A 60948-nucleotide genomic window follows, 5' to 3' on the forward strand; every position below is an offset into this window, starting at 1 on the left:
ACAGGTTCTTTGAACCTTGTGAGGGAGGTTATGCTCCCTAGACTATTGATTGTAAATGCTAATTCTTATGAAATACCAGAATTCTTTCATTCATCTTTGCATCTTGGTGTGTGTGAGAGTGTTTTGGCTAGGTTTCCCATTTAGAAACCTAACATTTGGTCCGACTTGTCGGATCTAAGGAGGGGTGCGTGGGAATTCGATGGAGGGAAGTGTGGACGGAAGGTTCAATGTGATGGAAGGCCGGTTAGAGACGGTAGAAATTGCGGTTGACGAGATTAAGGCGGAAACAAGAGCGTTGTGCCAAGATACTATCGCAATACGTCAAGAATTGAAGGAAATTGCGAGGATGTTGGGGGGAAGAGGTCGAAATCAAGATGACCATCAATCAGAGGATAGTCAGGCGTCGGTTAATGAGAACGAAAGGAGACAAGGGGAGGACAAAAACGGAAGATGAAGTAGTCGTCCCGAGAGCACGCTCAATTGGAGGAAGAGAGTAGAACTACCCATCTTTGAAGGATCGAATCCACTCAACTGGATCAATAGAGCAGACCGATTTTTTGACTTGCAAGGGGTAAAGGAGGATGAGGAGAAGGTGAGGTTGGCGTATATCAGTATGGAGGGCAGTGCTGGATATTGGTTCCAGTTTTGGAAAGAGAAAGCCAGAGACCAATCTTGGGCGAGGTTGAAGGAAGCGATGGTAGCACGGTTTTGAGGAAGAAGCAGGGGAACCGTATTTGAAAGGTTGGACACCATCAAGCAGACCGATTCGGTGGATAAGTTCATCAAAGAATTTGAAATCTTGGTAGGCCAAGTGTCGAAGCTACTAGAGGAAATTTTGTTGGGATATTTCATGGTTGGGTTGCAAGAAACGATACGTAACCAGCTGCGATTACTCAATCCTTAAGAACTAATGGTCACCATGTGCATCCCGTGAGACGGAGAAGAACTGCATGGAGGTGCGAAGGCGGGGAGAATAGGAAGAAATATATCGAACTGGAATAAACCGATTGATACGGTGTCGTGGGTAGAAACTGTGTAGCAAAACCAAAACCAAACGGGGCCAGCGGGGAGTAGTGGGTCACTGCGTAGAGAAACGACATAGGCGAGTGGGGTGACATCATCCAGTGTCGATAACCGAGGGCGAAATTTCAGAAACTTGCCTTATGCCGAATTTGTGAAGTGTAGGGAAGAAGACAAATGTTTCAGATGTGGAGGGGCCTTCGGGCCTGGGCATCGATGCCTAGAAAGGGGTTTGAGGATGTTGATTTTGGCAGAGGACGAAGAGGGAGAGGAGACCGAAATAGAGTCGGAGTTAGCCCAGGTGCAAATGGAACTGTTGGCGTGCTCTGCAGGGGGACTGACGCAGGCTAAGACGATGAAGTTACAAGGAGAAATTGGGGAAAGAAGGGTGTTAGTTCTGATTGACAGTGGCGCGAGCCACAATTTCATTAGCAATGAACTTGTGGAAGAAGTGAGATTAAACACGACAGAGACGGGGCGTTACCTGGTTAGTCTGGGCGATGGTTAGAAAAAGGAAACCACGGGTGTTGCTAGGGTGTGCAAATTCGTTTAGGGGAAGTGGAGGTGATAACTAGATTCCACCTGTTTAAATTAGGAGGAGTTGATGTGATTATGGGGGTGAAATGGTTGACTACTTTAGGGGAGGTAACTTTGGACTGGAGCAAGCTGACCATGACTTTCAGCAAGGAGGGTAGGAGAGTAACTATAAGAGGGGATCCCATGCTAACCCAAAGCTTGGTAGCCCCAGAAGCATTGTTGAAAATAAAGGAGGTGGAGGCTTGGATGCTAGACCAGTATGCCAGAGTGTTCCAGGAACCCAGCGAGTTGCCCCAGAAAGACTGATGGTGCATCAAATACCCCTGAAGGAGGGAGTTGACCCAACAAATGTGAGGCCCTATAGGTACCCACATATGCTGAAGAATGAAATAGAGAAGCAAGTGGCAGGGATGCTGCAAACAGGGGTGATACGACCAAGCAATAACCCTTATTCCAACCTGGTTATATTGGTGAAGAAGAAGGATGGGTCGTGGCGATTCTGCGTGGACTACAGGGCCCTAAACCGTGCCACAATTTCGAACAAATTCCTGATTCTAGTGATCGAGGAGCTACTGGATGAGTTGAGAGGAGCAAAATATTTTTCCAAAGTTGATCTTAAGGCTGGTTATCATCAGATATGAATGGGAGAGCAGGACATTCAGAAGACAGTGTTTCGCACTCATTTGGGGCATTATGAATTCTTGGTAATGTCATTTGGCTTAACCAATGCCCTAGCAACCTTTCAAAGCGCAATGAACGACTTATTGCAGCCTTACCTAAGAAAATTCGTGCTAATTTTCTTCGACGACATACTGATTTACAGCCAGTCGTGGGCAGAACATCTGGGGCATATGGGGGTGGTGTTGAAGAAGCTGGAGGAAAATCACTGGGTGGCTAATAGGAAGAAGTGCGAATTTGGACGGGTTCAGATAGGGTATCTCGGCTATTTGATTTCTGAAAAGGGGGTAGAGATGGATCCGGGGAAAGTAAACGTTGTGCTGAACTGGGAGATAGTGTAAAAGCTTTGAGGGGATTCCTTGGGTTGACTGGATATTACTGGCGCTTTGTCAACGACTATGGAAAAATTGCTAAGTCCTTGACCGATTTATTAAAGAAGGGAGAATATGGTTAGACAGAACGGGCTAAAGAAGTTATGTCCAGATTGAAGAAAGCAGTTACTTCAGCCCCTGTGTTAGTGTTACCAGATTTTGATCAGCCTTTCCACATAGAATGTGATGCCTCGGGAGGGGGAGTCGGAGTAGTGTTGACCCAAGGCCGGAGACCCATAGCCTATTTCAGCAAAGCCTTATCAAAGGGGTCATTGACCAAGTCAATCTATGAAAAAGAACTCATGGCCCTGGTGATGGCCATACAACATTAGTGACCATACTTGCTGGGCCAATGGTTTGTAGTGAACACAGACCAGAAAAGCTTGCAATACTTGCTGGAGTAGCGAATTACAACCCAAAATCAGCAAAATTGGCTCACCAAACTACTTGGGTATGACTTTGAAATAGTCTACAAGGCAGGGAACACAAACAGGGCAGCAGATGCACTGTCCAGAAGAATAGAGGATCAAGGGGAAGGGGAGAGGAATTGATGGTTGTGGCTCGACTGTATTGACAGGATTTTGGAGATATTCTAAAAGAGGTGAAGGAGGACGAACACTTAAGGAAGGTGAAGGAGGATATTAAGAAGAACCCAGACTCTCACCCACCTTTCACTATAGAAAGTGACAGACTGCATTACAAGGGTAGGTTGGTGATATCGGCTCGCTCATCATGGATTCCGAAATTGCTGGCCGAATTCCATCTAGCCCAATCTCTTTATTAGGTGGGCATGAAGAAAGTTGTTATAGACTATGTGGCAGGTTGTTTGGTATGTCAACAACACAAGTACCTTGCATCATCTCCTCAAGGACTGCTACAACCACTATCTATTCCTAATGTTGTGTGGGAGGAAGTCAGCATAGATTTTATAGTCAAGCTGCCAAGGTCGAATGGATTTGACACAGTGATAGTGGTGGTGGATCGCCTTAGCAAGTACGACCATTTTGTGCCTCTGAAGCATCCTTATTCAGCCTGCACGATAGCTGAAGTTTCCATAAAGAAGTGGTAAGGTTGCATGGTATACCAGCTTCTATTGTAAGTGACAGGGATCTCCTATTTTTGAGTACTTTTTGGAAAGAATTTTTTAAGAGGCAAGGGACTCAGCTGCAGATGAACACTGCTTACCACCCCGAGTCTGATGGTCAAACGGAGGTGCTGAATCGGGTATTGAAGGGGTATTTACGATGTTTTTGTTCGGAGCAACCTAAAGGATGGAGTGTCATTTTACCTTGGGCGGAATACTGGTACAATACTAGTTTTCAGGGAGTCGCGAAGTGTACCCCTTTCGAGGTAGTCTATTGGAGATCACCTCCATCTTTGCATAAGTTTATTCCTGGTGAAACAACAGTGGAGGCAGTGGCGCAAGAGCTACAGACTCACGATGAAGTAATTGAAGTTTCACTTAATGCGAGCCCAAGAGTTTATGGTTAAGCAAGCTAATAAAAAGCGGAGGGTAGCAGATGTTGAAGTGGGAGACTGGGTGTATCTCAAAATTAGGCCACATAGGCAGACATCCATGCCATCGAGGATGCATCCGAAATTGGCAACAAGATACTATGAGCCTTTTCGAGTTGAGCAGAAGGTGGGACAAGTGGCTTACAGGCTTCAGCTACCCGACATAACTCACATACATCCTGTGTTTCATGCATCACAGCTGAAGAAAGCAGTGGGAGATAGAAGCGTGGAGAAAGATTTGCCTATGAATTTATAGGGGGAAGGGTCGTTCTATTGGCCTACTAAAGTCTTGGATAGGAGGAAAATAAGGAGGGGAGATGAGGAAGTGCCACAAGTGTTGATTGAGTGGCAAGAAGGGGGCCATGATGGAGCAACTTGGGAAGATTCCATTACCATACGTGATCAATACCCAAAATTCAACCTTGAGGACTGAGACTGCTTCTTCTGTTCCCTTCAACTAGAGTTGAGACCAGATTTTTCCAAGAAAGGTGCTTGTATTTTTGATGCCAAGTCTTGCACCCTTGGATTACATATTCTTTGTTGTTTGGGTGTGCTTTTGTTTATCTCTTGGTGTTTTGAACTTTAGAAGCATTTGTTGCCCCTGTTGTTTGATCTTGGGTGTCAATCCCTTCATAAGTGGTCAACTCTTCTCTTTTCACCCACGAAAAAACTGGTGTCTCCTCACCCTTCCTTTTTGCTCCCAATGGCTTGAATTTTCTCCTTCGCTTGAGTGTTTCTTTCACTTGATAATTAAACTGTAAAATAATTCTAGAGAGTTTTATTGATCCCTCTCATAATCTTCTATTTATAAGAAAAAATTGATACAAAAGTACATGATAAATAGGGTAACCCTAGACACAATATAATCATGATAAATAGGGTAACCTTTGAGAAAATATAATCATGATAAATAGGGTAACCCTTGACACAATATAATCATGATAAATAGGGTAACTCTTGACACAATATAATGATGATAAAATAGGATAAATATCCTAACACTCCCCCTCAAGCTGAGCATACAAATTGTATGTACCAAGCTTGGAACAAATAAACTCAATCTGAGGACCCCTTAATGATTTGGTTAATACATCTGCGAGTTGATCGTTTGACCCAATAAACTCAGTACAGATTTCGTTAGTCAACAACTTTTCACAAACAAAATGATAATCAATTTCTATATGTTTAGTCCTCTCGTGAAACACTAGATTTAATGCAATGTAGAGAGCAGCTTGATTGTCGCAATACATTTTCATAGTATTTTCCTTTCTTGATATCTTGCAGCATGTCCTCTCTTGCCTTGTAAACAGACTCCACTCAGTTGCTCTTTGACACCACTGTTTTAACCCCAAGCCTCAACAATTCTTCCCCTTTCTTTATTGTTTTGACATTCCCACCACAACCTACCACTCCATCTCCACTACAAACAACAACTTTTGCAACTTTACTTGGAGAAACAAGAGTCACAACCTTCCCATCATGATCTTCACTTGATGTATTTTCCCTACCAACCTTTGTCACGTTATCCACCCTTGCAGCAAAAACTTTTGCAACTTTCTCAGCAGTAGCGTCTGTAACTCCTGCAGTTTGGGCTATCTTCTAAAAAACAGAGTCTCTATCTCTTTCTCTGAACCCCCTTATCAATGCCTCTTTTAGCCCTTTCCAAGAAAGGTTCTTGGTTTTGTTTTTCCGGGCCTTGAACCAATAAATTGTGCCTCCCTTCATGCAGCTGTAAGCCAACTCGAGCCTCTCCTTCTCTATGACATTTTGGGTGCCAAAAAACTTCTCAATCTAAGAGATCCATTCCAACGGGTCCAACCCCTCAAACTTGGGCAATTCTACCCGCTGCCTCCAATTCTGTTCACCCCTGTCTTCCTCCAACTCTTCTTCTGAACCCTTTTTCTATCATTTCGTGACAGATTTGTCACTTCTTTCTAAGCCTTTTATGTGAATCTTGATTTCTTACATCATCTCTCTCGTTTCTTGCATATTTCTTCTCCATTCTTCCATATTGCTTCTCCATTCTGCCATGCTAATTTTTAGTTTGCTGGTCCTCCTCTCTAAGGTATTGTCTCTTCCTTCCATCACCCTTCTCTCCCAAAGATCCAACACTCCTTTCCTAAGGATATCCGGCAGTTCTCCTTTTTATAAGACAATGCTCTGGATGATTCGATCACTTCTCGAAACGGCAGGTCGGACCAATTTGTTAGGTTCCTGGGTTTGAAACCTAACTAAGAACACTAACAGTAGGTAAAAACAATAATAAAGAATGTGTTTTTCTATTATTCACAGTAAAAAAACTATCTTTACAAAGAATGATTGGGAGCATAACCTCCCTGGTTAGGAACATAACCTCCCTCTACAGGCTAAAATCTTGTCTTTACAACAAGTTCACTCCATAATTCCCCTGTACATAACCCACTCCCTATTTATAAAGTTTCTCTTCCCCTTCCCACTAACTAACTAATTGTCAAATAACTCTTATCTCCTTATAATTGCCCTCTCATTTTCTCTTCCTTCTATCCTAAACCCATTATCACTTATCATCCTATATCCTATCAAATTGCATGCCTACTTCATCGCTTGATATTGTCACTCCTTGAAAAATTGAATGGAAAGCTATATGACATATATGTTCTGAGTGTTTTTTGGTTGTCTATGTTACGTTAATACCCTTGTTGCACACAAAAAGAAGCTTGATGCTAGAGTTATTCCTGATATTTTTTTCTGGACCCTGAATCTTTAAAATCATAAGATTGATATCTCTCGTAATGTGTTGTTTTATGAGTTCATGATTCTAACTTTCTTTCTCTACCTATTCTCACAATTGTAGTCATGATTATGATTATATCAATTTTTCTAGCAATCATGTTTCTATTCCTACTACTCTTGATACTAATATTGTCATTCAAAATATTATTCTGCACTTATGATTTGTGCTTGGTCCATCTCCTTCGAACTCTTTTTGTCTTCATTGACATGACTTCTACTACTAATTTAGTAAATACTCTCAGATATTGTGAATTATACACCTATAATCGTATTACTTGTTTTACTTCCCTTATATGTCTGTTCTTGTAAGTTAAGAACAACCTTTTTAGGGACGTGATTCTTAATTAATCCACGATTAGAGAATCATTAATTATTTTTGAGATGAAAACATCATCAACATCTCTTAACAAACTTTTTATTATATGCATATCAGTATGCTTAAAAGACTGAATGATCTATCAATCGTGTCTGACACATGTATTTTGCACATATCATTTCAAGGTTGGATCTAGAAATTCAATGAATTTTGTACATGTGATTCCATGAAGAACTAAACCAAATTGAAAAACTTAAAGCATTGCAAATCAACCAGAACAAATATAAGAAGATGGTAATATGAATGAAATGAAAGAGAGAGAGAGAGAGAGAGAGAGAGAGAGAGAGAGAGAGAAAGTGGGAAAATGAATACCAGAAGAGGAACTTATACAAAGCTTGGAGCTTCCCCTGCGACCGCGAGACCGATCGAGGGTCACCGGGAAGCAACAGCCTGTCATGTTGGGTTTTGTGGATACCCTTTGGAAAGTTATGACGAATTCACCATTGACATGATCGAGGATGTTTCATAGTTACACATCATAGCAGTTCATCATTTCAAACATTATTCAAATTAACAGAGTCAAGGGGAAAGGGCATGCATGCATGCTTGCCAGTCATTGTTTCTATATGTCACCTTAATTTCATCCGGTTTTCATGGAAATCTCAAAATCTTTGTCTCAAAATTTGAATGGTTGAATTTCATTTGCTCCTGTCGCTGTGTTCCTAATCTAATAATCAAAGGAATATTGTTCAAAAATTCCGTGAGTTACGGATGTGGGGGCAATGCCATGCAGTCTTGACAAGTCTGCAAATATATTCTTCTATTGTTGGATTTTCTTCTTCAATTTTTTTTTTACATATTGGCTTCATTCTATTTTTATCCCGTAATTTAAAATAATCGTGATTTTATTTCTTTTTAACTAATTAAGTTATACAAAATTTGAAATCAAGTCGTTTGTCAGTACTTTTTTTAATTTATCAAATTACAAATTTTAACATTCAGATATTTGAGAGCTTCGCTTCGAATTTGAATTTACATATATAATATAATTTCGAAAGTTAAAATAATATGTATAAATTTGTGAGTAGTCTACCCACAAACAATTTTAAAAAAAAGTCAAATAAGAATACTTAAAAATAATTTTTTAAAACATAAACTTAAATTAAATAAAAATTCAACCTTAAGGTATATATAGTTCACATAAAATTATAAAACAAAACTATATTACAAAATTGCATAATAAAATAAATAAATTTAATTTTTAAAAAAGTAAATTAAAATAAGTTATATTATAAAATTTATGTTTTAAAAAATTAAGCTCATTATTTTAATTTCATAAAACTAAATAAAAAATATAAATCTATAAAATCAAATTTTAAACGGTTAATTTTTCGTTTAATAATAACTTTTATTTTTATTGTGAGACCTTAAAAACAGAACCCCTTCCTACCCTCACCCTTTTTTCCCTTCTTCTTGGTCAGAAGCTACCATGAGATAATTGTGAAAACCCAACCACCAATTGAAATCGTGAATAGGAAAAGTTTCCATTCTACCTCTTCTTTTAGAGTTAAGTTATATCAAATAGAGTGTATATTAAAGCTGGGTACAAGATAGGAAGAAATAATGATCTGTGTAATGTTTAGTTGACTATGTGGGTTAAGAGTTAGTGGTCCTTGTATTTATGAGAAGAATATGTAAACTTAGGCAAGTGATTACTATAGTGAAAAAATAACACACGTTCTATGGCATGATCAGGTTAGTAATGCAAATAATTTGGTGTTATACGTATATGTTATAAGTAGACAAGTATGATAGTAATAAGCATCGTTGAAGCATTAGGCACTTGTATCAGGTTGTCTGGCATTAGAACAAAGTGGGTGTAGGTTGATAAATGCAAATTGTATAAACTTGGTTAGTGTCTATTATTTGGCTGTTTGAGATTTACAATTGGATGGTTGAATTGTTTCAGTATGAGCATGGAGTATTTTGTGGTTCTGTTGTTTTCAAGCATGTTTTCTTGTTATGAATCCACGTTTTCTACACTGGAAATGTTGCTTTTGGACCTTGGTTATAAGTTGTTTGAATGCTTGAGACGCTAAACTAATTATAGTTTCTCTCAAATATTCTTGTATGTTGTTGTTTGGATATTGCTGACTCTGATTGTTGCTACCTGATTTGTTATCATGACAAGTACCTTAATTATTCTTGTTTGTGTTTTTGGTTTGGTGGGCAGTGGAGCAATTATGTTTGGAATGCCTGATAATTTAGTGTGAAACATAGTGATTGGTTTCTGACATAAAATTAAAGTTTTATTTGTCCACTACTTGAAATGAAAAACTTGTAGCTTGGTGGTAGAGTAAGAGCTTGTAGGAAAATGAGGTTTTTGGATACACTATATGAATTGAGGGTATGAAATTCATTGTTTGGAACGTTGAATCATCTATTTACTCTAGGGGCTATTGTTTCCTGTTGGGTGATTGTTATTAGTAAGATTTTTAAATGGTTAAGATATCACTGCGGAGGTATGATATGTGATTTCTGGGATTGAATTTCTAGAGGAATTAGATGTTGGTGAAATGGATTTTCATGACAATTATCTAGTATTAGTGTGAATCTGATAACGTTGTCGTTGATGCGATCAAATTAATACTATTAAATTATAACAACTTTAGTATTGCTAAGATAATAGCCAACAAAATAGAAAGGGTAAATTCAACCCTAAGTCGTCTCCCAACGAGCACGGAATTGATTCTTAACAAATTAGTTCTTATAAAAGCTATGCAAAAGGGGTTAATAAAATAATAAAGAAGATAAAGATAAAGAAAAGATTAAAGAACAAAGTAAACAAAAGATAAAAAGAACGAAATTTATAAAGAGATTTAAAAAAAATTAAAACAAATATAAAGAAAATAGGTTGATTTAACTGCTTTTCCATAATAGGATTCATGGTTATCTAAAGATTATTGTAAATTCTCAATTAATTTGTTGGCGTTCTCATTTTTAACTAAAGTACATTCTCAATTAAAAACAAGAACTTTGTAGATTGGTCATAGTAAATTTAAGCAAAGTACATTCTCAATTAAATATTATTATTGCCTAATCATGTATACTCTTTTACCTCTTATATCAAGTAAAAAGCTAATTAACCAAAGTACAATCTTGATTAATTCTTGTTAAAGTTTTTACCACTAATCAAAGTACACTCTCAATTATTGGCAAAAATTCATTCAATCATCAATTAAAATTAAAAACTCTTGGACTCATATGATTGATATGTTATGTAGATTTGACACCATGCTAAATTGCTATAATGTAAAAATCATTACTTTTACTTGATTAAGAGGAAAAAGACATAGATAAAAATAAATCACAACAAAAATCAAAAGAACAAATAAATTTATTCATCTAACCTTAAAATCTAGTTAAGAAATTACAGCACAATCAACCCAGTGGCTTAACACTCCATGGAATGCTCAAATAACATGAAAATATAAGAAGGAAGGGTGGACAGCATGAGAGAAGAGAGGGTGGACGGAATTTGAACCCTCTGAAGGGTTCTTAAGCTCCTCCAAAGTGTTTCCCAAGGTCTCTTTATACAGAAATTGACTTGGGTTTTGTTTCAAGTTTTTCTATTGTTGTAATCTTCTTTATGATAATATAATCTCCTCCAATTATCTTCTAAATAATCCAATATCTTCAAAATACTATTTGATTGTTGTGGAGTTCTAAAAATATTTGAGAAGATATTTGCTACACTAAAAAATATTTGGAAAATATTATCTTTTGATATTTATTGATATAGTTAAATAAGGTAATTATTTAACAATATAAAAAAAATCTTAAGATATGTTTTCCCCAAGTTATCTTTAATCATAAACATTTATCAATTATCAAAGCCCTTTTGGTAGAAAAAATAGAGAAAACCGCAAGATCCAATTTTTATTGCATGTTCCCTCCTTTTAGCTTAGCCAAATTTCTTCACTTTTTCATGTTATGCTTGGATTGACTTCATGTGGTCTTGATTATTTTCTATTCTTGAATTTATCTTTAAGGTCTCATGAAACTTTAACCAATTTATTTCCACACATCAATAAGCTCAACTTAGCTGCAGTTGCACTGACACACGTCAAAATATCCAAAAAAACATTTATGCAACTGAAAAGTTGTTTTTAACACAATTTTGTATCTCATGCTAAATAAACCCAATTATAACAAATCCTAATTAAAACATTCTATTAAAGTACAAAAACCAATTAAGAATTGTTTAACCCTCGACAAGTGTAACCGAATCGTATCAAGTAATAAAAAATGGTAAGACCGAGTATCGTTTCCCAAGAGACTCACGACACTAAACAGTTATGTGATTACTCAACTAATTAAGACTCTAAAGAAATATTTTGGGGTTTTTGAATGCAAATGCAATAAAATAAATATGAATGCAATTTGATCAATTGAGGCTAAACACAAGAATGAATGAATGAAGTTGATGATATTGTTGTTGGGGTTTAGATTTCACCTAATTTACTCTCATGTATTTATGAATTCGTCTTTCTTCATTAATGTTAATGTCACTTTCTAAATTACCTTAAACCCGATGTCTCGACAAAGAAAGCCTAATCATAATCACTAGTTTACAATGTCTTGTCTCCCTAGCAATTACTCATGCATTATAAAGCACAGAAGCTTAAAGACAACCAACCATCATACTCCTATGTCTAGGTTTATACTACTATTGGGAGAGATTCCCCAGATCTAGATTTTCCTGTATGTGTCCATATCGACAAAATCAATAATCGTGACATCGAATGAGTTAAACAATGCATGCTTAGAGCAAAGAGGAAAAACCCTAACAATTAATGAAAGAAAACATGTATCTTTAAAAGATCTTGAAGAACAAATTCAATACATGAGAGTTTCAAAGGATTACATTGATTCCCCAACAACAATAAAGGTTTAGTTCTCCATCGTCATGGAAAAACTAGATGAACAATGGAATGAAATAATGAAAGAGATAGAAAAATCCGAGAAAGAGAAGAGGAGAGTTGTCATCATCCCAAATCTACCCCCAAGGGGTGAAAAATGTGTTTTTGTGCTTAAGCCATCAAAAGATACAAACCCTAAGACATCTGTGTCTTTAAATAGGACATAAAAATAACAGAAAACTGATCCAGGCCCAAAACAGATCATAAAATAGCAGAAAACTAGCCCAAAACTCGCTCTGGTTGACTTTTTCAGCATTCTGGTTGACTAGTTGACTTTTCTGCATTTTGGTTGACTTTGTTGCACTGCAACTCCTTGATACTTCAACCCTTCTTTCAAATCAATCCAAAAACCTACAAAATCAAGAGAATTTAGTTATAAAATCATAAAGCATATCCTCAAGTCTCTTATTTACAAAACTAAAGCAAAATCATGAGTGCAAGCAAGCTTCTAAGTCAAAAAGGGTGCATTAAGTATCAAAATTAATTATAAAAATAACGATTTTTGAACCGTTATCAAGAATCCAATATTAAAGGCTAAATAAGGGAATAAATATGCACTTATCAGAATGTCATGTGGTAGTGGTTATGTTGTTAGTTATGTCTTTTTGTCATACTTTGTAAATTTGGGGTTGTACCTTTTCTCTTTCGAGGGAATAGAAATGTAGTCACATTTCCTCTTGTGATAAGGTAGAAAGGTGAATCTCTTCATCTTTAAGAGGCAGTGGAAGATAAAAGGGACTAAGAATTTGAGGGTTGCCCCTTTCCTCTTTCGAGGGATAGAAAATGATGAATGTCTTGCCCGTAGGATTCTAGCTCATGTTGAGTTTAGTGCTGAAGTTAGCAGCTTGGAGTTTTTACTCATAAGCCTTGAGGAGCGGGAGAGATACGTCTAAAGTTGTGGTAGAGGACCACTCAAATCGTTCTATTTTGGTAACCCTATGACAACTTTTATTTTATTAATGACATATTGAGATGTTTTGGTTCTTTTCATGTTCTTGATAACTAATGGTGTGTTTAGATTTGAAGAAGTGAATTTGAGATTATGAGAGGAAAAGTATATAAAAGTGAAATTGTTTAGATTAAGAGAAAGATTGAGTGATCTGTGTAGATTTGGAATGAAAGTTTCTGCATGATGTGATAGTTATGATAGATTAAAAATGTTTTAATAAATAAAATTATATGATTACCATTTTACCCTTAAGAATAAATGTAATATAAATTTAAATGAAAATAGTTAAAATTATGTTAAAATTAAATTAAAATTATTTTTAGAATTACAAAAATATAATTTTATTATTATTATTATTTTGTTATTATATTATTATCTCATGTCCTGATATTATAATACATCCTATTGCTGCTATTAAAACCCATCTTCATTGGTCTCTATGACAACCATGGGCAGCACCAACAAGGCACCATCACACAACACCTTCAGGCTAAACTAGTAAGGATACTATCAAGCCACACTACCAAGGACTGCGCCATGAGCATGAGACAAAGAACACTACCAAGTCACTAGCTCCAGAAGCGGAAGATCCTGAAAGCATGTGAAAAAAATGGGGAGAATCAATTCTCCACTTATTGTCGAATCAATTATGTGATTTTAAGAATAATGCAAAATCGATTCTTTAGTTTTCAAGTGAGAGGAAAATCGATTTGTCTTAGTCATTATGCATCTTTTTCAACTCCCATAATTGATTATTTTCTTGGATAATTGATTCCTCAACTTCATCTTTATCACTTTTGTCTTTCGAAAAACTCGACTCATTCTAAAAATAAGTAGAGAATACATGAAAATGATAATTATGAGGGATCATATAAATAAATTTAAAGCAATAACATTTTTTTTTCGTGAGGATCTCCTCACTTCAATGAGTGTGAATACCTCATACTTAATTGAAAATCAACGCTTTGAAATAAGTTGAAATTAGCGGATCTAAACACAATCGACACCCGTTATTCCATCTATGAGAATAGTAAATCACCAGTTCCAAACACAACATAAGGGATCTAGGTTGAGGGATGTTTAAGGGTCTATAACTGGTGAATATTGGTTACTTCTAAGAGTAATGATGTGTGTGGTTGTCATTGAGTATTCTTTGAATGTATATATTAAAAGTTGATAGCCTAGGAACTATATAATATTCCATGTACCTTGAGATTAAAGATGTGATTTGAACTTATAGTAAAACATGTTATTGTGTTAAGAATCATGAATGGTTGAGAATCAAGGAACAATATAATTGTATGTTATTAGTTATGAATTGAGTTATATGATAAATGTGATGGAAATAATGGATGATTATGTTATAAAAAATGGAAAGGAAGGGTAAACTTTCGAGAAAGGATTTCAATGTTATAAATACATAAATTATTTGTATAAATTGTTTGGTTTGTAATGACTATATTCTTCCTAAGAGGAAGGATATAGTTTGATAAGAGTAGTGTGATGCAATTGTTAGGGACACTCTTGAAGTTATCCATAGACTCTACTAGGCTCTCAAACTCATATAGAGAATGGGGTTTAGGTGGTGAAGAGTGCAGGAGGTTTTTATAGTTGATTTAAAAATCGTGGATTTCTTCTCAATTGAGTTATAGTGAATTAACCTCGTGGAGAAGTTTGTGAACAAGTAAATTATGGGTCAGTCTTAAGATATCATATTATGAAATATAGAAAACTTGATGTAAAGTTATCATGAGTGTGTAACTCCTAGTGTTTGAGTAATTGCATCAATCTCGATTTGATTCTAGTAATTCTTAATCTTGTGTATGTGAATATGTGACTATATGATTATATCACTAGTGCAAAAAAGACCTTTAACGTCACCCTTTAGACGTCTGACCTTCGAATATCCAACGTAAAAAATGACCGGTGACATTTTTCGTAAATAAAACAACTATTTAGATGTCGGTTATGGAAGGGCCCAACGTCTAAATACTCATATACGTCGGCTGCCCCGAATAGATGCCAAAACTAAACGAAAAAGTTAAAAAAAAAATTATTCTATTTAGACGTTTGTTATGGAGGGAACCGACTTCTGAAGCACTTTAGACGTCTGTTAATTGGGGGAACCGACGTCTAAACCCTAAACCCAAAAATTTAGAAAGTCACTTTTTGACTCCATTTAGACGTCTGATCTCGCCACTCCGACTTCTGAAGCACTTTATACGTCTGTTAATTGGGGGAACCGACGTCTAAACCCTAAACCCAGAAATTTAAAAAGTCACTTTTAGACTCTATTTAGACGTCTGATCCCGCTACTCCGACTTCTGAAGCACTTTAGACGTCTGTTAATTGGGGGAACGGACGTCTAAATTTTGGCATTAAAACACCGTGAACGCGAGACAGCCGTTACGCGCACTCATTGTTCATCATCTTCGTCGCGTTTTCTCTCTACGGGTTACGCTTTTCAGGTTCGTTTTCTCACTTTTGCACCGTTTTAAATTAATTTTACTTCGATTACATCACTCTTTGATGCATTATCTTACATTTGAATCGATTAAAATGCGTTTTCGTTGGGTTTTGGTGCAGTTATTCTCGTGTCTTTAGGCGGCATTCTATGGCGGCGATTTCTTGCATTTTGTACTCCTCCAATCCCCTCCACTACGTTTTTAAAACCATCCAATAGAAAAAATGTACAATACATTCTCTTCAACTAAAATATAAAGTTGTAAACTCGAATCACCATGAGTCACGAACAACCTCAGAGACGTCTAACCAGTATGGATCAGACGTCTATAGAGACGTTTGACCTAAAGGGTCCGACGTCTATAGAGTCGTCTGACCTAAAGGGTCTGACGTCTCATTAATGTCACCCATATAGACGTCGAACAGAGATAAGACGTTAAAAGCCCAAAATAACAGATGTCTAAAGTCTTTTTTGCACTAGTGTATGATGGGATGAAAATTAAATGTTTAATCATAAAAATATAAATCTCGATTTAATTATAGTAATTCTTAATCTTGTATACGTGAATATATGATTATATGATGGGATGAAAATTAAATATTTAATCATAAAAATATAAATCTCGATTTGATTATAGTAATATCTTAATCTTGTGTCTGTGAATATGTGACCATATGATTATATGATGGGATGAAAATTAAATGTTTAATCATAAAAATATAAATTTTGATATGATTGGATTAACTTACCAGAGTTGTGTATTTTTTTTCTTTTGCAATGGTTGTTATTTTTAGCGTGAGATAGAGGAAATTAGTAACTGTAGCAGAGCCTATGGAAATGAGAAGTGTTCTTATTTGTTTTAGGATTAATGGAGTTAAAATAAAATAATAGTATCATAGTCTCATAATATTTTGAAAAACTAGATAACAATGGAATGTAATTTTAAATACTTGTTAAATACTATTGTATTTTTATTGGTATATTATAATGTACATTGCATCATTTTCCATATACTAGGTTTGTCTCTTTGTTAACTTTATAATTAATCGAGAAATTAGATATGTATGTTTTTTTATGGGTTGTTACATTTATCACGTGATTTATTTTAAAATATCAAAAGAAAAATATTTAATAATAGAATATTGGGATGTATAACTTAATCCATAATATTCGATTAAAAAATAGTAATCTAATATCAATAGCAAGTGTAACCATACATGGATATATAAAAAACATAAGACTTGTCATCATTTCAACTATACCCTTTTCATGAACCTTCTTTCCCTTTACTAAGAGCCACACAAGGAGGGTCAAACTTTGTTCACCATCCATATCCAAACCATTACCATTACAACATTAACAAGCATAAACAACAACTTAAAGAAGCACTCTTAAAAAAAAATGTTCATGCATTAATTTTTTTTTTAAAATTTAGTTTATAAAATCAATCTAAATCTAATAAAATGAATTAGATCTATAACTCATATTTTAGTTAGATAAATTATATTTGGATTTTTTCAATTCAATTTAAATTACATTAAATATAAATTAAATCTATCTTGTCAATTAAATTAAATCCAATGAGATAAATCTAATATACCTTATCATTAGGCCTATTAGACATATGAGTCAACTTGGTTCAATTTGGACTCAAGTTAACTTGTGTCGACTTAGGTTTTGACCATATGATCTCAACATTAAGTTAATTTGGATCCAAACCAACTTAACTCAACTTGAACTCGTGTCGACTTAGTACCACTAGGTTTGGGTTACTTGACACCACCTGAGCTAAGGTTGACTCGACACCACCCAAGTCTGGATCGACTCAGCATCACTTGGGCCTTTACCGACTTAGCTCAATCTCTAGCTTAGACTAACTAAGCTTGATTTTTTAGTTTGGCCTAATTTAATTCGATTTTGTTTTTGGTTTGAGTCAACTTGGCTTGATTGTTTGACTTGAATTGACTTAGCTTGATTTTTTTACTTTGGCTGACTCGGCTCAACCTTATGCTTATGGTGTCTCAACTTTATCCTTTAGCCTTGAATTTCCTTGACCATCTACCTAGGACAAGTCGCTTCAACCTTCTATTCAATAGTCTCGAACTTTCGACTTGGATCATCTTAACCTTTATTTAAATTTAAAAGTTTATCAATTTGTAGTCTTTTAGTTTTGATCTACTCATGTTAGTCACATTTTGAAACTCATGTTTTTCATTCTTTATTTCTAACTTTTTATTCTTCTTGTTTTTCATCTCGATTCACTTACATAAGTGGTAAAATGAACTTTGGGATGTAATTTAGTCAAATTTGACTAATCAATTTAAGTTTTTTAATTTGTTTTACATTCTTCTTAAATCTTCAAACTTATTTAACAAAAGTGTGGTTTATCGGTCTAAATTTTTTAAATTAAAAGTTAAAATAAAATTAATTTAAAAGGTTAATTTTATATATAATATTATTTGAAAGATAAACATATTAATAATGTTGTAATTTAAATTATTAATAATTACAAATTAAGTTTTAATTATTAACTATAATAACATAATTTAACATATAAAAATTATGATTATTCTAATTTATTCCGTTAATTAATTAAAACTTAAAATGTTATATAATTAAATATAATTTTAATATACATATAACAAATTTTAAAAATAAAATTTTTAAAAATTATTGGCCAAAACAGCCATTACCATATTTACTCAAATAACTACAAAATAATTTAATACAACTTATATATGTTAAACATGGTGGTCATTGACGCTCCCAAAGCTGTCACTTCATAAGAGCACTCCTTAAACACATTTTTCTTTTAATTTATTGTAAATGTTTAATTTTGGTCAACTAACTATTTATTATGAAAATGAAGTAAATTTTCTATTAATATTTTCGATTAATAATTAAGCAACGTATTAATAATAAACTAAATTTCTTTAATTTTAAAAATTAAAGAACTAAATCCATGTTTAAAATCATATAGAAATAATACTACACATTCACAAAATTCTCTTATTTTTCATGTAAATTTTTGCGTTCCATATATTCGGATAAATTCACTACATTAGCTACGAAATACTGTAGTATTAAGTTACAGTAAAAATTAATAAGCGTCTTAAGTCAATAATTAATATGGGGTGTTGCTCCCTCCACCACCACAGCCTTCTCCCTCCACCTCCCCTTTACTATTTTGCCCCTCAATAAAATTTTATTTTTAGAATTATTGTTTTTTAATTTTACTCATTTATAACATATTTCACTGATAACCTATGTAGTTCCTTGTATGAGTAAAATATTTTTCTGCAAAGCTCAGTGATCGTGAAAAGAATTATCAAGCAATCTTCCTCTTGCTTTCGGTGCAGTACGTGGTGTAGTGCGTTTGTGGTGTAATGTGCTTGTCGTGGTTCCTCTCCAGAGTCATAATCCTTCCAATAATCCTAAACTCTAAACCCTAAACCCTTCCAATAATCCTTCCAATAATCTTTCCAATAATCCTTTAACCCTAAAACGTAAAATGAAAATGAAGCCTAAACGGATGACATCCTTCAACGGATGTCAACATCCGTTTAAGGCAAAACGGATGTCGACATCCGTTTCGCCTTAAACGGATGTTGACATCCGTTGAAGGATGTCATCCGTTTAAGTTTTGTTTTAATTTTATGTTTCTGTTATTATTTTATTAGATATTTTAATATTTTGATTTATTATTTTTGAATATCTTTTTAATGTATTTTAATAATGTATATTTATATTAGTTTATATTTAAATATTAAAATATTAAAATAATAAAATAATAAAAATAAAAAATTTTAACTTTAAGGATATAATTGGAATTAAAAATAATTGGGGAGGTGGAGGGAGAAGGCTGTGGAGGTGGAGGAAGCAACACCCATTAATATGTTTAATCTGACTTTTAGCAAAAAGAAAAAAAAAATCCTTTAATATTTTCACTTTTAATACACTATTTATAAAACCCAACTAACTCTCAATTGTAATAAATAAATGTTTATAATTGACAAAGCTGTATTAATAGTAAATTCAGAGCAAGTTTATCCAAGAATTAGATAAAGGCCTTATAAAAAAAAACCAATAAGCAGAAAAATAAATTAAATCACAAACTATATTAAACTAAATTATTTTTGCGACGTATAAATCGTTTTACATCTAATTCAAGAAATCATAAAATTATGATGCAATGGTTATTACATGAATGACCAGTCACTATTAACATGTATGATCACGCGTAATTAGATTAAGACGTTTGGTAATACGCTAATGTCGTTCTCCCTAATCTTAATTAAAACTCCGCGTGCTTAACCATTATCATATACGCGTAATTAAAATGTTTTTATTAAATAATGTTTTACAATATTGGATGTACTAATAGTCTTAATTTACTTGTTAAACAACACATTTAATTATTAATTTTCAAATTTAAAAAACTTAATTTTATGCATGTTTTAGAATATAAAGTATTGTAACAAATTTTGTAAAACTTAATCTATCAACTACATAAAAAAGTGATTTCTACCAGTAAAAAAAATCATCATGGAATAATTTGAATATAAAATATAAAAAAAAATTATATAAGATTGAAAATCACATCAACATTAGAGTTTTTTAATAAATCTTAGAAATATTTGTATTATATAGAAAGAGCAAATTACTATAATTGAAGATTGGTTTTTTATGAACCTTGAAAATAAAAAAATGAAGAAAAAAGAAGAGGGAGAAGGAGCCAGCAAGAAACAGCTGGGGAATGAAAGGAAAGTGGAAGTTGGAAATTGAGTGACCAAAGATTGCATCCAACCCACATTCTAAACCAAACCACACCATTTCATACTTTCACACTTTCACACTTTCACTTTACCACAACACATACACTTTTGTTTTTTTCTCTTTCTTTTTCCCTCATTGGAGTGAAGCATTGCTGCATGATCAATCAATAAACCCTCTTTCTTTTTTCTCTTTCCCTTTCACATTTTGATTGATTCAGATCCGCAATGGCACCCAACAACAACAGAACAAAGGGATCGCATTTTCCTCTGCTTGCCTTCCTCCTTCTGTGCCTCCTTGCGCCCCTTCTCTTCTTCCGTGCATCGCCCCTTCATACTTTTCACGGTCTCATTCCTTTTCCTTTACTTATTTCAATCAAATCTCACTTCTTTTCCAATTGGGCATTGCTTATTGCTTACATCTTATAATTGTCCCAGATCTCACATCCACTACTCTTCTAATGCTTTATGTTTTCTTGTAGATTATATATGCTTTATTTTTTTTCTTTCTCTCACTCTTTTTTCTCTCCAGGGAGTTTTGAATTTTCGGGCATTAAATGGGGTGTGGTATAATGTTCTTGACGTGAGAAGTGGGAAATGGGAGGAGAAAATAATCGTGATTAGTGTCTATGGGTTTTTGTTCAATGCATGTGGAATTGGTTTAAGTTAGTTTGATTAATTACTTCAAGTGCATTGTGCAGATCAAGGTGGTAATTCGGCTGTTACCAGCAGAAAGGTACGTTTTTGGGTTTATTGGTTATTTGATTAAGACTCTGTTTGGATGAACTTTTTGTAAGTACTTATGGGAGAAGAGAATATGAAGGTAAAAAATCGAACTTCTTGCATAAGCTAAAATCGACTTTGCATTTAAGTTTTATATTGACTTATGCATTTAAGTTTTATAGAAAGCTTTCTTCATTTAATTTACCCAAAAGATAAGGAGGCTTATGGAGAACCTTAACGCATTTTATTACCTTCTCATTTTCTTTTCCTACAAGTGGCTTACGGGACCTTCTTTTTTTTATTGGTGTTGGTTGTTGCAGGTTGCCAGATTCAGAGAGTGGCAGTCACTACAGGATCTTGAATCGCTTTTTTCCAAAGAGGCAAGCGAAAGCTTATATTTACTCCTGCTCTGTGTCTCGTGTGTAATGCTTTTTTGTTGAAGAGTTCATGCTCTTCCTGGGTTTCTAATAATTATTATGCATTAGGTTCTAGATGTTATTGTTTCCAACACAAATGATGTGGGCCCTTTGAGTCTTGAGAGTTTTAGAAAAAATTTGTCTGCTTCATGGAGAGTTGTTGGATCAAAGGCTTCTGATGCTACAAATCAGGTTTGGAAGACTGATTTATTTCTTCTAGAAGCTTTCACTTCCTGTTTTAAAGAAAAAAAGGGCATATTTCTTTCTCTCTATGATAGGCTATTTTTATTTTTGATTATAGGTTAACGAACCAGCAAACAATGTTGGACAAGAGAAGCACGATGGGAAGGAAGGAAGATTTTCAGGTGGTTTCGCACTGCTGCGTACTTTACTTATGTTCTCTTAGTTTACATTCTCATTGTATAGTTTTTAGGAATGCAGTTGGTCATGCTCAGTGGACTGACACTCCTGCACAGCTATCCAGAAGGGTGAGTATCCTTGATCGTTCTTGAGTATTTTTCTTGTTTTAACTTGTATACAGTTTTTCTAATAGGCATTTACTGATGCATGTTTGCACTGTGGGGTAATCTGCTACACCTTGTAAGAGGTTACAATTTCATGGAAACAGCCTCATTACTGATATAATAATACATAAGCCTTCCCAAATCCCAACGGCCCATGATGATGACTTATATGCTGGGATACCGTCTTTGTCACTCCAGCTGACATGAAGCTGTGCTGGTCTAGAATATGTTTGATCAAGCTTATTAAATTAGAGAGTTTACATACATTCATGCTTTTGTTTTTATCAGCAATAACACATAATAATAGGAGGCAATTGGGTTCTCTCAACCCATATACAAAAAAAAAAAAAATCAATACTACAACTCGACTCAAACATTTAACTCAAACTTGTAAGAGTTTACCTAATATAAAAAATAATATTGCAAAAGTCTATTAATGACATATGAATAGCATAACACTCTTAATACATTTCAACATTTCGACACCACAATAAAGAAAGTAGCAAATCACAATGAGAAAGTGTGATAGTACATTAGTGCTAAATGAAATTTCTCAAATTTAGAAACAATAAGATATTTCTGTATTAAATAATGAAGCCAGTGGACCTATAAATACATGGGTTTGCTGGTTATGTTAGGAAATATAGAGAGCAAATTCTAAGGAAACAAATCCTAGTAATTATGGGATTGATTTTAGATACATGATCTAATCCTAGCATTAATGGCATAATACCACTATAGCAGAATAAAATTATTTCTAGGATAACTCCTAAAATACACAATGGACAACACGGTTTTGACATTCCCTCTCAAGCTGGCAAGTGTTCTCCATTCCCATCTTGGATATAATTCTTTCAAATTTAATGTAGTTTAGCCCTTTGATGACTATGCTGCAAGTTGATTTTGAGCAGACACTGCCTAGCTTTTCCTTGATAAAATGTCTGACCACCACAATATGTTTAGTTTTGTCATGTTACACCGGGTTGTGGGTTATGTTAGTTGCAAAGTTATTATTATGATATAATCTCATAGATTTATCCCACTTTATCTCCAGATCTTCCAATATAATTCTCAACCCTAGAAATTGACATATTCCTTAGGCCATTACTCAAAATTCTGCTTCAACATTTGATTTAGCTACTACATTCCATGTTTTGCTCTTCCCATTGAACTGCTATATATCCCAATCATGATTTGCTCCTAATAACAATATTACTGAGTCTGTTTTCATCTTAGCAACCGGGATAAATGTCTCCAAGTAATCCACTCCATAGGTTTGAATGAATCCTTTCGCCACTAGACTTGTCTTATAATATTCAATGATCCCATTAGTCTGATGTTTCACGATATATAACCACTTACACCCCACTGTTTTTTTTCTCCAGTTGGTAAGGTGACAAGTTCTTAGCTCATGTTCCATTCCCATGGCTTGTTTCCATTTCCTATTAGAGAATGCTATAGATATACAGGATGAAGGTGTGGTTAGAGTTCAGGTTTGTTACAAAGGTTTTGTGTGTAGGAGAGAATTTTTCAATGGACAAAAAGTTCGATAGAGGGTAAAAGGGTTGTTAGGTCTGTCGGGTGCATGTTCTGGTTCCCTTTCTAAGGGCAATGGGAAGGGCTAGGTTTTGGTTCATTCGTGCTTTTAAATTTCCATATACAAACTCATTAGAATTATCAGAATGTATAGGACTAGAAATAGTTAACTTAGGTAATGATGGTAGGTTGGATTCTTGGACATGGACAAATTCTGACATGGCCTTTTCTCTTCTTGAGTAAACCACATTTTTTCCAAATTTTCCACCTTCATTAGGTGCAGGTTCAGGAGGTTTAGGTGCAGGTTCAAATATCATATTTGGAAGTTTGAGAGACTCATCTTCCTCTCTTATATTCTCCCCCTGAAGATGAGGTTTCTTACAGTAGCTCTCATGTCCATTGAAGGTGACATCTCTTGACACTATTGTTTGGATGGTGGGTGATAGCACTTATATCCCTTTTGCATGGTTGTGTATCCTAAGAAAACACATTTGATAGCCCTAGGATCCAGTTTTCCTTTCATTACTATGAACATCCATAAAGGATACACTCCCAAATATTCTAGGTTGGAGTTTTATTGTTGGGTCTATGTATGGGTATAACAAGATAGGACATCCATGGGACTCTTTGATCCTAAGATTTTAGAGGGTAATCTATTGATAAGATAAGTGGTAGTAAGAAGGGCTTGTCCACCAAATTGCTTAGGAACATGATATTGAAAAAATAAATCGCTAGTTTGTTCTAGTAAGTGCACATTTTTTCTTTGAGCAATCTCATTCTATTGATGTGTGTTAGCACATGAAGACTCAGATTATTTCCTCTTTTTGGCAAAAATAGTTCAATTGAAGATTAAAGTATTCCCTAGTGTTATCATACCCAATTCTCGTAATATTGAGTCCATATTGATTCTTATTCATTGTGACAACCGATGTTACTTGGGTACAATCATCTATAAAGGTTATAAACCATTTAGCACCAGAGATATCAGGGACATTAATGGGACCCCATACATCAATATGAACAAAACAAAATGGGGCAAGACTCTTTCTATTGCTAATGAGAATTTACACGCTTGTGTTTAGCAAACTCATGCACCTCTCAGTGGAGACTTTCCACCTTTAAATTCATAAATAAGGAAGGGAAAATTAGTTTGATTGAGTTAACTCGTTTTTCCTATCTAGGATAACTCATGAGTTTTAAGAGATACCTCTAGAGTTTGACTACCTTGTATTTGACACATTGGAAATTTATTAATTTGTCCATATCCTGCAAATAAGTTGTTGGAGGACCAAATCCAAGAAAAAATCTCACATTGAATAAGAATGACCGAGTTAAGTAACATATTAGTGACACAAGGTCATAGGTGCCATTGATGGAAGATCTTTGTGTTATTTAGGCTCCCCTCACAACCCAACAAAATGTTATCTCAAACTCAATTTTATTCATTTTTTGTAATCGAGTGCTTTAACCCAAGATAATCTAGTAATCTATGCCTGTAACATATGGTTGATAATTCCTCTAAATGTAAAGCCTTTTATTCCTAAATTAATTCTTTTAATACACATTCGACTTGAAGAGAACTGCACACCCATAACCCTAAAGTTTATATAAAATTCAATGTTGTTTGCACTGTTGGTGATACTCTACTTTGGAAACTCAACAATTATGGAAATAAACCCTGTTTTGTTCTTTGAATATATCTTTTACAGCAACTAATAGAGAAAAGGAAGGAAAAGCGTGCTGCTGAGTTGATAAGAGAGGATGAAGTAATTGTAAAGCTTGAAAATTCAGCTATTGAACACTCGAAATCTGTTGATTCAGCAGTTCTTGGTAAATACAACATTTGGAGGAAAGAAAATGAGAATGAAAATGTGGATTCTACTGTACGGTTGATGCGAGACCAAATCATTATGGCTAAGGTTTACTTGAGTATTGCAAAGATGAAGAACAGTCTTCAACTGTACCAAGAATTGGAATCTCAGCTTAAAGGCAGTCAGCGTGCTTTAGGTGAGGCAACTTCTGATGCTGAGCTAAAGCCGAGGTATGAAAGCTATGTGCAATTTTCTCAGTAGTGATTTCCAAATGCATCTGTGTTTTAGTTTTTGCATTAACCAACTTTACTAATCAAATGTTTAATATCTGTAGCGATCATGAAAATATAAAAACTATGGGCCATGTTCTTTCTAAGGCGAAAGAGCAATTGTATGACTGTAAGTTGGTTACTGGGAAATTGAGGGCAATGCTACAAACAGCTGATGAGCGAGTTAGGGGCTTGAGAAAACAAAGCACGTTCCTTAGCCAGTTGGCTGCCAAGACCATACCGAATGGAATTCATTGCTTATCTATGCGCCTTACCATAGACTACTTCCTCCTTCCTCTTGAACAGAGAAAATTCCCTAGAAGTGAGAATTTGGAGAATCCTACTCTCTATCATTATGCCCTATTCTCGGACAATGTCTTGGCTGCATCTGTTGTTGTCAACTCAACTATTGTGAATGCAAAGGTGACTTGTACTATCTTTTACCATACCAATGTTTGCACGCAAGTGTATAAAGTAATTTTTTACAGATAATGAAATAGTTTCTGCTTGCATTGTACAGCCCCCACATATTTTGCTTCTTCAGTGCATCCCTAAGTCAGTAACTAATATAATTAAACTTTTCGTTTGTCTTATCTTCATTTCTTCAACATCAGGATCCTTCAAAGCATGTGTTTCACCTTGTTACTGATAAGCTAAATTTTGGAGCCATGAACATGTGGTTTTTGCTGAATCCTCCTGGAAAAGCTACAATCAATGTTGAAAATGTCGATGAATTTAAGTGGTTGAACTCATCCTACTGCCCAGTCTTGAGGCAGCTTGAATCTGCAACAATGAAAGAGTATTATTTCAAGGCAGGCCATCCAACTACTACTGGCGCTTCGAATCTCAAGTACAGAAATCCAAAATATCTGTCAATGCTTAACCACCTGAGATTCTATCTTCCACAAGTTTATCCTAAATTGGATAAGATTCTTTTTCTTGATGATGACATTGTTGTCCAGAAAGACCTGACTGGATTATGGGCTGTAAATCTTAATGGAAATGTAAATGGTGCTGTTGAAACATGTGGGGAGAGTTTTCACCGATTTGACAAGTACCTTAACTTTTCAAATCCACATATTGCAAAAAATTTTGATCCAAATGCTTGTGGTTGGGCATACGGGATGAACATGTTTGATTTGAAGGTGTGGAAAAAGAAGGATATCACTGGCATATATCACAAGTGGCAGAATTTGGTGAGTACTTGAACATAAACTTGGCTTACATCGCGTGTCTATTACATAATAAAGATTACCAAGACATATATAACTTTTCTAAAGAGAAGACTTACCCTTTTGAGGATAAAGTGCAATTACAACTGTTGATTAAAAAATTGACGGTTGTAATGTTAACAACTTCCTTAGTTATATTTGTGTGAATGCATCTTGTTACAATATCAACCATTTACATTGCAACAACATAAGGTTTTAACTTGCACTTTATGTACTAAGTTAAATCACTTTGATTGATCTTTCACTAACCCTTTTCTTCCTGTTTGATTCCAGAACGAAGACAGGGTGCTGTGGAAGCTGGGGACATTGCCTCCAGGGCTGATGACATTCTATGGATTAACACATCCGCTAGATAAATCATGGCATGTGCTTGGTCTGGGTTACAATCCAAGTGTAGATCGTTCAGAGATAGATAATGCGGCAGTGGTACACTACAACGGTAATATGAAGCCATGGTTAGAGATAGCCATGACAAAATATCGGTCTTACTGGACCAAATATGTAAAATTTAGTCATCCCTATCTTCAGAATTGTAGGCTACATGAATGACCTGACAATTAGGTCCTGAAGTCCAGAGAAACGCACTTTTTCTCTGATCAATACCCTTCCCCATCTTCTTTCTATCTTAGCAATTCCAGAGTGATAGGGTCAGTGCTTATTCTGTGGTTACCCCTACATCATCTCTTTCCTAAGTCACTGTTTTTTGCTTTCAATTAATTTTATTTGTTTACACTACCCTCACTGATTTGAAACAAGGTACATAAGTACTATACCTTATTTACTGCTATAAAATCCCTTCATTGTATACAATACTCTGATACTGAGACTGGACTAGAAATAGAATAACAATTTTTATGTATTCTTTCAAAAGTAGCTTTCTTCTGTTTCGAGAACCTTTTTTACGATTGCATTTTCTTTTAGTACACGAATCATCAGAAATTGATATAATGACAAGCATTGTTCTCACAATATGTGATTAGAGTATGATTTTAATTATCTTAGTCGTGATAAAATGAGCAATTTTTAAGTCATAATCAACTTGGGAAGTATATTAAGCAAATATAATTAGGCAATGAAACGAAATTCAACAGATGAACATCAATTAATCAAACTTCTTGACTAGAGGCTTTACTCTTCAACTGATTGTTTGTAAACATTTATGAATACTACATAGTACGTTAAGAAGGCAACATGGAATGTTTGACTTTCGAGCCTTGGTTTGAATCTCTCAAAATGAGTATTCAAACGTCGAAAGAAAGCTTAATCCAATGTAGTTTACTATGAAAAAACAAACGTAAAAGAGGTAAAGTAAAATTAGTGGTCTGATGATCTTTTGTACGAAAACAAGGATTCTTTTTATGCAGAGAATGAAAAAAATCGAAGCAGTAAAGGAACAACAGACAAAACACCTAAATAGGAAGGGCAACCACTTTGAGTTTGTCTTAAATAAACAAAAAATGAGTATGAGAAAGGTTTGATTAGAGCATCATCTCCCCACACTTGAATTGAGATATGTTAAACATACAGACACTTGGATAGAACTTTTTCACAAACAAAGAAGAGTTCAATTTCATGTACTTACTTCAGACATGAAGAATAAGATTATGAGATAAGACCATTGTAATTTGACTATCAATTTATCATAGCAGATAGTAAGGGGGGATCATGTTATATGCCAAGTTTTTTAAGGGTTTGAATCCTTAGAATTTTATCAGTCGTTTAAGCAAGATTCTTATACTCCTTTTTACGTACTAAATATTGCCAAAGCAACTTGTTTTCTTAGACTACCATAAAATGATATTTGATCTAAAAACGTATGGTAGCACCAAAGATGGACTTGTGATCATTAGTATTTGCGGTCCAATCTACGCCAAAAGCTTGTAAGGAAAAAAGAGAGACAAAGATCATAAAAGTAAGAAGACCCTGAACATAGGTCAAATACATAAAAAGAGAAAATTCAACTGTATAACAAAATTCTTTGAATTTTTTTTTGCAAAGTTGTGTTTGATGGAGTGATGATAGACACGTGTTTTTAATGTGATAGACAATTTGTTAAAAATGTTTCAAAGAACTTAGCTTTTAAAGAAAGGAAAAACACATTTTCTTTGTTAGAAATTTAGTAATATGCAATTTAAATAAGGAGAAGAAGAACTTATGTTATATATTTTTACACTAGCTTGTAGATGAATCTACACTATTTTTAGTTCTTAACAATCCATCAAATTTTACTTGACAAACTAACGCGGTGAAATTACTAATAAATATTGTTTAAATCACAACTATTCTAATTAAAAACAATTGAATTATTATTTAGACATTAAGTCAATTTTGACTAAAAACTCAAGTATTATTTAAAAACAATTACTTTTGGTTGACAACTTATAGTTTTATTTGGAACACAACTACAACCTTTTGTAGCTAATATTTGAGTACTCTTTGGAACACAACCACTATTGTTAAAGGATTTACAAAAAAAAAAGGATAATCTAAAAGATCATTAGGTCTAGACAGAGAATAACATTTTTCGACGAACACAAAGTTAAAACATACTTCTGAATTGCATATGAATATGCAAAATGTTTTTAGGGCACAACAATACGGTCCATGCAACATTAAATTATTATCTCTTCTTCAAGTAACATCTTGATAGCTAGCATAACTTATCATGCTTAGGTCAGAGAGCTTTCACTCAAAATTAGAGTAAATCGTAGAACCATACATGATAAAATAGTATTTCCACAATTGACATAAGATGTGTTAGAATGTGTGTGTTAGCGTGAAACAATTTTAGCGTGTCTTTTTAAAGATATTTAATGTTGATAAAAGTTTTATGAGATTTTCTTGGTAGACGTGAATATGAATAATATTTTTCACAACACAAAATAAGTTCATAAATAATTTCGTGATAGACAAAGTTACTTTAACTGTATGCATATCATTTGATTAAGGTTTTACTTACTATATGAAGCAAGAGAACACAGTGTGTACCAGATAAAGCATCTCATGATTTGTTTGAAAATTATTGTCTTAGAGGTCAAAAGTATTCATGTTTGTACTTTGTTGTTTAACAACACTTAATCAAAATCAATATAGGTATGTTAAACTTTATTCTAACAAGGGCCATTTAAATGAGTTTCTTTAAGACGTAGAATAATCCTTTTGATAGTAGTTTAGTGATATTTAAGTACCGAAATAGTAAATGAAAACACTTTTGTTCTCAACTTTATTGATTTTTGGAAGAATTATAATATCATATTGAAGAACACCTATAATAGGTCTATAGGAAGTTACATCAAGAAGAAAACTTTTGTTAATTTTTTTTATTAGAGGTCATATGGGAAGAAATACACTTAACTTCAAATATATTAGATCCATGTAAAAGATCACAAATACATTTATTTTGGGTTTAAAAAGGGAATCATCCTTGAAAGTTCTAACTTCTCCTCACAAGAAAATCAAGTTGGCTCAACTACTTAAAGGAGAAAATAAAATTAAGTTAATTGACAATCCTTTGAAAACGTGTGGAAGAATTATCTATTATTCTTATGTTGTTAAGATAAACTAACAAATAGTGTTACTTTAACATTGAGAAAAGAAGTGGATGATCACACTTGTTGAGATTAAAACCATATTGAATAAAAATACTTTTGTAGTTTTCCAAACCTATAACGAAGGTTCTCTTTTCAAGTCATAAATAACCTTGTTGAGCTTGCATGCTAAAGAAAGACCAAGGTATAAAAAACTAAGACTTGTTACATGCAAGAAATTTAATCAAAAACACCTTTTAAAAAAAATTATTAACATCTAAATGAAAAAGAGGCCAAGTTTTTGATGAAACCTTTAGCTACAAGACAAGTATACTTGCTTGAGAGCCATCTAAATTTTTCCTGACTCTAAAAACCCAGATACAACCAACCAACAATTTGTCATGTAGGGAGGGGAAATTAGAGTGTCCAAGTATTATTATGGACTAAGGCATATTTGGGTTCAGAATAAGCCAAAGAAGAAGCCTGTTTTTTTTGCACTAAACTAGAGTTTGGTCTATTTGCATAGAATGAGTATTGATTGGAAGAGTAATAACCTTCAAAATCTGTATTAGAAGCAAATTGGGTGGTAGAAGTGTCAATACTATTATGGGAAGAAAGAAAACAATGGGAGCCTAGAAAAAAGGAAGAAGTAGGCTGGTGTTAATTCAATAATGTCCTCCATAGAAAATAACTCTTTATAATAAAAAAATCTCTATTTATTAAAAAAATATATTCTGAACATGGGACCCACCCATTTTGATGTCGTATTTCAATAAATTCAACAGTAAATGTTAACTGTCCACCTGTCTGATAAGACAACGGACTGCAAACAATCAAACATACTACCAAAAATAGAAGTGTACACTAAAATTCAAAGGGAAAATGATACTTCAACAATCACTTTTGACAACATTTTGACACGGGACAAGTGTTAAAATGTTAGTGGTCCACATGGAAAATTGAATTGAAAATTTTAAATGACGTGGAAAGGGAGTGCAGAAGGGGTTTCAAGTTTGACGGTTCAAATTTCACTTTTCAGATTTTCAATTTGGGACATTCGTAGAGAGAGAAGAGAAGTTTGAGAGAGAGAGTCGAACCTAGAGAGAGAGTTCGAGAGAGAGAGCTCCGACGGAGTGCCCGCCGGAGTGCCGCCAAACAACGTTGAACGCCGTCGTCTTTCTTCCACCCCTCCAGTCAGTTCCGATTCATGGCCGTCGCAGCTCGCCGACGAAACAAAGACGACATCGTCTTCCCTTCGACCCAACCAACTAAGGGCGCGTTCTGAATCTCGATTCTTCCCACCCAGCCAACTTAGGGAACAATTACTTAAGATTTTATTAAAAAATTTGTGCCAAAAAAACCACAATTTGTAAGACTCATAGTGCAGGAATAGAACTAGTACCAAAGGCAAAATAAGTGGATACTTGGGTTGAAGTTTTTGCACAGCGACGGCCCTGAATCGGAACTGGCTGGAGAGGTGGAAGAAAGACGACAACGTTCAACGTTGTCCGACGACACTCCGGCGGGCACTCTGTCGGAGCTCTCTCTCTCGAACTCTCTCTCTAAGTTTGACTCTCTCTCTCAAGCTTCTCTTCTCTCTCTACGAATATCCCAAATTAAAAATCTAAAAAGTGAAATTTGAACCGCCAAACTTGAAACCCCTTCTGCACTCCCTTTCCAAGTCATTTAAAATTTTCAATTCAATTTTCCATGTGAACCACTAGCATTCCATGTGGACCACTAGCATTTTGACATCTGTCCCGTATTAAAATGTTGTCAAAAGTGGTTTTTGAAGTATCATTTCCCAATTAAAAGTTAACAACAATTTGTGTAACATGGTTTTCTTTTCTTTTTCTTTTTTCCCGTTTTGAAACTTTGTTTTCAGGAATTTTTACAATGTTAGTTTATTACAGGGCCATGTCAAACATAGTTACAGAAAAAAAAAAAGGATGCTACAACTAAAATTGAAGTGTCATCTCTACAAGTGTTCAATCTCTATTTCAATTAACAACATCCTCAGAATTTGAAAAAGAAGAAAGAAAAAGTTGAAGGTAAAAGGGCTGTTGCAGTTACTGATTGAGAGGTTTTGCACCACCACCAGCCTCCTCCACATTGATAGGAGTAGATGAACCACTCCTTTTGGATCCCCCTTGTCCGGTGATCGTCCTTCCCATGAACTTCCCTGCTTTGCTGAGTCCACTGCCAACAGCACCGAGTCCACTGCCAACAGCCCCGAATCCAGCACCAAGGCCGCCGCCAACAAGCCCAGCTCCAGAAGAAACTCCACTACTCACAAGTCCAGCACCAGAAGCAACACCACTCCCCACAAGTCCAGCACCAGAAGTAACACCACTCCCCACAAGTCCAGCACCAGAAGTAACACCACTCCCCACAAATCCAGCTCCAGAAACAACACCACTCCGAACAAGTCCAGCACCAGAAACAACACCAGAACCCACCATTCCGACACCGGAACCCACCATTCCAACACCGGAACCAACCACCGATGCTGCTCCATCTAGGGCATCCATTGTACTTCCTATAACTCCCTCCTCTTTAAGTTTCTTCCTTTCTTCTAGTATCTTTTTCTCTGCCTCTAGTGCAACCAATTGTTCTTTCTTGTCAAATTCGTGATAAAAGATCTGGAATTTCAATGAGATTGTGACTTTTAATTTAATCCAGAGAACATTTATACAGCTATATCAAGGATAGTTACAGAAATGATGCACTAATGGAAACAAATCAATGCATGTCTAATTATACCTTTAATGTCAAGGTTCCTCGATCCTTTTTGTCTTTCACTTTCAGTGTATCAAGTGATGGCAGCAGTCTCAACTCAAACTCCTTTTCAGTTTCTTCTTTCAGGTCAATAAGTGGTAATTTTGCTATTCCCAATCGCTTATCTTGCCCAATGTCTTCATCAAAAACCTAAATTCAGAGCCATCAATTATGGCAACAAAAGAATTTAATCAGGATTATGCAGTTAGGAAGAGAACAATCTTTCAAACCAAAAAATTATCAGGAGTAGCTAGTCAAAACAGATTATGGTTTGGATAAATTTATCCATAAGCACTTACAGGGAAATGAACAAGGTAAAATGGAATAGATTACTCCCAGAAGTTAATATTAGTCCATACACATGTTAATTTGTAAAGTTTCTTTCAATTAGTTTCTTTCAAGTAAATATAGCCATTATACATATACACAAACATGTAAATTGCCGCCAGCTTTGGAGTCAAATTTTAGTTAATGGAAAAATGTCACACTGTCAGTGATATTTCACAAATCAAGAGTTCAGGATGGCCCAATTAGATCTAAGTTCTCTTGAATAGTTCACTTTGAGATATTATATAGTACCTCTAACTATTGGGCTATACTCCATCTAATGAACTCCTTACAATTGGACATCTACAGGTCTTACTCTCACATGGCCAAACTCCAAGACTTTAAGCTTACGTTAAATCAATTCTACAAAACTGGTTTTTGAAGGAAGGATTACCAAAGCTTTATAAGCTTTATTTAATTCATATCTATAGTTGAGTCTCTAATAATATCAGAGAATTTTGGCCTAGGTCTAACTCAAACCCAAAAAATTGATTTATAAGATTAGAATAACCCAAATTAAGTTATATTTAAGTCACATTTCTAGTCAATGTGTGCTAAATACAACCCATGAGACTGCAATTAGGGATGACTGTATGCAATTAACGCAACTTTCCAAAAACAAACCATTATGAATGCAATTCTACCAAGTTTTTCTTTCATGGCTTTGTCCTCCTACTTTCTCTTGACATTTATTCATGATCTTATTTTTTTCTTGTAACCCCATTTCCTCATTGCGACATTCTTAGCTTTACAAGACTTGTTGGCACTGGATTGCCGAACTTTCAGTAGCGTTAAGCATAATAAGTAACAATTTTCCTAAGATTAAGTAGGTTCATTAAAGTGTATCTGAACTATTATAACTAGTTCTAGGAGAGTTAGTAAAGGGACTTTATGGAGAGAAGTAAAATAGAATGATATTTGGAAAGTGAGGTTCTCTCTATTAACCTGCAATTGTATTGTGTACTGTTATATTCTTTCTATTCCTTGACTCCATCCTTACTACTTTTGTTGGAACTGGAATTAGGGAAGCAACAAAATTCAAGATTGTCTCTTTCTAATTCTAATATCAGTTCTATCAGCACCTTTTAATAAAAAATATCCACCATTTCATTGACCTCACGAGAACCCTATGACATATCTTCCTCAGTCTCTTCACTTTGTTTATGAAATGAAATTTTTAATATACCAATCATGTGATGGGTAGCTTGCAAGTATCTCAACCAAGGATTAAATAAATAACAGTTATGACAGAATGGGTTACAAGAAAAGGATTAGTTGTGCTAAACCTCAACAATGAGTGACTGGGTCTCCTTGTCCTCTGCAATCAACTCAAATTCCTCGTTCCAAACAGGATTCAAGTTGTTATCAATGACCTTTGTTTTAACCTTAAACAGCGGCCGAATATGCAACACTACATAAGGATCGGACTTCCCAATCATTTCCATATTCTTCAGATCATTAGCCTTCACTACCTTCACTTTAAGCGTTCCCTGGGGTTTAAGCTCCAGTTCACTGCAAAGAAAAAAAGGTGCTTAAGTAGAATAAAATATTTGAGCATTACCATTTTTAATTTGCATGTTCCTAAATACCAATTTGTTTTTCTTTTCAAGGCGGTGGAGGAAACAGAAAATGAAACTGAAGGTCTTTGCTTGAGGAATATTTCTATAGAATTTAACCAATTTGAAAAACTGTTTACCAGATACACAATTAAACAACATGCTCCAACCTTCACGCAGATAGGAATATAATAAACAAAAAAAAAATCCATAAGATTCACATTACCTAGTATCAACAGGTATACCCCCAAGAGGAACAACAATCCTATGAGGCCATTGGAGCATGTCAGTAACAATTGAGTTCACAGTATCCTATTGGAAATTGGAGAAGTGTATCATAAGTACTGAATTCAAAATCAGTAAAAGGTGGACGGCGCAAGTTCGTAAAATAGAACTCACATCAATCATGTCTGAAATTCCAGGAAGTGCTGTCAAACTTCCACCAACAGCCTTCAAAGTGTAATCAATTCTAGGCTTTGGCTGATAAAATGTTATCGAAAAAGTCAGTAATTTCATAACTGTAAATGATATTGGCATCCCAGTTATCATGTAGTAGCCTATGCTGATACAAGTAGTCCAAGAATTCAATTAGATCATTGAAAAAGGCTGTCAAAATCAAACTCTTAAAAGTATGAATAACTGTATTAGTCCACTCAATCACAACCTACAGCTGATGGTGATGGTTTTACCATCATCACACTGAGATAAAATTGTTAAGACAATTGAAGCTGATAGTTAATGTGATCAAAATATATGATTTCTACGAAGGGATTCATTATCCGGCTTTTTCAGATTTTGGTTTAACCAACTCTCCAATCGAGTGCATCCTCACCTCCCCCTCCCACTCTCCAAATTCTCTTTTTCATTTTTGCACCTAAAAAGTTACCTCAGCAAGTAGGGCAACAACAACAGCAGAAATGCACGGAATCTCATCAGCAAGTTGGAATATAACACGGATAACGGTGAAAACCTGGAGATCCTTCAACTGAAGCAAAAACAATGCTCAAAATTTTGAAATTTTGTCATAATAAAGTGAAATTCAACAAACACTGCTAAGTCTAACCTGAATAGGGATTGATGCAACAAGTGCAGCTTCAACAGCCAAAACGATATTGGGATCACCACCCCAACGAAAATCAATGTCCATAATTATTTGACCTTTTTTAAGAGTCTGAACACGAATACCTGCATGGATAAAGAAAATATGCATACATTAATTCTAAAAAAGAAATCAGCAGAAAAATGGAGAGGGAGGAACAATAAGGGTGATAAAAATCTGTGTTTCATGCATTTTTTTATGGTCTTTATTGACATGCACTCATTTTCATATATTTATAGATTTTAGCGAACAATATTATTCTTTCAAGCCTTGAGTTGCACAAGACAGAGCTAAAATATTTTTATTTGTCGTATTTCATTTAAATTTGATATTCAATACTTGTTAAATCTTGAATCTCATACTAATGGCTTTCCCCCTGATTTTGAAAAGTTACGATTGATTGGATTGTATTGCTTTGCTTTAAGATACAAATTGCCACACAGATTAAACGATATTTTTTACATGCTATAACAAGTTTCCTATGGCCCTATGTCCCTGGCACAGATTCAGACATGATTAGTGCTTAACAGTCACTTGCTAGAGCTTGAAGATAAGTCAAATGAAGGCAAATAAAAGTTGATGGTCCAGTGTCTTCCGACAAGACTCAGGTTCCTTCATATTCTAAATTTATGATGGGATTTTCTTTTTACTCATGGAAGTTTGGTTATGATTGTGCGTGCGCTGTGATTTTTAGTTTGTGTGATGTCTTTTGCTGGATTCCTCTATAAAACTTGATAAAAAAAAATGCTGAAATGATATATTCAATTGATATTTTGCTAAAACAGAAAAGAACATGTTAAACTCGTGGAACTTTCGTAATCTTAGACTGGTAGATTGAAGTTGTAAACTCGTTACACTTTTACTAATATAAAAAATACGATTAAAAAATCTATTAATGACATATGTATAACAGAATACTCTTAATACAAAAATAAATCAATATTTCCAAATCATATTAAAGAAAAGTAGCAAATCACAATACAAAAGTGTGATAGTACATTAGTGCTAAATAAGATTAAAAAATGACTAAGTCATATATAAATTCATAAAAACACTAGTTCATAATGTGAAATCAATTCAAAGTATTTAGTTTCTTCAAATAATTAGAGTCTAATAAAACATCGTCATTGTTAGGAAAAAGTTAGGCAAAAATTACATTTCTTATCAAAATCATTAACTCACTTCTTAATTCCGGAGTTTATATAAGTTTGCCATGAATTTAAGGAGTTTACTCAAAAAAGAGTTTGATAATGAGGCTAACTCGTTTTTTCTTTCTAGGATTGTAAACTTGAGAGTTGGACAACCTTGAAACAAAAAAATGAAGACTTTACTTCAGGAATTTTCTAGGAAAGAGAAAAACAGTAAGTCAATGTGGCTCAAAAATGCACCAAAACTGTCTAATCACTGAGAATATTGATTATAGAATTTACTCCAAAACAACCATGAGAAGATCTCTAAAGTAAAGCTACAAGCCCAAGAAACATAATTCCACAACATGGCAAGACCGAAGGAATGCACTGAAAAATAAAGAAAATCCTCTCCAACCAATTGAGACACATAAGAATTGGACTCATAAAAATTTCACAATGATATTGTCGGATACAAGATTTTGCATCCTTAAAATGTCAAAAGTGCAAAAGAGATTGTGAACCTCCCCGCCCCTATCTCAAGGCATAGAACAAAAGTTCATCAAATAGCATAATCTGGGGAAAATAATAAAGCAAAAAATTAAATAAAAAATTTGGATGGCCAGCTTTTGAGAAAGTTGTAAAAAGTTACACATGAAGCAGCCTAAAAGAAATATTAGCAAAATAGAATGACAAATAACCTCATTGTCTTGTACATTATTTAAGTGCTGTAATAAACTTAGCACAGAAAAAACAACGAGGAATTAAAGTAGACAGAATAACCTTCAACTTTTGGAGCAACATTTCCGAGGGAGAGCTTGCTGAACTTCAATGAAGTAATTCCAGGAGGTCTGTACTCTTCCAATAGCGGCTCAACAGATTCTCTTATCACCAATGTTGCTGCCTAAAAGTAAACATAATCCAGATAAAGATAAAGTCAGTAATTTAAGCAATGCAGGAATACCCATCAAAAACAAAGATCTGCAAGAAAACCAAAAAAGAAAGGGTCTCCTTGAGCCTAAGGAAAGCAGGATGCATGTTGTAGCCAAACAATTTCACTTGATAAATCCTAGTAATTTGAAGATGTAGATACAGAACTAACTAAATACCAAAGGACATCCAGTCTTTCATGGTTTTGAATTTTTGAGTTCTATATTGTGTGAGTTTTCATTGAAGAATTCTGAATTTAGACTCCCTATAATAATCAATCAGATCCAATATACTCTCTTTTCCTCATTCAAACTGAACTACAGGGTGTTAGAACTTGAAAGCAATAGTGTCATTCAATAATAAATAAACAACCTAAACAAAATTGCAATAAAACATTAATACTACAAACACCACACAAAAACAAGGGCAACATCAAGATATGACCTAGAAAATATAGTTAAAAAACAACAAACACCACACAAACTGCTGTAGATTATCATACAAATATATAACATGCTAGCAAGTTTACTCACATCTGAAACAAATGGCCAAAGTTTGGACAGCTGCTTGTTTAGCCATTTCACCTGAAAATGCCCAGGCAAGGAAGGTCATAAACGGAGCACAGGCATAGTATACCAATTGGGAAACAAGATATATTTCTATATTTTTACTTTGCAGCTACTTTTGATGTTTTTCCAATAATATATAACGTATTAACTGGAATAATAGGACAGCATGTGAAATCATTTCATTATAAAGCTATGCAACCACTATAAACATGAATCTCACCTGCTCATACACAGGAAAAGATATCCAATCAGGAAAATTATCACCACAAATTTTCTTTAAATCGTCTCTGTTGAGCGACCCAAGGAGTTTAATATCAACTGCCTGTAGAGAAAAATGAAGAATGTTGGGATAAGGAAATTACACACAAACACAGATTAAAACATATTTTATTGTTACATAAAAAAGTGTTCATTAAAAAGGGAACCTCAAGTCTTGTTAGTGTCATAGCATTCATCATTAACATGAATCCTTCTAATTTATGCCTTACTTTTTATTTTCCAGTTTATACCCTTATTTCCTTGTCTTCTGCCAATGCAGTGGTTTAATCAATATAGAAATCCAGGATCCAGACTTCATGCTAAGGTCTACAGGCACACCATGCAGACGTATGTCCTGAGTTTTTGGCCAAGGTTTACTATTTTAACTTTTCCCATCACACCCCATTCATAACATCAGGTAAGAGATAGCAGTGATGCATCACACAAAGGTACATTTATGCACTTATATACGTGGACTTCATAAAACAACGGATCTTGACAATTACAGAGCAAGATACTCTTATTCCAAAATTAGTACTCTCCAATAATGGAAGTCCTAAATATTTTTAGCATTCCTCAATACAGAATTCATAATGGCAAAGAAAACATGATGTCACATACAAAACAAATGAAATGATAAGACACGTATTATCTAGACTACGGTGTCTTTTAAATGGTTTCAGAAAACTCCAAGTTAAGCAACATATATTAAATGGCCATCATTAGTCCCACCCAGAATTTTTTTCATATCCCTGAATCTTTCCCAATTAATAGTCCATAAGTTGCATTCACATTCAAAATGAATCCTAAAAGCAGCCATTGGCTAGATTAAGATATTTTGCATCAGTCCTAACTCACTTGACAAGTTAACATTTTAGGACTAAAAATCAACAGGAGCAAACACAAGTCTGTGTAAAGCAGAAGGTAAATCAAGGCTTTGGAATGCAAAGGCTAACACTGTCTTAGAGGGACACAATCTTGGAGTTGATCATTCAGATGACAGCAAAATTCCTAGGCATGCGGCTCAATAGTACCTCATTCTTAGTGAAAAGTAGATCAATTCTGAATACTTAATATAATATATATATATATATATATATATATATATATATATATATATAGAGAGAGAGAGAGAGAGAGAGTGAGACAAACCTACACACTATTAACTTTCTTTTCCATTTGAGCTTTCACAACAAATGTAAACATTGGTGAACTTACTTTTAGAATGGTAAAAATGTTTAGCTTGAATCTACTCTCACCTCTACCAATCTAGGTAGAAGAGTTGAACTATCCTCTGGGCTGATATTTGTAGTATTTTTCCAATTTCTAACTTACTCTGAAAAATCAGAGATTGCTGATACCTCCTAATAAAATCAAATTTTTTAACGAATAGCAACTATTAAAAATGACTAGTTGCAGATTGTAGGCATCAACAAATCTTTTTCTTGAGTCTTCATATGTGTTCATAGTTCTTTGAAGTAGGGTACTCATTATCGTAAAGTCAACTACTTTCTAATGGAATAACCTTTAGGGAAAATCAGTGAACTTTTTTACTTTAGAGTCTTTTCTGATGATCAATTAAACTCTACTGCATTTAGTTGGAGGAAAAAGCACCCCGTTTCCATGACAGTACCTTGACCTTAAATTAAATAGGATTGTGTTTATGCCTTCTCTCTACCATTTCTGACATATACAGATACGCAATAACGTTGCTGCATTCTATATTTTTAGGTTCCTTCTTCTCTCATCAACCCCTGAGTTATACTTCCCTCTTTTTCTTGAGCAGAATATCTCTTTCCTATCACAAAAAATGATAATCTAGATTACATGGTGAGGAATTTGAGCAAAATTAGTTTCTATGATATTTTATGTCTTGGTGCTACGACTTTTCATATTCCACCGAGATTATGAGCCAGATAGAGTTCCAACAAGGGCTCAATTCCTACAACAGTTACATTCTCTTCACTTAAGACTGGTTAATTTTACTTCTCTTCTACAAAACTTCCGGACAGAGATATTGCAAATTTATCAAAGGACATCATTTCTGTAAATTGACAAAGTATCTCTTCATCTCTTCTAGCCAAACCAATTGATTAACAAAAGCATTCTCTGTCTACTTCTGACTTTCTATACCATTCTTTATCACATTGGTTACACATCTTCAATACAAATGACCCTCTTTATCAAAAAACTACAGTAAAAAAACTTATATGCACTGATTGTGTAAACTCAATCAGAAATTGTCATTTGTAACAAAGTACCGAATTTTACGAAAACTACTTAAAATAAATCATACATTGATTTGTGATTAATTGACAATGTAGATCAATTTTACAATGCCAATGCATGACTTCATTATTTTCCAGAAGTTCTTTCAAATATTCAAAGGCTCGCTCATTAACCATCACATGATAATTCATCAACTTTTCTTCAACATTGCCCCAGTAAAACGAAATTCATAATTTCTTTTCCATAACATTGATCATCAAAGAAATGAAATTGATTCCTTAATCGTTACATAAAAAATACCTTTGAAATTCTCTTGGCGCTACGGTACGTCATCATGCGTTGCCACGCAGCCATCAATGCCACGCCGAATACCATCCCCAGAAAAATCCCAGAAAACCACCCCATTTTCCCTGATTCAAAGCAACGCTACCCTTTCACTACAAAACCTGAAAAACAAAACCAAAACAAACAAATCAAAACCAAAGATACCCAAATGAATAGACCATGCGAATTCAAGAAACAAACCTTAAAAAAAAACGCACCAATCAAGCCACAACCGGAACTTACAGTGCGATTTGAGAAAAGAATCACAAAACGTCAATCATGTGAAAATGAGTACCAATTGGGATGAGAATTGTAAAAGACACCAAAATTTGCAAGTGAAGGAAAACCCAAGTTTTATTTTTCAATTATGTAGTTATGGAAGAATCTCTATCTCTCTTTTGGGATGTTTCAAAAATTTAATCTTTTTTTGTTTTTAACGTAAAATTGAGGGATTGGTGAGTTCTTTGTCTCTTCCTCCACAAGATTGGAATTTGGAATGAAAATTGGAAAGTATTACAAAGCCTTCTTTCTTAGGGACTGACTATACTCATTCAGCGTTATTGAATCAATCTTCCACTTTTCTTCCTTCCTTCGTGCATTTATTGGTTTGTCTTTTGTCAGTTTTGGGCATTTTCTTCACTTTATTTTTTCTTTTCCTTTTGTAAGTTTCCTTTTCTTGAATACACGTGCAGCTTCCTCTATCTTCGCAGTGTCCCACAAAAATATACTCATATCATAATTTAGATTAAATTATTTAATTTAACTAATTATAAAAATTTTAAGCTTTTTCCATTGTAAGGATTGAAAACATAAAACAAGAAAGCTAGCATCTGTATAACTAACTGAATTCTCTTCACAATAAATTTTCTTTTAATCTATATATTAAAAATTTATTTTTAATACTATTTAATTATTTTAATTTAAATAGTAAAAACTAAAAAAAATATTTTTAATATTTTATTTTGAACACCTAACTAAAATAGAGAAATATTTTGCAGATAAACCTCTTTGACACCATCATTATTGTACAATTATTGTGCGATTATTCAAAGTCAAAACTTTCCAAACTCAACAAAAAGAAAACAATCAACTTACTCACCATCTCCGAGAGCTTATGCACATATTGTTTTATTATTTTATATTAGATTTCAAGTCATTTTCATCTAAGATTTTGGGCTGTGCTACGATTGGTGAAAGAAAAAATGATGAAGGAAGATGAAGTGACAAGAAAACTATTTCATTATTTGATTTATTAAAATTATAAAGAGGAAAAATAGTGAAAAACTATTGATTATCATCAAATTCCTTACATAAATTTATTTTTCATTTCATCTCTAAATAGATATTTGTAAAGTATAAAATAATTATTATATTTTTAAAAATACATTTAGATAGTGTGAATTTATCTTTTAAGATTCACCTTCTATTTATTTATGTAATCTTAAGATTGTTTTATATTAAATATGAAATCTCGTATTTCACATATATTATATACGTAGAGTCAAGAAATCAATATGATGAAATAATATAATACATATGTCATTTTATTATAAAAGGAATTAAACAACAAAAATTGAAAATAAATAAAAATTTTAAATACTAATAGACAAAAAAAATTAATAGAAACAAATTAAAAATAGTGAAATTCATAACATACTTAAAACTTAGTCTTTATATACTACTTTTAATTTTACTTAGGTACATAGATTTTTTTTTCTTTCTAAACATATATATATAATAAAAAACTAATTTAAGGAAAACTTTTTGTCATACATATAGAGTTAATTTGTTGGTATAATGAAAATTTTTAATATTCGATGTAATATCTTATTGCATAATATTATTTAAATAAAATATTTTATTATTAATATTTAGAAGACAGATAATTTAATATATATAGTATATTAGTCTTATAAGATAGGATTCTAGTAATATCACTCAAATTCATTTTTAAGCTATTATATTATGATTATATCATAAAATTATACATATCATTCAACTGTCTACGTAACTGACTTTTCAATCATAAAATGCATTTTCATCTCCTCAATCACTGAAGTGATCATTGGAAAAGAAGAACACAACACATAATAGACAAACAAACAAGAGAAGATAAGTTAATTTATAAAAAGAGTATCATATATAGAACATATAATTCATGTTATAAGATTTTATCAATCATTCATCAACACATACAAATTTTAATAAGTTAAAGATCAATGAAGTCCAACCTTTGGATACAGTATTTGAATTTTGTGCTCTATACCTACTCACAAGTCTAATTAAATTTAAAACATATAGGTTAATATATTAATATCATAATGAATTGATATAAAATAATGTAACACTTACGTCGGTAACAATGATTTCAAATCAGGTTTCATCTTCTTGTGAAGGGAACAAAACCATACATGCCTAAATGCGTTTTGGCCAACATGTCCAAATAGCTCAAAACTTTTCTGCATGTGGGCCACTAAGTGTACCTAATTGAGGATCAATCTCCACCACCAACCTCTCTAAGGTAATTCAGCGGGATGTGACATCAGGAAACCGAGTCACAGATCTACCATGTCCACTCTTTCCTGATCCGGAGCTCGTCATACCTGAAAACACAGTGTTAGTAAATAATATATGAACAAAACAAATTATTTCTATAAAGTTAGAACATACAAAATAAAGAAATTGTAAAAGTTGAAAATCTAATAAAAGGCACCTATTAAGGAATTGTTTTCTCCTAAATTGTATAAGTCCTCATTCTACCATATAGATGAATAGATGATCATGCATGTTGTCCAAGTCTTGACATATTTGATTTAAACAGCGAACATAAGGACAAAAATATGTCTTATTCACAGGGTTTGCGTGTTCTTGAATATATTGTAAGAACTCAAAAAATCCCTTTTCATACTCTTGACTATTACGACGTTCATTCATCCAGCTTCAATCCATAGTATTTATAAAAGGTATATAAGAAATCAAATGCCAAAAATCATATCAAAAAATTTCTATCACTTATAAGAAATATACAAATATCAATGACACATACAAGAAACAACACTCAAAGTATAATAAGGAAAATAAAAATCACGAATCGAGTAATGTATCACTTCATTTCAATGTGTATCAAAACAAAAAAAACTAACCTTGATAGAAGGGAGTTATTAGCAACAATGGAGAGTTGAGAACTTCCAAACACTATTGTTCGTTGTGGTGGACGTTCAATGGAACACAAAAATACGAAATGAATCTATAAACACAAAAAAAATCATAGCCTCCACATGCGAAAACACATACATTTATGGTAAAAAAACCCAAAACTAACATTTGTTCTTCCTTGCACTCGTGAATGAAGCAGATGGTTCACTTGGGATTGATGGAGTTTCAACTCTCGTAAAGGATAACAATTCTAAATGAAAAAATGATATGAAATGGTCAAAACTAAAGAAATATCCCAAAAAAGGCAAGAGAAACACTTTTGCAAGAGGTAAGTGACAAAATACTAACTTTTCTTCTTCCTCGCAATCGTCTTCGAAAATACAGGTTCAAGCAGAAATGAAAGTGCGAAGAAAAAGTATGTGCGTGTGTTATATTTTTACAAATTTTTACAGGATATATGACATCGGAAAGAAAGCAATTACGGCGTCTTATAGTCATTTAACGTCGAAATCTAGGATTATAGACATCTTATGGTAGTAAATTTTTCAACTGTCCGCCAAACATTTTAATGAATTCACAAAATTCAAAGAACATATAACATCCAAAAAGTGAAATTTCAACGTTAATTGATGTCGGAATTCTGTTTTTCAAACATCTAATTGCTTCATGGATAGCCCAAAGGTTATTTATGTGCAGTTTGCACATGATTCATGCATTCATATAACATAAAAAAGTGAAGTTTTAACGTTAATAGACGTTGAAATTCCCTTTTTCAGACGTTTAATTACTTCATGGATAGCCAAAAGGTCATTTATGTGCAGGTTGACATGATTCATGCAACCGTTACAACCAAAAAGTGAAATTATAACCTTATATGACGTTGAAATTACACTTTTTAGACATCAATTAGGCATATGATGTCAAAATATGGGAATTTTTTACATCTATATAGGAGAATTATTTACAACAATACCATCAATCATTTTTAACATTGACTTTTTTCAATACTGACGCTTAACGTTAGACGTGGAAGGCTTATTTCGCACTAGTGACTTTTCTAACTACAAACCTCAAATCAAACATCTCATCGGTCAAAGTAACAATTTATTTGTCTAGGACCTACGTCAAACTTTCAGCTCAATCTGACAATTAACGAAGCAAGGATTCTATTGTTTTCCGAGATGACTCAAACTAGAAAAATAGGGTGGCGCCCGACTTTGGAAATGTGGCGCTTGACACTACAACCCCTTGGAACCCATTGATTTGAGTGCATCTGACAGTCCAAAAGTGGTGCTCAATGCTCTTAAGTCAATGGCAACTATCTCAATGGTGTCTGGTGGTGTATCAACACCCATAACTCCCTCTTTAAGCTTTGATTGAGCAATTTGACTCCTATTGAGTTAATCCTCACTTAGTAAACTTTCAAACACCTAAAATTTCATGTTTTTAACTTAACTCAATTAAAGAATCTCACAAAGAAATTACAACACACAAACAAATCATAAAGCTCATGTTTTCAACATATCATAGTACATAACACTTTTCTAAAATAGATTAAATCAAAGTACATATCCCATTAAATCATAGTTCAACATAGATACATATAATTAACCGAACAATTTAACTTAAAAGAAATCTAATTAGTTTCCCTCACCTGTGAAAATCACCCTTAATAGCTCTAACCATTTAAAACACCTTCCACTCCACAAATGCCCTTTCTACACAAAGGGACATCACAAGAACGATTAGGACCTACCATAAGAACCACTGATCAACAGAGTAGTTTTTTTTATCTATAGGGATTTAGAAAGCATATTAGTAGTTTGTTTTTGGATTTTTTTATTTAGAAAATATTGATAGCAATATATATTATATAGATTGAGTGAAGTAGAAGTTATGAGTGAATTTCATCTCATCCTCTTCTAATGCATCACTATTGATCTTGTTTATGTACTTACGCAAATCATTCATTGTCCTCAGGGTGCTCTTTACATGTAACTTTAGGTTTATTCCTAACACTTAGAGCCTAAGATCATCAAACTTTAGTATGATCCCTCAATGACTGCTTGAATGAACCAATTACATTAAGATCAAAACTATATAACCAACTAGAACCTTAGATCTATTCTTAGCATATAAAAGCATATGAGAATTAATTGCATCACAACTTAAAACTAATTCTCACTCAATCTCAAGTCAGTGAAATAAGACGATTGATCAAATCATCCAAAAACAAACACAAACTAATTCATAAATAGATTGAATGGAAGCATAAATAAATATCCAAAATGTAGAAATATAGATAGTCAGAATTGATTACATCCAACCTTGTCACGAGAGAGTTCAACTACTCATAGAATATTGCAATGCAATCCCTATAACATCTAGACATAAGATTTCCAATGAAAGTATTTCTCTCTCTCGAGTCTCACAAACCAATTCCTACTCTACTACTACATATTTGATCATCCACTCAATGCCTAAAACAAGGCCATGAGGTATGTGTTACCAATGAGGAGCATTGGTATCTTGAAGATAATGATTTTGATGATGTTACAAAGTGAAGAATAAGAAGACTTATGTTGTATGAGTTTAAAAGCATTTATGTATAAGAGAAGACATCAAGACCGAACGATAGACTTCATGACCGAGTGGTAAAGTTATGACCAAGACCAAGCAGTGGAAGGCATGATCGTGACCGAACGATATTTATATGTCAATAGCCGAATGGTCATTATCAGTCAAAGACCGAACAATATGTAGTAGTTGAAGGCTTGACACTGTATAACAGTTCAAGACCGAACACAGGGTGAACACTGGCCGAACACAGTTCAGGACCGAACGAAGTTGCACATTGGCGAAACTCAGTAATACCAAACAGTAGAAGGAGGTGAAGAACTGGAATTGATCGGTTGAAGAATAAATATTCTAAATTATTCCAAGTCTGCAGATAATCGATTATCACTGGCAGTTGTAATGCGTCTTTTCAGTTTCGAACCAGTAGGCTATATATACCTTTGCCAAATACTTTTGGAAGGAAACTTTGTGAATTTGAGAATACAGTGAAATCTGAGGAAGTTCTCAAGTGCTAGTTCTTGCTCTTGTCATGTCTTGTGAATAGGAGAAGCTCACGCTTTGTGTGCCAAAGGTCGGAGTGGTTCTCTTCAAGTTGTCAGAGTTGTTGCTTCCGGTTCGTTTGTCGAAGGAAGCTCTTCCGGTTCGTTTGTCGAAGGAAGGTTTTTTTTACACTCTTCCGGTTCGTTTGTCGAAGGAAGGTGTTTTTGTTACTGTTATTTTCTATTCACTTTCATTGTAATTGTGAAACTGTTTTAGTGAAAAGGTTAATCACTATTCATAGTGATTAACGACTGGACGTAGAATCTTTTGATTCGAACCAGGATAAAAATCATTTGTATGATTTTTCTACTCCCTACACTCTTTATATTTTCTACTCATCAACTGTTTGATAAAATGTTTAAGAGAAAATTAAAGGAACCATTTTTTAAATTGACCGAACAAGCTCTTCGCTTTTAAACAATCCGTATCGTACTCTGTTTTGATATTTCTGCTGCGCAAAATCGGTACCAGTTGTTCCAACAGTATGTATTCATAAAATGTCAAGGGCAATGCTCAACTTCACCTTTGGTGCTTGAGCCGTAGAAGTTTTATTCCAAATCTTTCCAAATTGTCTTCCTTAGGGTTTAAGTTGCACATTTTGGGCTCAAGCTATAAAAGTTACATTCCAAATCTTTCCAAATGGGGGTGCATGAGGTTTCCTTAACATGAGGGTTTACTTTTATAGCCTAAGTCTTATGCTCTAGTGCTTCAGTCCCTAAACTAACTTCTTTGGGAATGAGTCTTCATGCCTTAGTCATAGGTTTAATGTTTGAGGTTTCCCTTTATAACAAGTTTGCTTGTGTGACTTAAGCCTCAACTCTCCTGTTCAACTACACTAGTGTCAATTTTGTCTAGAATTACTTGAATTTCATCCATTTTCTTTACTTTTCTACTTTGACTCTTTGTTGATATCAAGAACTACAAAACAAACTAAATAAGGGCCAATTAAACATAATCTAAACAAAATCAAAACAAGATAAGTGCCAAAATTATCTTAAAATTTACTTAAATTGAGAATTTATCACTTACTCGATCAAATAAATTGATTGATCCAAATTGAAGAGTTCACTACAAGAATTACTCATTCAGTCTCAGATATTCAATCAGATGAATGGAGAGTGAGAATTCCTAGAGAGAATTCAGAAAACTCTAAAAAAGTGGTTTCTACAAAGATTATGTGTTTTAAAAATAATTAACTCATTTATAAAACTTCTTATTTATATAAATCCTTTCAATATTAAAATTAATGAGTCTCGCTATTTTTAAATCACTGTCACTTTTAAAATACCATTTTCTAAGTTATCGAATTCTTCCCAACAAGAAAATTTTTCGTCCTCGAAAATTCACTCATGAAGTCGAAGATAAGGACATACTTTTTTTTCTCTCTTATAACAACTTTCTATGACTAACAATTCCCAATACCTTAACTGACTGATAACCTTGCCTTTGTGATATGTGGTATGGTGTTTAACAGTGTAGATTGGTCTAGCCACTACTTTGAAATGAAATGCCCAACCTTAATTCTAAAGCTTGAATGATCCTTACGCTTGACCAACAATTTGAATCTAATACACTGAACTAATCTTCCATATGTTCTCCAACAAGAAATACCATTTTTAAAATACCATTTTCTAAGTTATCGAATTCTTCCCAACAAGAAAATTTTCCGTCGTCGAAAATTCACTCATGAGGTTGAAGATAAGGACATACTTCTTTTTTTTCTCTTATAACAACTTCCTATGACTAACCATTCTAAATACCTTAAGTAACTAATAACCTTGCCTTTGTGATATGTGATATGGTGTTTAACAGTGTAGATTGGTCTAGCCACTACTTTGAAAGGAAACTCTCAACCTTAATTCTAAAGCTTGAATGATCCTTATGCTTGACCAACAATTTGAATCTAATATACTGAACTAATCTTCCATATGTTCTCCACTACCTCTTGTAGGGTTTTCACCAAAATATGAAGATAACATTGGGTCGCAAACTAAAACATGCTAGTTAACACTTCACACCAACTTATTCTTTCCTTGATGTACAACTCAACCAACTTGATCATACACAACATCTAACTAATTAACAAGAAGCAAACATCCTTGATCAACCTATGAACAACCATCCCTATAACACCATGCCTCCTTTACTGACTTGATCAATGGGTAACAAAGTCCATAACAATGTTATCCCACTTTCAAACTGAAACTTTCAACTATTGCAATGATAAAACCCAATTCTGATGCTCCATCTGTATTTCTTAATCCACTAACTTGTAACCATCCTACCACAACATCCTTAGAACTGTATCTTTTATCAACTTGGAAATCATTAGTTTGATCAATACCAAGTAGCTCTATGATACATCTCAAACTAAGATTTCTCGATTTGCTTTTTACCAATCATTTTGAGAAACTCACTAGTTCTAGTCAAGTGACTACACTAATGAAATTTCTTCACAAGTTCACCTCTCACCATAGATTTTCATACTTCACCACCAATTTTCAATATCACTCCACCAATTCTTACAACATCAATTATCTTATTTTCATTTATAAGGTGACACCACAACTCGAAACCATAACTCGGTTTATCTCCTTCGTCCCCTGTTCTTCTTCCTTTGTTCCTCTCCACACCTTTAACTCATGATGATCATTGAACATCTTTAACTAATCCTCGTAAATATAACACCTTTATTGTTTTAAAGATAACACCTTTTTTGTTTTAAAGAAATCCTTACCACTATTTCGCTGCATCACTCTAATCAACAGACATTCTCACTTCTTTGTTTACACAAAAGGTTAATTCTTTTTTGTCAACTATGATAAGGGAAATGGCCCCTTCTGAGAAACCCCTTTCAAGACTTCTATAAAATTTGCAAGACCCTTGGAACACCCGTTTTCATTGACAGCGTTAACACTCCCTTTCCTCAACATTGTCTCTACTCATTAGAACCATATGTCCTAATAGTCACTCCTCCCTTAACCGAGACTTACACTTAGACAGATTGACATACTACTACTTCTCCTTTAAGATCCATTAAATGGTAGTTTCTAGTCTAAACCATTACTTCTTTAACAATTCCTATACCAACTCAGCAGGAACTATCCTATAAGAAGCTATTGACATTGGTTATGTTCCAAGAACCAAGTCAATAATGAACTCCACCTTTCTTTTAGGTGGAAGTTCGAGCACCTTCTTCATAAGACATCTATAAATTCTTTCATAACTAAGATCCCTTGTGTTTGCTCTTTATTGGCCTTTATCAGACAACCCCAAACCACATAACACTCTACCCCCACTTTCCAACTTTTTCCACTCTGAATAGCAACTATTGACTTACCTCATAAAATCAAGAACATTTATTCTTTGGGTACCCTAATCTAGAAGAATGAGATTGTAAAACAACCAATTCACTCTTGCGATTATGTTCCAACCTTAAAAAGGAAACAAATCAAATTAACTTTTAATTTTGATCTTTTGACTACCATGAAACATGTCACACACTAAAGCATTATTCATTTGATCTAAGCCATAACAAAAACCACCAGCTCAAGCTCCAATACCCTTGCAGGCAACCCTGACTCATTTACACGTGCATATGACATAAAGGAATATGTTGCCCTAAACCAAACCTAAATACTTAAACACAACTATCATTTATGTGACATACAAGTTGAATGAAAGTATTTGGGCTAACTACTTCAACATCAACTATCGTAAACACCCTTCAAGCAACTCAAGACCTTTCCTCTCTTTTCCTCCTTGAATGTGTTTTGATATTACTATTTTATCCTTCCCTACAAGAAAAATCTTAATAAGTGTTTCTCCCTTCGTTGGTTGAAATCCTCTAACTCAACCTAAAGTCAAACATTTCTCTTGTGAACCATTTTACTTGAAACATTCTTTTACTTTCTATTTAATGATGCTACTTGCTTAGAAAATCCAATAATCTCCTTTCATTAAACTTGGTATAAAACCTTTACTATACTAAAAACTCATTAAACTTGGTATAAAACCTTTGGTATAAAACCTTTACTATCCAACCTCGATGCTTTAAACAACTACCAAACATGCCACAATGCACGACGAAAAGGGAGCAAATCCATAACTTTTAAAGGAACTCCGATGAAGGCGTTGTTAAAGGCATGGTAGTCACCTGGTCGAGACGATGAAAACAATGTGATCATCAGTCGGAACTAGAACTCCGGTAGTGACAGCGGTAAACGATGGCACCGCCGGCGGCAATAGATAGCGACGGCGGCAACAACAGATGTAGTGGCAGAGGCACCAGAAACTTTTTCCTCAAAAAAGAACCTTAAACTCTAGATACCATCTAACTTATCAATAGATAAATGCACATTGACATAGTTAAAACTATATTTGGGATTAATCTCTCTTGTATTAAATACACATAGAATTCTCTATTTATAATAGAAGAAATATGAACTAAACCCAAAATACAAATAAGAAATAATAACAAAATAACTAAAAGATAAAAGATAAAAATAAAAGATATAATATATCTAAAAATTACAAACACTTCATATTATAATTTATAGGAATAACTAAATTTGTTCACTTGGTTAAAATACTCTTGAAAATGTTTACAAAAATTTTCTGAAAGTTAAAGAATAGTATGATATTTTCATCATAAAATTAGTTTCATTTGGATTATCTACCTTCAAATTCGTCTTCTCCAAATGTCACTTCATGTTTCCTTTGGCCATTCAAAATAAATTGGCCAGAACATATGATTATTCTGTTTCCCGCAACAAAATCCCAACATAAACTTCTCTAAAAAAAAAGTACAAAATTTTATCATTTGTAATACTGTAAAATGTAAACCATGATGAAAAATAATAAATATCAATAATAATAAAACGTACAAATAAACCAAATGAAAAGATCATCAGTAAAAACGAGTCAACTTTCTTAGCTGTAAAAATAATTATCCAATGCTGGGTCTCCACCGAAGTTGACATTTTCCTCACTGAAACTGCAGCAGCAGCAGCAACGCCGCACCGAAAACGTAAACCGTGAAGCGCATGTCAGCGCGGCTCGCGAACGCGCCGCCAGTGGGAGACTGCGGTACCGTAACCGGTGGAGGCTGAACGGCGTCAGAACCGGGAGGCTCCTGGTACGGCGGCGGAGGCGGCTGGTTGAGGTTCGGTGGCAAGCCGGCGCCGTGCTGGACGTCGATTTCGAAGGCCAAGCCGAGCTGGCACTGCAAGCCGTCGCTGGAGTCGGAGAAAAAGTAGTTTGGTCCAACAATTGTCAACGGCACGGCGATGGTCAACGATTCGCCGAAACCACTGCTACCGCTGTCGTACACGAAGGTACCATTGTCGGTATCGTCAGCGGTGCAGTTCAGATAGGTCGTCTTGTTGTAAGTCTGAACCACCGTTTGGTTGGAGTTCGTATTGAAAACTAAAAATGAACCACACAAAAAAGCAAGAACACAAAAAGTTGAATTAGGTTTTCTCGATTGACTTCCTAGAAAGTTGAAATTCGCATTCGATGGATTTAATTTCAATTTATTTGCGTCCGTTTTGGGGGCAATAGAACAGTATAACTTAATTGTGTTTAACGCATTCGTGTTCTAAATGTGCAATGATAATGTAATCAAAAGAAAAGTGGAGATTGAGGTTTTTTACTGAGATAATCGCCAAGGTCGAAGGTTTGATTCGAAGCCCAGGAAGTGTAGTTAGTGGCTGTTGTATTGGTAGTGGAGTTGAAGGACCACCCGGCGGCGCCGCCAACGGTGTGGTTGTGGTAGCCAGTTGTGGCAGCGGAGACGGCGGTGACGAAGAGGGCGAAGACCGCGAGTTGCGCCGCGATAGGTGGCGCCATTGACGGTGATGAGTGGCGATTAGTGTCAGAAGAGGTGTTTTAGTGACTATTGAGTTGTATGATGCTTTGTGTAATTTATTAATATCTGAAAATAAAATATCCGTAAAAACAATTCTCTAAATTCCATAAAACCGCGTACAACTGGAGGCACCAATGTATACATCAAATGTTTAATTTTTCTTTTTTAGGATGTATAAATTATCTAGGACGTTTAATCTTTAAACTAAAATATTACTACAAATTTTAAAAATAAATTTAATTTAATTAAAAAATCTTATTAAAAATGGCTAAAAATATTCTATTTAAGAAGAGCAGGTGCTTACCACGTAGCTTCTATTTAAGATATCAGTTTTCATTTTCTTTGTTGAAAATTATATTAATATTTTATATTTTTTATTCGAAGGAAAATACACCTGAAACTCAACTTGAATTAAAAATTAGAGTTATTTTTTAATTTTCATTAAATTTAACTTAACTAGTTAAGTATCATCCAAATAAACACTTAGAACTGAAAAATAAATGAGAATTATCATATATATTTGAATAATAATTAGAAATAAGTTACTTGTCCATAAAAGTAATATTTTAAAATATACTTAACAACATACAAATAATGCAATAATTAAAAAAAACAAAAATTTATAATTGGAAAACAAAGAAAAGTAATAATGAAAGTGAAGTCATTGAATAAGTTGTTAAGTATAAAATAAATAAAAAATTGTTTCGGATGTGAAGGGTTGTGTCATCCAATGTCTCCACGTCCTCCTCTGCTCGTACTTCGTGTTTGGGTGAAAGACCTGTGAAAAGATTCTCCGATGCCAAATCAGTTGAGAGTAATGGCGTTTTTCTATCAAACAGTAGTAAATGTACAGTAAATGCAACCTATCTACCACTCATCCTGGATCTGTATTTATAGTTTTCGCTATGAGCTTAGGATTAGTGAAAAGTTAATCACGACCCAAATTCAGCCCAATAGCTCTTAACCTCAACTTACCTTAAACCTGGTTAATTAGCGGTATGGCCGGCCGGTCTCCTAAGGTATGGCTTATGGGCCAGCCGACCCCTACAGGCGGCATGTGTAGCAAACGGCATGTTCGGCCGGCCTTTTAGTGTATCCGGATGACGAGGTAAGGTCGCGTGATCTCAGATGCGTGAGCATCCGGTTTGTTGCGTCGAACCTTTGATGACGAACCAAAGGGTAGCGTGTTTGGTCCAGTGTAGATGTCCGGCCTATCTGACGTCCGGTCCCTACTGGTACAAAAATGAATCAAAGCAATGATAAAAAGATTTAGCCACAATTGTGTGTACCTATGCTAAGACATTATTACTTCCACACTAAACATAAGATGCTTTGCATCACTATTTTAACTTTCAATATTTTCCTTTCTTTACAAACACAAAAAAAAAAATCACTCAAAATAAGTTGTCGAGTGATTCGTCTAGCTAAAAAAAATTAGTCCCAAATCTCTTCATTAGAGATTTTGACAATGTAAGAAATTTCAGTAGGGTCAGCCATTTCACCCCGTGGAGAGGGATCGATGATATTAATGCCAAGTTCATCGCATCTTTTGCGATATTGTCTTGTCAAAGGATTATTCCACGTAACAGGATCTATGGCAGGTGCAACGTAAAATGGCTTGTTAGGGTCCCAACCTCGCACAACTTCGGTCAAAGAATTGTCACATATCCCTTGCGCAATCTGCAACACAATAGGTGAAACAACAAATTCCCAATGTTAAAAGAAAAACTGAGAGTAAAACCAGAATGTTAAAGTCTCATAAAAATCTTCAATTCATGAACAACATAACAACAAGTACTTAAACATTGTACGTAAGTTTTTCCCTAATCTGATCGAACTGAATGGTGTTGTGTGAGCTAGACAACATCTGCATAATTTTGTTGCTGCAGTAAATGATTCAGTTGGCTTGACACATAGCTAAGTTTATTGGTTTGATTACCTTGGCAAGGGTATTTGCAGACAATGGAGCAATGACAAAGACATCAGCCCATTCCAGATGATGAGAAGCAGTTTTCCTAGGATTAAAATAAACTGGACGGGGAGTTTGTGAAACTTCAATAAAAGGTATCGAGGCTCGTGTCATAACAACTTCTATGCTTGCCCATCTCCTAAAAAAATGACAAAGAAGCGCAAATTTTGCAGCATCAGTGCACCCGCAAGCACCGAGCAGAATCCGAGGCCTTCTCGGCCTAACAGCACACCTTTGAGAAGACTGTGGAATATTACTCTCAGGATTTGGGTCACTCATCATCCACAGATTTCAGCAATTCTACTTTGTTCTGATGAATTTGTCAATGTGTAACCATACTTCAGTTTTCATTTATCAGTTACTACACACTAATGCGAAAATTAAGAAAACAAAAAACCATCATATTTACACAGCATGTATATCTAAGAAAACAAGAAAGTTGATAGCTTCAGCAAAGAGGATTTGCTTTTTGACACTCAGTATTGCCTGCATATTCGGAGACCATGCAAGATCACGGCAAGAAGAGGGAGAGGTGAATCTTGAAACAAATGAATTTATTGTATCATGCATGACATATTACAAGAAATGCTGCATGAACCTTTGTCAAATAATCGATTTTGAAACTTCTAAAAGGGATGTTCACCAAATGAAACAAGACTAAGGAACCAAAGAATGCGAAAACAAAAAGAATGAAAGTGTACAGAAAAGTTCATCACCTTAAAGAAAGTGTCTTTCTCTTACTCAGAAACAGATATGACAAACTCAAGTCTTTTGAATTTTCTGTGTGGAAGACACTCACCACTGGTTGTGACTGTCAAATATATATTTTGTTTGGGATCCAAAATAAGCCGAAATTAAATCCATAATCAAAATATAAGCAATCTTCCTTTTATATAAACAACTCTTTTTTTATTTTATTTAAGAAAGTGTGGTCATTGTTTAATCAAAAATTTAAAATTGTCATTGAAATAATAATATATTACTGTTTTTAAATGACAATAAAATGTAAATTTATATCTTTTGTGACACAAAATTTTTTACAATTTCAATTTAAAAATGTAGAAACCAAGCTTCAGAAAATATTTTAATAAATGCAGTGTGTGCTCAAATATTTAATTATTTAAACCAGATGAATAGTATAAATAGAAGTTAAACAAAGTTTTATTTAAACCAAATGAATAGTACAAATGAGAAGAGAAATACAAAAGAAGGGTGACAGAAGGAGAAGAAAGGGAAACAGAAAACAAAGAATAGTGAAGAAAAAGAAAGTTCTAATAACGTTTAAAGTATATTTTTTTATTTATTGATTACTAAAAATATTTATATATTTTTCATTCATATTATATCTGTATTATCTTATTATCTTATAATCTTATAATCTTATAATCTTTTAATCTTATAATCTTATAATCTTATAATTTTTTAATCTTATAATCTTATAATCTTATAATCTTATAATCTTATAATCTTTTAATCTTATAATCTTTTAATCTTATAATCTTATAATCTTTTAATCTTATAATCTTATAATCTTATAATCTTATAATCTTATAATCTTTTAATCTTTTAATCTTTTAATCTTTTAATCTTTTAATCTTATAATCTTATAATCTTATAATCTTATAATCTTATAATCTTATAATCTTATAATCTTATAATCTTATAATCTTATAATCTTATAATCTTATAATCTTATAATCTTATAATCTTATAATCTTATAATCTTTTAATCTTTTAATCTTATAATCTTATAATCTTATAATCTTATAATCTTATAATCTTTTAATCTTTTAATCTTTTAATCTTTTAATCTTATAATCTTATAATCTTATAATCTTATAATCTTATAATTTTTTAATTTTTTAATTTTTTAATTTTTTAATTTTTTAATTTTTTAATTTTTTAATTTTTTAATTTTTTAATTTTATAATTTTATAATTTTTTAATTTTTTAATTTTTTAATTTTTTAATTTTTTAATTTTTTAATTTTTTAATTTTTTAATTTTTTAATTTTTTAATTTTTTAATTTTTTAATTTTTTAATTTTTTAATTTTTTAAATTTTTAATTTTTTAATTTTTTAATTTTTTAATTTTTTAATTTTTTAATTTTATAATCTTATAATCTTATAATCTTATAATCTTATAATCTTATAATCTTATAATCTTATAATCTTATAATCTTATAATCTTATAATCTTATAATCTTATAATCTTATAATCTTATAATCTTATAATCTTATAATCTTATAATCTTATAATCTTATAATCTTATAATCTTATAATCTTATAATCTTATAATCTTATAATCTTATAATCTTATAATCTTATAATCTTATAATCTTATAATCTTATAATCTTATAATCTTATAATCTTATAATCTTATAATCTTATAATCTTATAATCTTATAATCTTATAATCTTATAATCTTATAATCTTATAATCTTATAATCTTATAATCTTATAATCTTATAATCTTATAATCTTATAATCTTATAATCTTATAATCTTATAATCTTATAATCTTATAATCTTATAATCTTATAATCTTATAATCTTATAATCTTATAATCTTATAATCTTATAATTTTAGAATTTTAGAATTTTAGAATTTTATAATTTTAGAATTTTATAATTTTAGAATTTTATAATTTTAGAATTTTATAATTTTAGAATTTTATAATTTTAGAATTTTATAATTTTAGAATTTTATAATTTTATAATTTTATAATTTTATAATTTTAGAATTTTAGAATTTTAGAATTTTATAATTTTAGAATTTTATAATTTTATAATTTTATAATTTTATAATTTTATAATTTTATACATTTATAATTTTATATTTTTAGAATTTTAGAATTTTAGAATTTTAGAATTTTAGAATTTTAGAATTTTATAATTTTATAATTTTATAATTTTATAATTTTATAATTTTATAATTTTATAATTTTATAATTTTATAATTTTATAATTTTATAATTTTATAAATTTATAATTTTATAATTTTATAATTTTATAATTTTATAATTTTATAATTTTATAATTTTATAATTTTATAATTTTATAATTTTATAATTTTATAATTTTATAATTCTATAATTTTATAATTTTATAATTTTATAATTTTATAATTTTATAATTTTATAATTTTATAATTTTATAATTTTATAATTTTATAATTTTATAATTTTATAATTTTATAATTTTATAATTTTATAATTTTATAATTTTATAATTTTACAATTTTATAATTTTATAATTTTATAATTTTATATTTTTATAATTTTATAATTTTATATTTTAATAATTTTATATTTTTATAATTTTATAATTTTATAATTTTATAATTTTATAATTTTATAATTTTATAATTTTATAATTTTATAATTTTATAATTTTATAATTTTATAATTTTATAATTTTATAATTTTATAATTTTATAATTTTATAATTTTATAATTTTATAATTTTATAATTTTATAATTTTATAATTTTATAATTTTATAATTTTATAATTTTATAATTTTATAATTTTATAATTTTATAATTTTATAATTTTATAATTTTATAATTTTATAATTTTATAATTTTATAATTTTATAATTTTATAATTTTATAATTTTATAATTTTATAATTTTATAATTTTATAATTTTATAATTTTATAATTTTATAATTTTATAATTTTATAATTTTATAATTTTATAATTTTATAATTTTATAATTTTATAATTTTATAATTTTATAATTTTATAATTTTATAATTTTATAATTTTATAATTTTATAATTTTATAATTTTATAATTTTATAATTTTATAATTTTATAATTTTATAATTTTATAATTTTATAATTTTATAATTTTATAATTTTATAATTTTATAATTTTATAATTTTATAATTTTATAATTTTATAATTTTATAATTTTATAATTTTATAATTTTATAATTTTATAATTTTATAATTTTATAATTTTATAATTTTATAATTTTATAATTTTATAATTTTATAATTTTATAATTTTATAATTTTATAATTTTATAATTTTATAATTTTATAATTTTATAATTTTATAATTTTATAATTTTATAATTTTATAATTTTATAATTTTATAATTTTATAATTTTATAATTTTATAATTTTATAATTTTATAATTTTATAATTTTATAATTTTATAATTTTATAATTTTATAATTTTATAATTTTATAATTTTATAATTTTATAATTTTATAATTTTATAATTTTATAATTTTATAATTTTATAATTTTATAATTTTATAATTTTATAATTTTATAATTTTATAATTTTATAATTTTATAATTTTATAATTTTATAATTTTATAATTTTATAATTTTATAATTTTATAATTTTATAATTTTATAATTTTATAATTTTATAATTTTATAATTTTATAATTTTATAATTTTATAATTTTATAATTTTATAATTTTATAATTTTATAATTTTATAATTTTATAATTTTATAATTTTATAATTTTATAATTTTATAATTTTATAATTTTATAATTTTATAATTTTATAATTTTATAATTTTATAATTTTATAATTTTATAATTTTATAATTTATAATTTTATAATTTTATATGACCCCTGTATTAAGCCTTAAAAAAGGGAACAATGGTTATGTACCTCACCTCAGTTAGAGCAATCTACCTAAATGATTTTTTTTTAAGAAATCAATGGTCTAACCTTATCATAGTGTAGGGAACACACCCAACAACATTGAACTCACTCACCCATATCAAAAAATATAAAAATTCAACAAAAAATAGAGCAAAAATCATCATGGAAAGTGTTGTTGTTCCAGTTGGGGAGTCACGTTGAACTTTCTATACAAATGACCCTCAATAATCGATTACCAGGGGCTTAAGGGCCATTTGTACATAAAGTTCAACGTGACTCCCCAACTGGAACAACAACAGTCCCCATGATTATTTTTGGTTTGTTTTGGGTCAATTTTTCCATTTTTTGAAATAGGTGAGTGAGTTCAATGTGAATGGGTGGTGTTTAAGTGCAATGATGGTCCTATTACCTATTTTCCATTTTTTGGACTTCACCTATCTTGAACCTAAATGGCCATTTTACTCAATAATTTAAGGCCAAAACCTATTCATTAATGAAGTAAACACCAAACATGACTTATAAACTCAATCATCCATCACAAAAAGTGCAAAAAGTCACCCAAAAACATAGGCAAAGTAA

The 60948-nt window shown here is 32.5% G+C and overlaps 4 protein-coding genes, 1 long non-coding RNA gene and 1 pseudogene across 8 annotated transcripts; 2 read left to right on the forward strand and 4 right to left on the reverse strand.

The window, feature by feature from the left end:
* LOC108329709 (probable fructokinase-7) overlaps positions 1 to 7724 on the reverse strand; it is an 11538-nt pseudogene extending 3814 nt beyond the window's left edge.
* Positions 7725 to 20332: 12608 nt separating this feature from the next.
* Positions 20333 to 27757, forward strand: LOC108329371 (polygalacturonate 4-alpha-galacturonosyltransferase). The gene is made up of 10 exons (XM_017563544.2): positions 20333 to 20722; positions 21078 to 21112; positions 21420 to 21479; positions 21585 to 21707; positions 21817 to 21880; positions 21957 to 22003; positions 25285 to 25616; positions 25721 to 26078; positions 26270 to 26851; positions 27161 to 27757. The coding sequence occupies exons 1-10, from the start codon at positions 20605 to 20607 to the stop codon at positions 27434 to 27436; spliced, it is 1995 nt and encodes a 664-aa protein (XP_017419033.1). The 5' UTR covers positions 20333 to 20604; the 3' UTR covers positions 27437 to 27757.
* A 4476-nt stretch (positions 27758 to 32233) lies between these two features.
* LOC108329426 (calcium-dependent lipid-binding protein) lies at positions 32234 to 42199 on the reverse strand. 3 transcript variants are annotated; one of them, XM_017563620.2, is made up of 12 exons: positions 41855 to 42199; positions 41588 to 41733; positions 39021 to 39122; positions 38765 to 38815; positions 38085 to 38205; positions 36139 to 36260; positions 35962 to 36060; positions 35475 to 35555; positions 35302 to 35387; positions 34806 to 35031; positions 33178 to 33342; positions 32234 to 33056 (listed from the first exon to the last, which is right to left on the reverse strand). In XM_017563620.2, the coding sequence occupies exons 2-12, from the start codon at positions 41690 to 41692 to the stop codon at positions 32484 to 32486; spliced, it is 1731 nt and encodes a 576-aa protein (XP_017419109.1). In that variant the 5' UTR covers positions 41693 to 41733; positions 41855 to 42199; the 3' UTR covers positions 32234 to 32483. The 3 variants fall into 3 exon arrangements, with proteins under 3 accessions (XP_017419109.1, XP_017419108.1, XP_017419107.1); XM_017563619.2 differs by having other exon boundaries at positions 41830 to 42199; XM_017563618.2 differs by having other exon boundaries at positions 41813 to 42199.
* On the forward strand, positions 32806 to 40411 carry LOC108329428 (uncharacterized). Of its 2 annotated transcripts, XR_008247335.1 has the most exons (4): positions 32806 to 32946; positions 33223 to 33290; positions 36679 to 36782; positions 39339 to 40411. It is a non-coding gene; the product is annotated as an uncharacterized LOC108329428 (long non-coding RNA). The 2 variants fall into 2 exon arrangements; XR_001832231.2 differs by lacking the exon at positions 33223 to 33290 and having other exon boundaries at positions 32810 to 32946; positions 39339 to 40408.
* Positions 42200 to 52679: 10480 nt separating the features above from the next.
* LOC108328304 (cucumber peeling cupredoxin) lies at positions 52680 to 53837 on the reverse strand. The gene is made up of 2 exons (XM_017562155.2): positions 53539 to 53837; positions 52680 to 53311 (listed from the first exon to the last, which is right to left on the reverse strand). Exons 1-2 carry the CDS (start codon positions 53732 to 53734, stop codon positions 52872 to 52874), a joined length of 636 nt encoding a protein of 211 aa, XP_017417644.1. The 5' UTR covers positions 53735 to 53837; the 3' UTR covers positions 52680 to 52871.
* Positions 53838 to 55187: 1350 nt separating this feature from the next.
* On the reverse strand, positions 55188 to 56001 carry LOC108327248 (phosphopantothenoylcysteine decarboxylase). The gene is made up of 2 exons (XM_017560971.1): positions 55693 to 56001; positions 55188 to 55433 (listed from the first exon to the last, which is right to left on the reverse strand). The coding sequence occupies exons 1-2, from the start codon at positions 55999 to 56001 to the stop codon at positions 55188 to 55190; spliced, it is 555 nt and encodes a 184-aa protein (XP_017416460.1).
* Positions 56002 to 60948: the final 4947 nt, after the last annotated feature.

This window comes from Vigna angularis, chromosome 2, assembly GCF_016808095.1.
Source record: "Vigna angularis cultivar LongXiaoDou No.4 chromosome 2, ASM1680809v1, whole genome shotgun sequence".
Lineage (NCBI taxonomy): Eukaryota > Viridiplantae > Streptophyta > Magnoliopsida > Fabales > Fabaceae > Vigna > Vigna angularis.

Bases quoted from the DNA above. Each gene is read 5' to 3' on its own strand.
- LOC108328304 (XM_017562155.2), bottom strand. From the start codon at position 53,734: ATGGCGCCACCTATCGCGGCGCAACTCGCGGTCTTCGCCCTCTTCGTC. The intron at 53,312-53,538 runs GTAAAAAACCTC...GTTCATTTTTAG, and splicing joins CGACCTTGGCGATTATCTCA to TTTTCAATACGAACTCCAAC.
- LOC108327248 (XM_017560971.1), bottom strand. From the start codon at position 56,001: ATGAGTGACCCAAATCCTGAGAGTAATATTCCACAGTCTTCTCAAAGG. The intron at 55,434-55,692 runs GTAATCAAACCA...ATTGTGTTGCAG, and splicing joins CTGCAAATACCCTTGCCAAG to ATTGCGCAAGGGATATGTGA.
- LOC108329426 (XM_017563620.2), bottom strand. From the start codon at position 41,692: ATGGGGTGGTTTTCTGGGATTTTTCTGGGGATGGTATTCGGCGTGGCA. The intron at 38,206-38,764 runs GTGAGTAAACTT...GTTTACTTTTAG, and splicing joins TTTGGCCATTTGTTTCAGAT to GCAGCAACATTGGTGATAAG. The intron at 36,061-36,138 runs GTTAGACTTAGC...TTTTTGCTTCAG, and splicing joins TTGCATCAATCCCTATTCAG to TTGAAGGATCTCCAGGTTTT.
- LOC108329371 (XM_017563544.2), top strand. From the start codon at position 20,605: ATGGCACCCAACAACAACAGAACAAAGGGATCGCATTTTCCTCTGCTT. The intron at 21,480-21,584 runs GCAAGCGAAAGC...ATTATGCATTAG, and splicing joins AATCGCTTTTTTCCAAAGAG to GTTCTAGATGTTATTGTTTC. The intron at 22,004-25,284 runs GTGAGTATCCTT...TATCTTTTACAG, and splicing joins CTGCACAGCTATCCAGAAGG to CAACTAATAGAGAAAAGGAA.